At 46.3% G+C, this 72,089-nt stretch overlaps 2 protein-coding genes and 1 pseudogene across 3 annotated transcripts; all 3 read right to left on the reverse strand.

Moving 5' to 3' along the window:
• Nucleotides 1–2,417: 2,417 nt before the first annotated feature.
• Nucleotides 2,418–19,513, reverse strand: LOC125533215 (disease resistance protein RGA5-like; annotated as a pseudogene). The gene is made up of 6 exons (XR_015613984.1): nucleotides 19,510–19,513; nucleotides 19,028–19,260; nucleotides 18,755–18,856; nucleotides 17,893–18,525; nucleotides 15,928–16,998; nucleotides 2,418–3,260 (listed from the first exon to the last, which is right to left on the reverse strand). The product of XR_015613984.1 is annotated as a disease resistance protein RGA5-like (transcript).
• Nucleotides 19,514–25,369: 5,856 nt separating this feature from the next.
• On the reverse strand, nucleotides 25,370–26,167 carry LOC125540300 (uncharacterized). Its single transcript, XM_048703910.2, has one exon. It carries the CDS (start codon nucleotides 26,085–26,087, stop codon nucleotides 25,515–25,517), a length of 573 nt encoding a protein of 190 aa, XP_048559867.1. The 5' UTR covers nucleotides 26,088–26,167; the 3' UTR covers nucleotides 25,370–25,514.
• Nucleotides 26,168–32,465: 6,298 nt separating this feature from the next.
• On the reverse strand, nucleotides 32,466–33,218 carry LOC125528032 (uncharacterized). The gene has a single exon (XM_048703919.2). It carries the CDS (start codon nucleotides 33,167–33,169, stop codon nucleotides 32,600–32,602), a length of 570 nt encoding a protein of 189 aa, XP_048559876.1. The 5' UTR covers nucleotides 33,170–33,218; the 3' UTR covers nucleotides 32,466–32,599.
• Between the last annotated feature and the right edge of the window lie 38,871 nt (nucleotides 33,219–72,089).

Raw genomic sequence — 72,089 nt, forward strand, 5'->3', positions numbered from 1 at the left:
GAGCAGATTGTCAGTTTTGACTATGCTTTGGACGTAGCGTAGCAGGTTTATCCTTGAGTGAAGCAAATCACTTGAGACTTGTCTGGTTCATTTTCATAGGGTAATTCGGTTATCTTCTTCTAGTAGTTGTAGAGTTCTGCATACTTAGAGGACCCCGTAACTTTTGGCTCCACGTGTTGTGTGGTGCTGGCATGGATCTGGTCGGTGTTCAGTTTCAGAATCCTATGCCATCACATGGTCAGGAGCTCAAGTTAACTTCGAGTTCAGTTACAAAATTCGTGATGTCTGAGTCAACGATTTGCTTCCCTCGACGCTGCGAGTTATTAGTTCTCATGCCCCAATGAATTCTCTTCACTATGCTCTAGGCAGTCAACTGTGGTAGATGCTAGAGTATTGTAACTACATTTCACATGCCAAAGTAACGAAGCTGATTTCTTTCCAGCATGTAGCCTATTAGGACAATATGGTAAAAAGGAAATGGACAGGGAACCCTGTGTGCCAATTCTGTCCCCGATATTTTGACTGTATTCCTAAATTTATTCGTAGTAGTAGCCGTAATGTTCAAATTGTTGGGCTTGCGGCTATATGGAAGCTTCATAGTTGAGCTCGTTTCAATAAAAAGCTTGTGAGGTCCCCTGTTGAATTCATATCTTTTAGGTTCGCCCAAATTGCCATTAAGAGAAACCAGAGCTCGCTACAAAGTCTCGAATACTAATCTTTATAACTATGTGCTTTCTTTTCTATATTTTCTGACAGGTGGCACATATGTTTCTGATGCCATATTTGTTGGTTTTTTCTGGAGTGATGATGTCATGTCTCTACCATAGATTAAAATAAATGGAAGTTTAAAAATATGAGAGAAGTTGTCTTGACTAATTACATGTTTATGTAAAAAAGAATAGCAGGGATATTTTATTTTACTGTAGTTGTGGCTGCTTTCTTCTTGTATCATAAAAATATCTCTTCTGCTGCTTATCAGAGATGGCGGGAAGCAGCCACCGCCGCTCTGCGACACCGCAGTACGAGTTGGATGCTTCCGAGTTCTTCACTATCATACTTGGGACTTCAGTATCATCCATGACGCAGGTATATAAAACGAGAGATCTCCCCTTCACCCATCTCATTATGATATCTGTTGTTTGCTACATCACTCATTGTCCCAAACTGCAGAGGCTGCCTGACAGTTTAATGAACATGCTGATGGGTGAAGATCCGCCAAATAATGTGAAGCTGCGACAGGCCGGCAGCGGGTTTCGCAGGCTATGGGATGTGGAGTTGGTGATCAAGGAGGGCCACATGTACTTGCCTCGTGGGTGGGAGAAGTTCTACCGTGCCTACGACCTGCGGCTGGGGTATTTCGTTCTCTTCAGGTACGACGACGACGCCACCATGCTCATCGTGAAGGTGTTCAACGCGACTATGTGTCGCATGCGCTACGCTGAAGATTATGATGCCGGTACGTTCTGCCTCTTCGTATTCCTCTACATTTGGCTTTGTCTCACATCGATTGTTAATGGTCATTGTTGCATTTGGACAGGTAATGAGAGCAGCAGCAGCGACAATGGCTATAGCCAAAGCAACATCGACTATGGCTGTAGCGAAAGCAGCAGCGATTCTGGCTGTAGCGAAAGTAGCAGCGATTCTGGCAGCAGCATAGACAACAAGAAGGATGATCTGGACTGGAGTGCGGGAGAAGATGAGCAGAGTGGGGATGAGGAGCTGCAGGATGACGATGGGCATCAGGTTGAGGATGACCTAGCGCTGGTGGTGGCTGACCAAGGGCAAGAGATGGTGGTGGCTGACCATGGGCAAGAGATGGTGGTGGCTGACCATGGGCAAGAGATGGAGGTGGCTGAGGATGACCTAGCGATGGTCGTGCCTGAAGGTGGCCTCGCGATGAGAAAATTCTTAACGAAACACTTAATTAACTAACCTGCCCATTGCGTAGTTGAGCAAACACAGTTCTATTGCCACCGTTAGTTAGTTCTTCATGACCTTGCAAGCTGATTGCAACGAACTAGTTGTGTCATGGGTCAAGATCATGTGTTCTAGTCACTGTCAACTCAATAGAGTGTCATCAGTAGTAACACACAATCCAGTCATCACACAATATATCAAATCATGCACATTCCACTACTGAAATCATAGGCAAAGTTCAGTTCGGTGTAACCCTCACGATGCATGCGGAAATTAATATGCAGAGGTAGATAAGATTACATTACATGGTACCAAATTACTACCTCCGTCCCATAATGTAAGAACGTTTTTTGAGCTAATATAGTTTGAGAAATGTTCTTATATTATGGGACAGAGGGAGTAGTCCGCATGCCCATCACTAACTGAAAGGCCTGCTAAGCAACTCACCGCTGGTAAAACAGAATGACAAATACAAACTGCATTTCGACACCAGAAATCAACTAAAAAGCGGTGTGAACGAAAGGGTGATTTGGGTGTGCTGATAAAGCATCCCTGAACGCAGACACTATGGCATCACCGGTGCGAGCCCCATCCAGAACGATCTTCTCAAGGCGTAACAGGTGCTCCAGGCCAACTGGTACATCGTGTTCCCCCCATGTGGAGATTTTGAGGTCTCGTAGGTTGGGCATGGCCCCCGCCTTGAACCCTAGGTAAGCCCCAACACCTTCCATAGCACAAAATGTGAGGCTCTTCAGAACCCGGAACAGTCCCATGCCCAATCTAACTCTTTCTTTTGGGATATTTAACGTCATGAGCCAGAGTACGACGAGGGACGAAAGCTCTCCAAGAAGATTGACATCCTGAGTTGACGCCTCCATCACACGCAGCTCCAGGATGCGAAGGCAATTTAGACCACCCATCCATACGGGAACTCTACGGAATATCCATCTAGGGGCGCTGATAAATTCCTCGAGATGCGGAAAAGGATTGGATAATGAGGCCAGCTCGTTATCTTCATGAGTATAGCCACTAGTGAATTTGAGACATTTGAGGTTACGGAGCTTTCCAAGGGAGCTGGCGAAAGCATCACGTTCTGGCTTTTCCCAACCATTCACTCCGATCTGCAGTTTCCTTAGATTGGTCAGCTCTCCGAGACCCATAATAACCTTCACTGAGTTCACTTCCTTCATGGACAACCCATCACCATCTATTACCAGAGTGCGCAGTGATTTCATATTCCCAATACATTCACACATGAATTTTTCCATCCGAATATCAAGATATGACAACTGAGGCAATTGGGCTATATCTAAGGGGGTGCTCTTGAGCTGGGCACGAGGCATGTCCAATGTCTCACTAGTAGAAAATAGGGCTATGGTCCAGGCCGGCTCAGCCCATTAGTCCCGGTTCAGTGTAGAACCGGGACCAATGTGGGCATTGGTCCCGGTTCATGAGCCCAGGGGGCCGGCCGGGCCACGTGGGCCATTGGTCCCGGTTCATCTGGACCTTTTGGTCCCGGTTGGTGGGACGAACCGGGGCCAATGGGCCTCGCTCCTGGCCCACCACCATTGGTCCCGGTTGGTGGCTTGAACCGGGACCAAAGGCTCCCCTTTAGTCCCGGTTCATGCCACCAACCGGGACCAATGAGGTGCCTATATATACCCCCTCGCGCAAGAGCAGAGCACAGTGCTCTGTTTTTTCTGGCCGAGGGGGAGAGGGCTTTGTGGTGCTCTAGCTCACCTCCTATGCACATGAGGTGTTCGATGGAATGCCCGAGCCACACTACTTAAGCTTTCTCCTCTCGAAGCTCGACCTTCAAGCTCCATTTTCCTCGAGATTTGTACACTTCTATTAATTTGGACACTTAATTTTATATAATGCACGCACAGATGAACCGGCAATGGATGTACGGTGACAGACACACCCGCGAGTACATTAAGGGCGTGCATGAGTTTCTCGATGCGGCTGAGGCAAACAAGCAGAATGGTTTTATGTGTTGTCCATGCACTGAATGTGGGAATACGAGGTCTTACTCTAACCGGAAAATCCTTCACTCCCACCTGCTTTACAAGGGTTTCATGCCACACTATAATGTTTGGACAAGACACGGAGAAATAGGGGTTATGATGGAAGACGGCAAAGAAGAAGAGTACGATGACAACTATGTGCCCCCTGAATACGGTGATGCTGCAATGGGGGGAGCTGGTGAAGATCAAGAGGAACCAGACGATGTGCCCAATGATGCTGCCACGGGTGAAGCTGCTGAAGATCAAGAGGAACCAGACGATGTGCCCGATGATGATGATTTCCGCCGGGTCATTGTCGATGCAAGGACGCAATGCATTAGTCAAAAGGAAAAGCTGAAGTTCGATCGCATGTTAGAGGATCACAAAAAAGGGTTATACCCCAATTGCGAAGATGGCAACACAAAGCTCGGTACCGTACTGGAATTGCTGCAGTGGAAGGCAGAGAATGCTATGGCTGACAAAGGATTTGAGAAGCTACTGAAAATATTGAAGAAGAAGCTTCCAAAGGATAACGAATTGCCCGACAGTACATACGCAGCAAAGAAGGTCGTATGCCCTCTAGGATTGGAGGTGGAGAAGATACATGCATGCCCTAATGACTGCATCCTCTACCGCGATGCATACAAGGATCTGAACGCATGCCCAGTATGTGGTGCGTTGCGGTATAAGATCAGACGAGATGACCCTGGTGATGTTGACGGCGAGCCCCTCAGGAAGAGGGTTCCTGCGAAGGTGATGTGGTATGCTCCTATAATACCACGGTTGAAACGTCTGTTCAGAAACGAAGAGCATGCCAAGTTGATGCGATGGCACCGTGAGAACCGAAAGAAAGATGGGAAGTTGAGAACACCCGCTGACGGGTCGCAGTGGAGAAAAATCGAGAGAAAGTACTGGGATGAGTTTGCAAAGGACCCAAGGAATGTATGGTTTGCTTTAAGCGCGGATGGCATTAATCCTTTCGGGGAGCAGAGCAGCAATCACAGCACCTGGCCCGTGACTCTATGTATGTATAACCTTCCTCCTTGGATGTGCATGAAGCGGAAGTTCATTATGATGCCAGTTCTCATCCAAGGCCCTAAGCAATCCGGCAACGAAATTGATGTGTACCTAAGGCCATTAGTTGAAGAACTTTTACAGTTGTGGAATGGAAACGGTGTACGTACGTGGGATGAGCACAGACATGAGGAATTTAACCTTAAGGCGTTGCTGTTCGTGACCATCAACGATTGGCCCGCTCTCAGTAACCTTTCAGGACAGACAAACAAAGGATACCACGCATGCACGCACTGTTTAGATGACACTGAAAGTATATACCTGGACAAATGCAGGAAGAATGTGTACCTGGGCCATCGCCGATTTCTTCCGACCAACCATCAATGTCAAAAGAAAGGCAAGCATTTCAAAGGCGAGGCAGATCACCGGAAGAAGCCCGCCATGCGCACCGGTGATCACGTGCTTGCTATGGTCAATGATTTACACTACGTAATCTTTGGAAAGGGTCCCGGTGGACTAGCTGTTCCGAATGACGCTGAGGGACACGCACCCATGTGGAAGAAGAAATCTATATTTTGGGACCTACCCTACTGGAAAGACCTAGAGGTCCGCTCCTCAATCGACGTGATGCACGTGACGAAGAACCTTTGCGTGAACCTTCTAGGCTTCTTGGGCGTGTATGGGAAGACAAAAGATAGACCTGAGGCACGAGAGGACCTGCAACATTTGCACGAAAAAGACGGCATGCCTCCGAAGCAGTATAAAGGTCCTGCCAGCTACGCTCTTACAAAAGAAGAGAAAGAAATCTTCTTTGAATGCCTGCTCAGTATGAAGGTCACGACTGGCTTCTCGTCGAATATAAAGGGAATAATAAATATGCCAGAGAAAAAGTTTCAGAACCTAAAGTCTCATGACTGCCACGTGATTATGACGCAACTGCTTCCGGTTGCATTGAGGGGGCTTCTACCGGAAAATGTTCGATTAGCCATTGTGAAGCTATGTGCATTCCTCAATGCAATCTCTCAGAAGGTGATCGATCCAGAAATAGTACCAAGGCTAAGGAGTGATGTGGCGCAATGTCTTGTCAGTTTCGAGCTGGTGTTCCCACCATCCTTCTTCAATATCATGACGCACGTCCTAGTTCATCTAGTCGACGAGATTGTCATCCTGGGGCCCGTATTTCTACACAATATGTTCCCCTTTGAGAGGTTCATGGGAGTCCTAAAGAAATATGTCCGTAACCGCGCTAGGCCAGAAGGAAGCATCTCCATGGGCCATCAAACAGAGAATGTTATCGGGTTTTGTGTTGACTTCATTCCTGGCCTTAACAAGATAGGTCTCCCTAAATCGCGGTATGAGGGGAGACTGACTGGAAAAGGCACTCTTGGAAGAGACTCAATAATATGCAGGGACGGATATTCTTGGTCTCAAGCACACTACATAGTTCTACAGAACTCTACCTTGGTGACCCCGTATGTCGATGAATGCAAGAACAGTCTGCGCTCCAAACACCCGGAGCAATGCGACGACTGGATTACATGTGAACACATCAGGACTTTCAGCAGTTGGTTGGAAACACGTCTCAGAGGTGACAACACTGTTTGTGATGAGTTGTACTTGTTGTCCAGGGGACCATCTTTGACTGTATTGACTTACAAAGGATACGAGATAAATGGGAATACATTTTACACGATCGCCCAAGATCAAAAGAGCACCAACCAAAACAGCGGTGTCCGCTTTGATGCAGCAACCGAGAGCGGAAAGGACACATATTATGGTTACATAGTGGACATATGGGAACTTGACTACGGACCTGATTTTAAGGTCCCTTTGTTTAAGTGCAAATGGGTCAATCTGTTAGGCGGCGGGGTACAGGTAGACCCACAGTACGGAATGACAACAGTGGATCTGAAAAATCTTGGGTACACTGACGAACCGTTCGTCCTAGCCAATGATGTGGCACAGGTTATCTATGTGAAGGACATGTCTACCAAACCGAGAAAAAGAAAAGATAAGGAAGCGAATACATCATACGATGAGCCAAAGCGCCACATAGTTCTTTCAGGAAAAAGGGACATCCTGGGAGTGGACGGCAAGACAGACATGTCTGAAGATTATGAAAAGTTTCATGAAATTCCTCCCTTCAATGTCAAGGCTGACCCAAGCATCCTGATAAACAATGAAGATTATCCATGGTTATGGCGCAATAAGCAAATGACACAAGCGAAGAAAAAGTGAAGACTTTCTCCCGCAATAAGCAAATGCTATGTGGGTGAAATTATGATACCATCCCAACTTTCAACCTTTTCAGAGTTCATTTGAAATGCTTTCATGTCTTATGGTTCGAAACTTTGATACTTCGAAAGTGATTGTCCATTTTGTACACGAAGTGCATCAAGTTTTTGTCGTAACCCTCTCTACTTTTTGGAACATGCTATGTGGGTGAAATGATGAGACCATGCCAACTTTCAACCTTTTCAGAGTTCATTTTGAAATGCTTTCCAATTTCAGAGTCATTTAGCTCAAAGAATGAATTAATAGCAAACAGAATGAACTACAGAACTTTTATGAAAATAAAAACAATCAATTAAAATATTATGTTATGATCAACTAAAATAAAACTATAATATTCTTCAATAGCAAAAAGAATATAATTTATGTGACCTAAAATCAAACTATAATTTGTGTGACCTAAAATAAAAAATAAATAGCAAAGAAGAAAAAAATAAATAGAAAAAAATTTCTAATTTTATAGTAAAGTTATTCATAAACTAGTGATTCACACAAATTTTTAAAAATTCAAATTTAAACTATTTAAAATTTATAACTAATGGCACTAACAGAAAGTTTATAATTTTTGTGACCTAAAAGCAAAAAGAAATCACTAAAAAACTGTAAGTATTTCGTTGTAAGTAGAAATAAAAAATAAATAGAAAAAAATTCTAATTTTATAGTAAAGTTATTCATAAACTAGTGATTCACATAAATTTTTAAAAATTCAAATTTAAACTATTTAAAATTTAAAACTAATGGCACTAACAGAAAGTTTATAATTTTTGTGACCTAAAAGCAAAAAGAAATCACTAAAAAACTGTAAGTATTTAGTTGTAAGTAGAAATAAAAAATAAATAGAAAAAAAATTCTAATTTTATAGTAAAGTTATTCATAAACTAGTGATTCACACAAATTTTTAAAAATTCAAATTTAAACTATTTAAAATTTAAAACTAATGGCACTAACAGAAAGTTTATAATTTTTGTGACCTAAAAGCAAAAAGAAATCACTAAAAAACTGTAAGTATTTAGTTTTAAGTAGAAATAAAAAAAATAAAAAACCAAAAAAATGTAGAAATAAAAAAGAAAAAACCAAAAAAAATGCCACCTACTGGGCCTCCACGGCCTGAATACGACTAGAAACCCTACATGGGCCAGGATTCAGGCCCGCAGAAGGCCCAATAGGCCCACAAGCAAAGCAGTGTCAAATTAGGCCCATAGGCCTGCAGTTCAGAGGAGTTCGAGAGGGAGGAGGCAGCAGAGCTTATAAACTGGTGTTGGGCGCTGTCAACTAGCGATGTGGGACTAAACTTTTGGGCGCGGGGCGCACAAGGGCATTGGTCCCGGTTGGTGGCACCAACCGGGACTAAAGGGTGCATTGGTCACGGTTTGTGGCACCAACCGTGACCATTGCCCCCCTTTAGTCCCGGTTGGTGCCACCAACCGGGACCAATGGGCTTCGCTTCCCGCCCTTTGGGCTGCCGAAAAGAGGCCATTGGTCTCGGTTCGTGGCAGGAACCGGGACTAATGCCCACCTTTAGTCCCGGTTGCTGCCACGAACCGAGACTAAAGCCTCTGCTATATAAGGCCACACTTTGGAATTTTTCATTCTCATCTTGCAGTTGCAGTTGCCGACGCCGCCAGGCTGCCCCGACGCCGCCCGCCCCCATCGTCGCCGTCGCCCGCGCCCATCGTCGCCGTCGCCCGCGACGCGCGCCGCCCCGGCCCGCCCCCGTCGCCGTCGCCCTCGTCCCTGCCCCGACGCGCACAGCCCCGTCCCGCCCTCGCCGTCGCCCGCGCCGGCCGGCCCCTTGCCCGACGCCCGCCGCCCCGGCCCGCCGTCGTCGTCGCCCGCGTCTCCTACCCCAAGCGCGCGCCCACTGCCCCGTCGCCATCCTCGCGCCGACTCCGCGGTCCTCCTCTGGTCCGGCCGGCGCCCTAGCTAGCATTTTTTTTCATATATATGCTTTTTTTCATATATATATATATATGCTTGTTTTTTATATATATGTATACATATGTTCTCTGTGTATATATCTATGTTCATGTATATATGCAAAAGATTAGGATTAGAAGAGGGAGAAGAATATTAGGATTATATATATATATATGTATACATATGTTCTCCGTGTATATATCTATGTGGATGTATATATGCAAAAGATTAGGATTAGAAAAATTAGTATTTTTTTCTGTTCATAGATTTTTTTTGGTGATATTAATTATTGTAAATATGAAAATGTTTGTATATTCATATGAACAAATGAATTAGAAGAGGGAGAAGAAGAGGGGGTCGAGGGTCGTCGAACATGAGAGGAGGAAGAGGATAAAAAAAGAAGAGGAATAAGAAAAGAAAAAAGAGGAGAAGAAAGAATAGAGGAGATGATCTTCTCCTCTATTCTTTCTTCTCCTCTTTTTTTCTTCTTCTTCCTCTTTTTTTTATCGGGAACGAGGGTCGTCGAGGGTCGCCGAGCGGTAGAGGAAGAAGAGGATAAAATAGAAGAGGAAGAAAAAAAGAGAGGGGTCGACGGTCGCCTAGGGGTCGAGGGTCGAGAGGGGGTCTAGGGTCGCCGAGAGGGGAGAGGAAGACGAGGAGAAATAAATAAGAAGAAGAAAAAAGAAGAAAAAGAAGAGAAGAAGAAGAAACGAAAAGTGGAGAAGAAGAGAAAATAGAATATATTCTATTTTCTCTTCTTCTCCACTATTCCTTTCTTCTTCTCCTCTTTTTTTTTCTTCTTTATTTTCTTCGACACGTAGGGGGGGGGGTCGAGAACGTCGGACATTCATGAGAGAGGCGAGGAAGAAGGGGAAGAAGAGGGAGAAGAAGAGGAAGTCTTCTCCTCTATTCTTTCTTTTCTTCTTTTTTCTTCTTCTTCTTCCTCTTTATTTTATCGGGAACGAGGGTCGTCGAGAGGTCGAGGAGCGGTAGATGAGAAACCCTAAATAGAACGTATCGTCGGTGTGAGATACATGTACCGTCGGTGTCGGACACTACACCCACATCCCACAAGTGGCGCGGGCTTCGACGCCCACATCACTTGTGGGACGTGGATGTAGTGTCTGACACCGAAGGCCACATGTATCTCACACCCACGATACTTGCTAGCTATTTAGGGTTTCCTCTACCGAAAAGAAGAGGAGAAATAAATAAGAAGAAGAAAAAAGAAGAAAAAGAAGAGGAGAAGAAGAAAGGAATAGTGGAGAAGAAGAGAAAATAGAATATATTCTATTTTCTCTTTTCTCCACTATTCCTTTCTTCTTCTCCTCTTTTTTTTTTCTTCTTTTCTTCTTCTTCTTCTTCTTCTTCTTCTTCTTCTTCTTCTTATTAGCCGGAAGTAGAGAGAGGTTTCCTAGTGTCAAAGTATTGAAGAAATCCATGCCTTCATCATTAGCCGGAAGTAACCAGGGCATGTTGGTACGAAGTTCTGCAAAGTTATTCTGGAATGGAGTCCCGGATAGAATAATCCGCTTTTTGGTACGAATTCAGCAAAGGCCTTCCAAATAGCGATATTCGGAAGGCTCTTGCTGAACTTTTTACCAAAAAGCGAATTATCCTATCTGGGACTCCGTTCTAGAACAACTTTGAAGAGCTTCATACCATCATGCACATGTTACTTTCGCCTAATGATGAAGACATGGTTTTGTTGAATCCTTTGACACTAGGCAACCTCCCGACCCCTCGGCGATCCTCTCGAACATGAGAGGAAGAAGAGGGTCGTCTAGGGGTCGAGGGTTCCAGGGTCGTCGAGGGTTCGAGGGGTCGAGGATCGCCGAGGGGCCGAGAGAGGTTTCCTAGTGTCAAAGTATTGAAGAAATCCATGCCTTCATCATTAGCCGGAAGTAACCAGGGCATGTTGGTACGAAGTTCTGCAAAGTTATTCTGGAATGGAGTCCCGGATAGAATAATCCGCTTTTCGGTACGAATTCAGCAAAGGCCTTCCAAATAGCGATATTCGGAAGGCTCTTGCTGAACTTTGTACCAAAAAGCGAATTATCCTATCTGGGACTCCGTTCCAGAACAACTTTGAAGAGCTTCGTACCATCATGCACATGTTACTTTCGCCTAATGATGAAGACATGGTTTTGTTGAATCCTTTGACACTAGGCAACCTCCCGACCCCTCGGCGATCCTCTCGAACATGATGTAGTGTCGTCGTTGTCGATATATACCCCCTCCCGATAGCTTACTATGATTAGGTAGCTAGTTCTACCTTTGGCACTAATATATCCATCCGTCATGTTTGAATAATAATTGCCATGTTGTAAATATTTGTAGAAACTATGGACACCGCCCTAGACGAAGCAACAAAAGAAGCGTTGTTGAGGGACATAATCGCAGAAGGAAGTGATGCCCTCTCGTTGTTTCTCAACGAAACCGATGGTCTGGAAGGAGACGGTGAACAAGCTGGCTACGGTGACCTAATGCCAGTGCAAGAAGAAGAACATGAGGACGGCTCCGGTGACCCAATGCCGGTGCAAGAAGGAGACCGTGATGACGGCTCCGGTGACCGAACCGAGTCCGGCCAGGTATATATATTAGTTAAGCCTATGCTGACTAGATGATTGATGCATTCATTGTTTTAGTATGTACACATATTAATTAAGTCTTTGTTCTTTTTTCTAGCCCTCCGAATCAAGCACAACTTCGGTAAAGACACGAGGCCCGAAGAAAAAGTTGAGCTCGGATGAAAAGTTTGAGATCATAGCAATCGCGCCCGACGGCCAACCTATTGAACCCCTCCGGACAAAGAGCGCATGTGTTGCTCAGTGCGGGGTTCTGGTTAGGGACAAGATCCCGATAAGCATCCAGCAATGGTTTAAGCCGGCTACAGAAGACCCTGAGGTGTCTTATGTCAATGATATGCAGAAAAATGATCTTTGGACTGAGCTGAAGTCAAATTTCACCCTACCGCCTGAGGATAATCCAGAGAACCCAGTTATAGAGAAATTAATCAAGTCTTTTGCTCTGAAGAGGATGGCAGAACTATTCAGGAGGTGGAAGAAAGAGCTGAATAAGTTTGTCGAAAATAATGAGACACCAGAATTCAAGGGCAGATATGAGAAGATCAGAGATCACTGGCCCGCATTTGTGGCCCACAAGACATCAGAAAAGAGTAAGAAGATGTCGGCGACAAACAAGCAAAATGCTGCGAAGAAGAAGCTTCACCATCGCACGGGGTCAGGTGGCTACCTCGTAGCCCGGCCTAAGTGGTCCAAGAGTGAGAATGATTTGGTTCATAAAGGGATCGAACCAGAGACAAATAACTGGCCAGACCGTTGCCGGACTTGGTTCTTCGGGGCTGGCGGAACCCTGGACCCTGAAACAGGGAAGTGCATTTGGATGAACGATCAAATGGACATACCAGTCAGTAAGCTTAAGCAGTATATCGAAGCAGCGCAGGAAGGGACGTTCTTTCCAGACAGAGAGAACGACGAGCTCACAATGGCCCTCGGGAATCCTGAGCACCCTGGACGGACACGAGGCACGCCAGGCTCCGTTCCGTGGAAGGTTGGGTTTCCGGACGCAGGCGGTTACAAATCCCATGAGAGGAGGAAAAAAGTGCAGCAGACCCAAATGCAGGCGGTGCAAGCAAGGGTGGACGCGATAGAGGAACGAGAAGCAAATCGCAGCAAACGTACTGCCGAAGCCTCCCCCGAAGCTACCCCGCCATCTCAGCGCAGAAGCAGTGTGGCTTCCACCGAGCTGCTTCAGCCAGAGCATGCCTTGACGCTCCTGCCAGCTATCCCGTGGATGCTATCACGGAGTCTCAAAATTGCCACCTTATGACGCAATGGATGAATTTGAAGGTCAAGGCGGCTGTTGGCTCTGTTTATCCTACTGAACCCGGCGCAACTTTTCACTGCCGGCCGATTCCAGAAGGATATGCTAGGGTGATGGTGGATGAGATAACGGAGGGATTTGAGGACCTCCAGCTTGACCACCCTACCGGTGAAGGGGAGACTCGGCTGGGGTCTGCTTTGAAGACTCCATGCCTATGGCGGAAGGAGCTCATCAACCTTCCGAACTGGACGCCTCCGCCTCCTCCTCCTCCTCCTCCGGCGAGTCAGGGCACTCCGCCTCCACCGCCTCCTCCTCCGGCGAGTGACGATCAGGGCCCTCGGCCGGCTCCTTCTCCGGCGCGTGGCGGCACTCCGCCTCCTTCTCCGCCTGCGCCGACGCGCCCGAGCAGCCAGCCTCCTCCTTCTCCGCCTCGTCAGCAAGGGCGGAAGAGACCTGCCGCCGCTCCAGCTGCTCCGGCGCGTCGTAGTCCTTCTCCTCCGCCGCTTAAGCAAGTAAAGAAGACAACCGCTATGTTTGCTCGGTCGGCGTCTAGCAGTACAACCAGAGGCGGGAGGACATACAGATTCGGTCCTTCTCTGAAGACTCCAGAGAAGTTACCATACGAGAGGACCCAGGAGGAGAACGCCGAGATCGCGCGAGAAGAAGTGAAGAAATTTTTTGAAGGGGTGAAAGCAAAGAAACATCCACCTCCGGAGGAGAAGGTAGATCGGGTGAAAGTGAAGCGCACTCTGGCTGCCCTGACAAAACCACCGAAGTCTGATCCGCCGAAAGGAAACTATGACCGCACTATTGGAAAAGAATTTGCCGAAGCGGAGCGGTCGGGAAGTACTGTCAGTGATCAAAGGCTGAAAGAACAACGAGCTGGGAAACAAATTGCCCAGCTCGGCGAACAAGCGAAGCAACCGTGCCCCCCGCTCAAGGTGCCTAGCCACAACGTCGATAATGATCCGAGGATGGTGCCCGGTTATAGCAATCTTGCAGATTACCTGCTCGACGAAGTACATTATGAACCCATGGACGTGCAGATACAAAGATACGAGTACGGGAAGCCTCTCGTCAAAGATGAAAGATCTCTATCAACGACGATGCGAAGATTGCATGATTGGTACTTCAAAATCTGCAGAGACTCTGGGGGGAGGAGTACTTTGTATGCGAGAGTTAAACCGGAGCATGACCTCGTTGGAATTGATCTGTTGCCTGTTCCATTTGAGGAGTTCTATCAGTTTTTCAATCAATTAGCCCTCGATAAAACAACGGTCGCCTGCTACTGTCTGTAAGTAGTACTACATCTGTCATTAAGTTTCTCTATATAGCTTAGCTCTTTCATTGCATGTATTTATAATCATCCTCACTATATTATGCAGATTGAAGATCGTCGAATTGAAGAAAAGACAAGTCGGTGATATTGGGTTCATTAACACATATCTCATAGATGCAACTCAGGTTAAACTTCATGCCGCAGCTACCGAGGCCAGCTTGCTACGATCGTTCGTAATAAATCAAAACAAAGATATAATACTCTTTCCTTACAACTTCAGGTGAGTGTTACTGTCTTGTGCGTATTCGGTTTCCCTTATATATTAGTCAAGGTTATAGTAATGTAATTGATGAGTTATGCATGTGTGTGCAGTTACCACTATATTCTCCTAGAGATTAAGCTTGAGCAAGGAGTAGTAACCGTCTTGGACTCTAAACGAAAAGATCCCAAGGAGTATGCGGACATGACTGAAATCCTCAAGAAGTAAGTTAAATCGATCATTATCCACCATATCAGCAACTTTGTTCATTTCCTGATATCAAGTAATTGTTTTCTTTGTCCGGCAGGGTTTGGAGAAAATTCACCAAAACAGTTCCAGGACTGCCGAAGGAGCTGGAATTTAGACACCCGAAAGTAAGTACTATAGTAGCATGTTCCGCGCATCTCCTAGTGATTCAAGCGCTAGTTTCATCAATACCATTTAGCATTCTTGCTTATCAGTTTGATTGACCTCTATTTCTTGTAAAGTGGTTGTGGCAGGAACAAGGGAATGATTTCTGTGGATACTACATCTGCGAGTCCATCCGCCACACGACCTGTGAGCGGGGCGGGTACTCTAACGAACAATATGAAGTACGTAAATAACAACATTCACAATTTTATTTTATTACCATCATTTGTGTTGAGTTTCATTCACCCCCTTCTTCAAATTAGATGTTTCGGAAGCGGGATGAACTCCTAGCACCAGCTCGCATGCGAGCAATTCAAGAGGAATTGGCGGCATTCTTTCTTGACCACGTGATCCCTGAAGACGGAGAATTCTATGTGGACCCTGAGTCCGTATGATTATATTTGTAAGAGATAATTATTGTATATATGTAGCCGGTAGTGTCAGATAGATATACGAGAACTTGTTGTTCGACCAATCTCTCGGAGAAGGAGAGGTGGTCGATATCACTTCTCTCTGTATATATGCATATATGTTCATGACGATCTTCTGTTTCCTTCGTTTGCTTACTAGCTAGCTAGCGTGTCTAGTCCTCTCTATATACGTATGTATAGTACGTAGCGTCGACCAAGCACGGACATAAGAGATGACACTTCTCTCTATTAATTATAACTAGCTAACACAATATATGAAACACCTAAATTAACCCCGCAAAACCCCCAACCCCCCCCCTTTCAAAAAAAAAACAAAAACCCCAGCCACAGAAGTGCTGACGCGTGGATGCCTATTGGTCCCGGTTGGTGCCACCAACCGGGACCAAAGGGTCTCCTGACTGGGCTCTGCGCACTGCCCACGTGGAGGGCCTTTAGTCCCGGTTCTGGATTGAACCGGGACTAAAGGGGGGAGGTATTAGTACCGACACTTTAGTCCCGGTTCCGGAACCGGGACTAAAGGCCCTTACGAACCGGGACTATAGGCTCTTTTTCTATCAGTGTCTCCAAGTAAACAAGCCCTTCAAATTTAGCAGGTAGCTGTACGAAACATGACATAGTAACATGCAAATACCTCAACAGAAACAATTGGCAAATAGCAGTGAGGTCAAGTGTGGTCTGCCCATCTGGGTTGTATTCTGCAATTCTCAACACCCGGAGATACTTGAACAACAAAAGAGAAGGCATGGGGTTCCCGAACAGTGCAAATGATCGAACTTGTGATAGGCCAACATCAATAGTTGAGGCATAAGTTGCTCCACCACTGGCCACATAACTCTGAGATAACCGGTGAACCTTGTATTTATTGCCATGCAGTCTTGCCATGTCAATGTAATTGTATGCCACACTTATAAAGTTATCTTCATCACACCTGCTTAGGATCAAATCCAGCATCATGTCATGTACTCTGCATGTCACCACCTCTTCACAGCATATCATACCATGCTGAATCATACTTCTGTTAATTAGCTCATTGAAATAACTCCTCCCAACATCCTCTAGGTCATGCCCATGCAAATTACTGACAAGGCCATCAGCTAACCATTGCCGAACAAGATCGTCCCTCCAGATTTCACGGTCCTCGGGATACATACCAAAGTACAAAAAGCATGCCCGCAGATGAGCAGGAAGATGCATGTAGCTCAAGTTTAATATACTCTTCATCTCTTCCAAGGTGGGATTTGTGGCAAGCTGGGTACCCAAAGAATCCCTTATGCTCTCCCAGCTCTTCCTTGACGTTTCTTTATTGGCTAATAGGCTAGCTATTGTGATAACTGCAAGTGGCAATCCATGACACTTCTTCAAAATCTCAGCCATAACTTCTTTCAGATGGGGTGGACAATATGTTTGTACCCAAATACTCTATTCAACAATAGCATTCTTGAGTTTTGTTCACTAAGGGGTTCCATTTTGTAGATGCCCTCGCCGTCATTCTGACAGGCTGCTGCAGCCACGTCTTCCACTCGTGTTGTAACTACTACTCTACTTCCATTAATATCTTCAGGAAAAGCACACTTAATGGCACTCCATGTTGGTTGATCCCACACATCATCGACAACAATCAGGTACCTATTCAAATGTTTGCAGAGGTTAATTACATTACAGTTGAACATAATTAAATTATGGACGAAATTATCAACATATTGGAAAAAAAAGGTTCGAGCAAATACTCTTTACAACAAAAATGATATAGGAACTTCTCAAAGAAGCTACGAATTATCATAATGAATGGAAAAATAACACCAAAAGCATTTGATCATTTAGCACATAAGGATTGCATAGGCATTCCAGAACTTTTCTTTCAGAAGTACTCTCCTTATTGAAGGCATGGATGAGTACCGAAAGAATTCCAATATACACCTAGCAAATTTTACACCGTATAGAAAATATTACAAAAACTTACATCGAGATTTTTTAATGATTGCATTTCTGCAAAAGAGTTTATGTATATTGTCCATGTGTATCATAAATACGCAAAACAGAAAGATAAAAACAGTCACAAATCTCGCATGAATGGACAAAAATCAGTACTGTATATGTAAATGTGACCTCATAAATCGATCTTCGGATTAACTATTTTCACACAAAAAGTATGAAGTGGTTGTTTAACCGTAAATCTGAATAATGCATTAAAAATTCAAACTTGTTTAGCACACAAGGGTCATGTAGGCATTCTAGACCCTCTCTTCAAAAATAAAAAAACCTATTCTCACGAAAGGCAGATGGGAGCAACATGTTTCTAATACCCTAGCATTTATGACACCGGATGGATATATCAGTACTCCAATATGTCTTTTCTAAAAATGTTTTTTTTTGCATTTTTCTTTCTAATTCTCTGTCATAAACACATAAAGAGGCAAACATCAAGCATGGATCTTGGATGCATAAAAACCAACAATACCAAATATCTACTATCCAATTATTCAGCTCAAATCTAACACGAGTAGCGTGTGCAAATAATACCTCTTCTCCTTCAGATGTTGCCTTAGCTCTTCAATGATGTCTTCAACCTTGCGAGCGCGAGATGTATCGGGATCCCTCATCCCTAGTTTCAACTGGAAATTGTTGAGCAGCTCAGTCATATCAGGCCTCTGCGAAACTGAAAAGAATGCTTTGCAGTCAAACAACGAGCCAATCTTGTCATGCACCTGCTTGGCAAAGTGTAGTTTTACCAAGACCACCGAAGCCCACAATCGACACCACCTTGAGTTTCTTTCGAGCATCCATCAAAATAGTGGCAACCTCCTCCCTTGGGCCATCAATGCCCACGAGAGTATCCGCCTCCTGGTACACCGCTCTCACTCGTGGGTCAAAAGCCACGGTGCTGGTGGTGGGCTTCCAATCATCAATATTATACCTTTGGCGCCGAGTGTTTGCCTCCAAGGCAAGAGTCTTGAGCTCTTCCATCCGGTCGGCTATCCGAAGACGCTCTCGCAACTTCTTAATGCGCCGAGCAGTCTTCTTGATGAAGCCCCCCTTGGCATCGTCAGCTCGAGATTGTCGGATGAAGTCATCGATACAATTCTCTATGTCGTATGACATCTCTCTAACATGGTCCCTCCAATCCTTGACGGTTGGATCGATCGGAAGAAAATCCTATGGGACGGGGCCTCATAGCCTCCCTCCTGAGGCCCCTCCTCGGATTTTGACACGTCAGCAGTGGCACACATCTTAAAGCGAGCCTAATTCCCTAATTAGTTGGTACGTACATCAACTAGATATTGCAGTATTCGTACGATACAGTATCAATCCGATCGATACTTTCCATCTAACGAAAAGAGAACGAACACGGCGATCTTCTCGCTGGCTCGCCGCTGCATCAGACCTCGGCGCCATCGCGACCTATCCCATGGCGACTCCTCCATGCGCCGGTGACGACGACCCTCACGGAAACGGCGGCGCCGTCGTGAGCTCTCCCAGCACAAACCTGCCAACACGGAGCACGGTGGACATCATCATGTGGCTGTTGCTGTTGGTTCCGCGAGGGACGACGAGCATGTCCGCGTCACCGGCGCAGGGAGAGCTCACGACGGCGCCTCCAGCAGGAGGCGGTCGGGGGAGATCGATAGATGCAGGCTGTGGTCGATCGATGTGTTACCTGATGTGGCGGATGAAGCAGATCGGGAGGTTGGGGAAGGCTCCTCACGGATGAAGGAGAGGAGGCAGACGGGGAATAGGCGGAGGCGAGCAGATCTGGCACCGGCGGCGGGAGTGGGGAGATGAGGAAGCGGGTGCGGATCCTGGCTTGTGTGGGCGGCGCCGGCGGCGGGAGTAGCGACGAGCAACGGAGCAAGGAGATGAGGAGGTAGGGGCGGCGGGAGCGGAGGAACCCTAGAAGAGAGTGGGGAGTGCTGGAAGTGAGTGAGGACACGGGAGTAGTATTTCTGTGCAGAGCTCGACGACTCACGCGACGACCGGCGAAGAGGCCCGGGACTGTTCAGAGGTTGACGACGACGACTTAGACAGATGCCCCGTGAACCAGGCCCACAACCACACGTTATCACGCACGGCCCAGCCCAGCCCAGCCCACGCACTAAAATAAACTTCAAATAAATCACGTAAGCACATACTGCAGTGTACCCATGGTTTTCGCTTTCACGGAGATTTCACCGTCTTTCATCTAGGCACTAAAATATTAACCTTTCTTCAAAATATTTCAGTCATTTCAGTTGTACACAAGAATTCAAATATTTTTATTTTAAATATTCTTTAGTAGGTGCTGAAATATTTCTGAAAGTGAAATTTAAAACCACGGGAGTAACATAATTTTTTTTCTTGAGAAAGATGTTCAGTAGGTCCCATGGTTCCTTCCTTGGCTTAGCTATTTTCTGCTCTTGATCCGGCATTGGTCTTTGGTTCGGCCATATTATTTGCGCTTTATAAATATTTTAGTTCTTGCGGAAGCAAACCTATGCCTCCACTCAAATTCTCAACTAGGGTTCTAACAACAGCGTCGAGATACCGGCGTCGCGGATCTATTCTCTGCTAGTTATACCTCCTAGTTAAGTGAGACACCAGCGTCGTGGATATATTCTACTTTCAGCTTCAGGCTGATGTATCATGGATCTACACCTGCACACAACAGTCTTAGATTAATGAATATAGACACGAGGCTGGCCAATTTGAACAAGTCCCAGTTCTTGAAATTACTTCCATCGCACATCTGCAGTTGTTGTGTATCATGTATACATAATTAACCCCAACCAAGCTGCTGCTACATCACAAGTTAATCACATGGGTAGACTAAATGTTAGTGCTAATAAGAAGCTTTTCACCAACAAATCAAATACTACTACTTATCAAGTCAGATAAGTCAGAAACTCAACAGTCATATTTCCTCATAAACTGAATTAGAACTGCCATGTTCAATTGCAGTTGAATTTTCATAACTGGCTGGCATGAATCAACATTTTTGCCTTTCGGTAACTTAACACCCGCCAAAGTCTGAACTTTTCTTCAGCAATGCAAACCAATGCAAAGTCTAGTGTACAATGCATTACAAACTTAGCATACTACCACATCAGCTGGTTATATCAGCATGATGCTGCACAAAATGTCTTCAGAATGACTAAAAAAATGTGCACTAACCAACCACACAGACCACATCTTGTGATAATATATCTCCTTTTTTGTATGATACTTTCCATAGCTGGGTTTTTTCTTTATTTGTTATGTTTTTTTCTAGACTTGTTTATTTGTTTTTTTCTGTTTCCATTCTTTCATATTATTTCCCTTTTTCTTTACTTTTTTTTTCAAAATGCACAATTTTCTCAAGTTGATGAACTTTTTTCAATTTTGATGCATTTTTTCCAAAATCAACGGATTTTTTTTCAAACTGATGAACTTTTTCAGTTAATTCTTTTTAAATACAATGAATTTTTTCAAAATTGATGAATTTTTAAAAAATCAATGATCTTTTTAAAAAAATTGATAAACTTTTAAAATTCAACAAAATTTTATCAAATTTGATGAACTTTTTTTAAAAAAATTATAAACTTTTTAAAATTAATGATTTTTTTTCAAATTAATGAACTTTTTAAAAAAATCTGTGAAACTTTTTCAATGCATATTCTTTTCCTTTTGTGCGTTTGTTTTCGGTTTTTTTTCTAATGCTATCGAGCGAACCATGGGGAAATAAAATGCCAAATCTACATGGGCTGGCCCAGCATAGTAGGCGAGTGGGTGCCAGGGAGTTTCTGTGGTGCTTGAAGCGTATGGTCTGGCTCGACCTACGGCGGCGCGTGCATGCGACATGCGCGTGAATGGTCTGTCAAAATCCGGTCTATTGCCTTGCAAGGGCACAACTTGGTCCTCCTGTCGCACTTGCGTCGCCACCGTAGTCCGCTCCATCCCAAACACGGATGTGCACTAGCGAAAGGGAGAGCAGGTCTCCGAAATATCTCACCCTTGTGATCCTGCACCAAGGGAGGGTGAATATGGTTTTTGGGAAGCGCTCCGCATGACTGCTCAAAATCGTCAAGACACGACGTCTTCCACCAAGTTTTGGCGCTGCTGCGCACCATCGTCACCACCAACATCATCATCAATAACATCACCGCTCCTGCAGCAGCCAGAACTACTTCATCTAGCAACGATCAGTACGTGCACCGTGATCTTCTCTTGTCTCTAATTATGATAGTTGTTGCATGTGCGATGGTGTTGTTTCGGTCATCTAGTATGCTAGAGCTTTACATGCTAATTAGTCATGAATTATTTAATAAAATTAATCATGAATTTTCCTAATATTCCAGCCGTCACAAGGCTTGTCCATGATCTCATCAAAGTCAGGACCGCCTTGCTCGTTTTTATTCTGCGAGTGGAAGTGCCGGGGTGTCCACGCCATGACAGGGTCATCATTGTTTTCTGCTTGGCCACCCACGCTTCCTTGCCAAATGACACATCAGACGAGGTCATTGAGAAGCTTCGGCAAAAGAAAGAACCAAATGAATGCAATGATGATCTTACGAAGATTAGACATGTGAAAAGAGTAACTGTTCTACTATCCAAGAAAGGTTTACAGGAAGCATTTGGTGTGATTCTGCCGCAATGGACAAGGATGGTGAAGCATGCATGAGGACGGTGCAAAACTGTTGGAGCGTCCTAATTTGGGATTTGACAGTGTCGGTGATCATCCTCCCTCGATCTCCGTTGCAAAGTGCGACGGCGACCTTCACTATTCGGAGTTGCTGGTGGCGGGTGGCTCTTGTCGCGGCTTGACTGTCTGCTTGTGCGAACATAGCCTTCACTTGCGTGGCACCTCACGTCAAGACCATGCTATGCATGTAGTTGGTGGGGATGTGGAAAGTGGTGGCGACATCACAGCTGCTGTCAAGTGATGGTTGGTGCGGATATGGTTGCTGTTGTAGATTGTGATCACCGGCTTGATCGCTTTGGAGTTTTTCTTTTTCTTTTTGCCCCACTAAGGCATAGCTTCGGTCATGTGTGACATTGCTAGTTCTCGGTGTGTGGTTTTTTTTGTGTCCGTTGGGGTTGGTTGTGTGCATCCTATCTATGCAGAGGCCGGGTGTGTGCTCACTGTGTTTGTATCACTTGATGCTTCATTTTGAGCTAATAAAATGCATCCGTTGTCGAAAAAAGGAAGCATTTGGTGACTGAAAGACTTGCTACTACCCTAGCTATAGGTAAGAGTTGGCTGTTTTATATAGTATACATATGTGTTACTAAATAAGTTGTATGTGATGGATAAGATTCATTTCGTTTTTACATTGTTCAACGTATTTGTTCACCCTTTATCTAAAGAAAATGTATTTGTGCACCTAGAAGCGCAAAGTACACATAGCATGTTTTATTTTTGACTTCCCCTGATTCTATATGCAGGCCCTGTGATTGTCAGAAGCTGGAGCTGTTCCATTTTCTGAACGCCACCATCATCTCAAGGGCTGCAGAACAGAGCTCAACGTTTGCAAGCAATATGTGGTTTTCAGAGTCACAGCAACAATGAATGTTACACAACGTTAGCTGAAATACAAGACTGCACCGATGATAGGTTTGAGGGAAAACTTTTAATTATGAATTCAGTTCTCCTAGCTGTTTGGAAGCCATACCCAGGCTTCAGGCGCCGTATTTATTGATTTATTTATTTATTTCAGGAGACGCGAGCCATACATGGTGTCAAGCATGGAAATCTAAGTCTTGTTAGTAGCTTTGTTTTCTTTCAACATGTACAAGATTTTTGGTCTGTGATAAAGCAGGCTGAAAACATGACATGTAGCAGGCTGAAAACATGACAAACGTGGCGGGTGTGTTGCTGATGAATGTGGATGGTATGTAATGTTTTTTTTGGTCGTTCAATTTTTCAGTTTCTTCTTAGTTTGGCTAGATACAGTACGAAACTAGAATGGGCCAAAATGCAGGGACATCGTGTCTTGTAGTGGGAACAATATATTTTCTGAAGGAAGGAAACAGAGTAGTTATTGAAAAAAAATGCCAAACTGCAGTAAGGGTGTGTTTGGATTGTGGCCAAAGTGCACCTTACCAAAATTTTGGTCATGACCCAAAGATTGGTCTTTGTTTGGATGGTTGCCAATTTTTTGGCATGAATGAACTCTAGCCAACTCTAGTTCATTTTTCTTGCCAATGTTGGCCAAATCATGGGCAACCAAAACCTTAACCAAAATTTTGGCTAGCCAATGCTTTGGTGGGGCAACCTTGGGCACAAACCAAACACACCCTAAATGGCAGATCCTGATGATAGCCTAGCTTCATCCTCCACCTTCACCCGTGACACGTTTCTCTTCTTATTGTTTCTTGACAACAAATAGAGCATCTATGCGTATGTATGTGTATGCCCTGTATATATCTTCCTTAATATGAGATATAAAAGATAAGAGGTAACTCTACTCAAGCAAAATCTTTGGGTGAAGGCAATCCGTTAGAAATATTGCTGCCAGATAGAGCATCTCAAGGATTTAGAGGTTCATTCAGTATAGGCATGACTGAGGTCAAGAAGATGAAGCTGAAAATTAGCACTGAATTATGCAGATGTTATTATCCACATTAGCACTGCAACATTTTACAGCTTTCATTGGTACTGTCCATGGGGGCACAAGTTCTGCATCTCCAGCATCTTGTTGCTGCAACAGGTGCATTCGTTTGAACGTCGTTACTTCCATTTGCCATGCCAAATTCAGCCTCTCTGAACCCAACAGGTCAGAAGATATATAAGCTCAAATACACGTGTATCTTGTGCCCACACAAAATCGACCAGGTCCTGTAAGATACGGTACAATCGACAACCTCTGCATTCTCTGTCGAAACTGCAAGTAAATGGCACCCTCTTTGGGTTCCTCGCCCTGCACTGCATATATATAGCTTAGCTTATGTCTTGTATAGCTCTCTGCTAATCAACGCTCTGTGTGAACAAATCTCATACTAATATTAGAGCTATTCCGAGCGTTGCCAAGTTGTTGAACAGAAGCACAAGTAGTGTGTGCAGTGCAGCAGCTGGGCTAAGCTGACCAATCAATCAGGCAAACATCCTCCTTTTTTCTCTCTAACAGTAAAAACCACGCTCTGTCACTTGTTCAACTCCTTCTGTCAAATTCAGGCTATCTGACACAATTAATAGGCGAGACAACACACATCCAATACCTAGGCATGATTTGTCAGGTCATGTAAATTCAATACGATCAACACCTTCTACTCGCATATATTCAGTGGATAAGATCTGACGTGAAGATAAAAGGCCCACAATACTGACTGGTGATGGAACTTCATCCACCACCCATACCCCCAGCCACTACTGCCTCCCTCTGCATTCGCGCTACCACATGCATGGCCACTTCTTCGTCTGCAGTGTTCATCTGCCCCTTTTCGGAGATAACCTGTGTTCCAACAGCCAGTGATGTTTTGGGGGGTAGAATTGACGCTGAAGACCATTTCTTGATGCGAACAAAACGCTTGGCATCTCGCCGGTAGCTTATCGCTGCAGCCTACGAAGAACAGAATGATGAACAGGTCATAAATTAAAGGGTTTCACAAGGTCAGGAGATTCAGAGAGTCATTAAGATCCTGCTACTGCTACAATGTTATGTAGTTCCAAAGTCGAACCACAGGCCACAACTATCAAGCGAAGGAAGAGTCCTTATGCAGCCACCTTCCATGCAGATGCAAAGGGACAAAATACTGGACATAGCTTTTGGTGATAGCCTGAGATCTGAACAGAGATGAAGTTGCATCCACTGGGCAGTACAATTCTCATGTGGCTGAAAAGATGATCGTGACTGACATGAGCTCCCGCTTCCAGCAAACCGGCAAAGTAAGCAGTGTGCGCCGCTATCACTTCCACGTGGCAGTGGCCATGCGCCAGCCCGCGCGCACGAGACAGAGATCACAGAGAACGGAGCAGCAATATGTCAAACTAGAGAAGAAGTTATGGCAAAATCAGAATTTATATTCACATTAATTTTGTTGTCTCCGTCGTAGCGTGAACTTCAGACACAAACCCGTAGTGCCAAAATTTTGTTCCTAGAAATTATATACAGAGTCTAAAGCACCTCCCAAATCCCAATCTGCCTATGATGTGACAAAACTATAACTTGCACGGGAAACGCCATTGTGTTGGTTCACTCGCACTCGGGAATGGCGGTCAGATCGGGTGCGAAGCGCGATTGCATCCTCCCGGCACTCTTCGCACGCGCCACCGGCCGCCGCTTCGTCGCCAGCGCCGGCACGGTCTTGTAAGCGACGGTCTCGTTCACCTCCTGGGGAGGAGCGAAAACGAGCGGCGCCACGGAGCCAGCGCGCCTCCGTCGACCAGCGGTGGCAGAGGATGCTGCGGTGTTGGCCTTATTAATGAGCGCTGCGGACGCCCTGACGGCGAGAGCGGCGAGGTCCTCGGGCCGCAGGCCGTTCCGTAGAGCCTCAGCGGGGAGAACGAAGTATATCTGCCCCGGGCGGAGCTCCTCGGCCTCGGCCACGGCGGCCACGGGGCCATCGAACCCCATCTCGTCGGCGTCGCACAGGAACCAACCGGCGTCCCCAGCCACCGAGTCGTCGAGCACCTGGCCCGCTGTGGCCGGGCGCGGGTACTCCCGCAGCTCCCCCGTTGGAAGCAGCACCTGGCCAGCCGTCCAGGCAAGCTGCCCCTTTGCCCGAACCGCCGCCGGCGCGCTGCCGCTGGACATGCAGAGCCCCATTGTCACTCTTGGCGTCTGAGGTTAGGTTGGAGTTGTGTCTGAGGTGATCTTTGTGGTGTTGTTGTGTGAGCTTTGGGTTGGGAGACGGCGATGGCGATGGAGGAGGAGGCTTGGAGGGCCAGATATATATAGGAGGAGGAATATGACACAGTGGCGTTTGGCAGGGCAAGGGCTGCGTATATGCGTGGACTCGATCGGATATTTGCTTCGTTTTCCCCAAACCGTTTGGGAGTGGAAGCTGCGTGTACGTGGTGGAGTATTGTATTTCGGTTTTGGTATGCTGCGTATCCATCTATCCACCATTCTTTGATCTTTTGTAACCATATATACATACGTTATGGTGTAGTTTGCCGATTGAGGATCTGATCGCTCTATTTTTTTTTAATCCTTTTTTCATCTACATATAACTTTGGTCTTATCCGACTTTGCTATTTTGTGGAGTGTTTTTATGTGTGTGCATCCTAACTATGAGAGGCCGGTGTGCTCATTGTGTTTGTATCTACTTGATGCTTCATTTTGAGCTAATAAAATTCACCTGTAGTAAAAATATATATACATCATGTAACCACAGCAGTTATCATAATCTGAAATGAATAGCTAGATAGATTGCTAAACTTACACTAGTCTTGTGCTCCAACTTGTGCAAAATAAGCCACCGCGTCCTGGCACAGATTATGTGTTCTTACTCAAAATTCAGTAGGAAAGAAAACAATAAAACTAGTGCATACATGTGGGAGAGTGATTTTCTATTATGCATGTTATTCCGTTCATGCATGCATCACGGCATTACTTTGAGGTTTGTGCTACGTTTTTTATTTTTTTTTGGCAAATTTTACCGTGTTTCAAAGTACTAGATAATGTTTCATTGGGTTATTTCTTGTTTCAATCTGCATTGTCATGTTTCATGTGTACCAGCAAGTCCACGCTAAAACAAATGCACCCATAGTTATTGGTGCACAAAGAATCGTTATGATACACTATGAAAAAGCCAAAACCCAATGAAAAATCATGTAACACTAGAAAACAAAACAAACTTTGCCACAAACCAAAAACATGCACAAATCTTAAAGTACCTACAGAAGATGGATACACACATGAGTGAATAAAATTTCTGTTGAGTAAATTAGCAATTTCTTGATTAATTTAATTCAAAGATAAATCATGAGCATGATATTGACAATATTAACGATATACTGATATTTGATCACGTAAGCGACAGGGCAAAAGTGCAGTCTTATCTGCTACAATGTCCAAAGATAATCCAAAGCTAAAGCTTACTTCTATGAGTGCTAGTGGCATGGATGTGCGCATACCTGGTGTACGTCCCTACCACGTCCTAAACAACAGAGCAAAAGTGCAGTCTTATCTGCTACAACGGTATAGTGTGGATGTCCGTAGTGTCTGTCCCCACCGTATCCAAAACAAAAAGAGCAAAGTGTGCGCTTTGTTTCCGCGGCTATGAAAGGATCTGCCACGACATCCTTCATAGTATCATGGTTGTGGCTGACCTGATTGCTCTTTACACATTTCTTGATTTCATGTAATCCCTGCGGCGAGTTTATTATCGTACTTGAGTGCTTAAGATGATAGTGCATGCGCTAAAGAAGCCAGTGGTCAATAGTTAATCGGTAGTACTGTAGTAGTAGCAGTAGTGCTCTTTGTTTTGTTTATGTGCTCTTTCTTGGTATATCTTGTACGTGGATTCTGAATCCAAGTGCGCATTGAGGTATCATAGATTGATGTGATTAACCACATCACTCCCAGGGGCTGCTTTAAAAGTTTTTGGAGGATGTTCACATGTTTTGAACACGATCCAGGACAGAGATAATTCTTTAGGTTATCCACCCTGTAAATTTGTGCCAAGCAATTATACCTCAGTTGCACACTGCTGCAGCAGCAACTGAGTAGTTGCATGGATAGATAGCGGCATGCAAAGAGAGTGCGCTCACCAAGATAACAGATGACGAAGGCATGGGTAAGCCCAGGATAACATATATGGTAGTGAAAGTTCCCTTCTAGTGTGTGTATGTGTATTATGTTATAAAACGCGTCCCTACTGTCCATTAAAAAAGGGCGAAATCATAACCGCATATTTATTAGCAATGTCTAGTTGAACTGAAATTGGTACCTTGGAACGAGCTACTTAAGCGGTTGAATAACGTTCATCTCATGGAGGTCGGGACGAGTTCTGTGGGAACCTCCTCATAACGGCACACTCCTGGTTAGATCTTAACCTGGAGTTGTGTAAATTAAATATTCCTCTAAAAACTCATAACATTTTGTTGGTTTTTAAGCAAGGGCTTTGTTGTCATAAAAATAAATAATCTGCGACATCGGTTTCTGGTGTGATTTAGAACAAAATGACATCAGATTTTTCTTTACAAGTATTGATGCTTAGTGTTATTTTCAATAATTTCTTAGTTTTTTGGCCGGACAATAATGTCTTTAGTTGTATGTACCAGACGTCAGATCGCTGGACCAAAGTCCATGAAACCCTCTGTCCTAGTGAAAACTCACGGATCACAGTTGTGAGGCGCTAGTGGCGTGAGTGGTGCTGGTACGTGGTGTGTGACCTTACCATGTCATAAACATTTGAGCAAAAGCGTGATGTTAGGCAAACTCCAATGCACGATATCAAACGGACGCCCGCTTTATCTAAATTTCATCCGTTTGGGATGACAATGTGTAGCAAAATGGGCATACGCATCCGACTTCTGTTGGAGGCGCCCAACGCGGCCAACCACCCTAAAATGTCCGTCCGCGCGTTTGCTCCCGCGGTCGTGCTACAGCAGCATCAGCTCGCGCCACCCCCACGCCCTCGGCCTCGGCCGCGCCGGCGCTTGCAAGAGTGCACGCGACCGCGCCCGCCAGCACCGCAGCCCATGCGCTCGGCAACCTCCCACGGTAGCACACACAGCACGCCCGCGCACATGCTTTCGCCCTGCCGCCCGCCTCCGCGCCCGCCACCCGAAGCTGAGACTGCGCGCCCTCCTGCAAGTGTGGCCGCGCGCTCACGCCCTGCCGCCGCCCGCTGCAGCTCACCGCGGCCGGCCTTCCCGCCTACTCGCGGACCCGCCTCGCCCACGCGCCCGCGTCGCTGTCGTCTGTATCGTGCTCTCCCCCGCTGCTCTCGCATCGTGCCCTCGTCCTGGCGCTCATGCCACGCCCGCCCGTGGTCCCGCCTTGCAGCCTGCTCGTGGCCATGCCTCGCCTGCGTGCCTGCCGGCAGCTTCTCCCGCGCCGCCGTCGCCCGTATCGTGCTCTCCCCGCTGCTCTCGCGTCGTGTCCTCGTCCTGGCGCTCACGCCATGCCCGCCCGCGGTCCCGTCTACCCGCCTGCTCTCGGCCACACCTCGCCCGCGCGCCTTTCGGCAGCTTCGCCCGCGCCGCCGTCGCCCGTACCGTGCTCTCCCGTTGCTCTCGCGTCGCTCCCTCATCCTGGCGCTCGCGCCACGGCCGCTCGCTAGCAGCAGCCCGCCACGGCCACTGCCGCGCTCGTTCTAGGCCGCCGCAGCCTTCGCCGCGCGCTTGCCGCCGCACTTGGCCTAGCCCGGGGCAGCAGTAGCCGATGTGGGGCAGTGCCATGCCTCTGGAAGGAGCACGCCGACGCGGGGTAGCGCCATGGCGACGCGACGTTCTCGTCGAGCTGGAGCATGCTATGGCGACGCATGTGCTTCGGCGAGGCGACGCGGTGGACGGCAGCGCGAGGGTAGCCATGGCAGTGCGGCTCCGGCGAAACGAGCGAAGGCGACGCGACTCCGGCATCTTGCAGACGAGAGAGGGACGAGAAGAAGGAGAGAAAAGGTGGGGTAGGTGGCTAGCATGCGGGCCATGCACGGACGCGAGGACGCACGGACGTCCGCTTGCTGGCCGCTTCCACCCAAATCCATCTCAAGTATGGTCTGGAAATATGGTCAAACGGACGCTAAACAGAAAAAATATGATATAGGGTCGTCCATTGGGTCGCTGTCTCTGTTCGTTTACGCCTAAACGGACACCCGTGGATAATTTGGGGTCGTGCATTGGAGTTGGCCTTATCTACTACTACAATATAAGAGAATGGGTTTATGTGGAGCGCGCCCCACGGTATCCGAAAGGAAAATAGTAAATGCTTTATTTCCTTGGCTACGAAATGATCTGCCACGACATCGTGGCTGATGCTGATGTGGGTTGCTTTTCTTATGTATTTCGTGAGCGCTTAAGATGACAAGTAGTCAAGTGGGTAGTACTAAATCATATGGTGAATGATAGTAGTTAGTAGCAGTAGTGCCATGTTTTGTTTATTTGCAGTTTCGTGGTATCTTATAGCCACGGTTGACCGTAAGCTGATTGGCCGATTGATTGGGAGCATACTAACGAGTTTTCCAAACGATCCAGAGTAGAATTGAGTTGTTTAGTTTATCCATCCTATAAAGTTTCGTCAAGCAGTTATAGCATATCCAACGCTGACCCGTAAATGAACATTGTAAATGCTTGTTTTTATGTCCGGACGTGATCCACAGACATGATGTAGGACCCGGTGATCCAATGCTTTTTCCATATTAATCCAGTTCGAAGATAGAAAACAGAGAAGGACAATGTGGTTACTTTTGATTGGTCAAGTGGATGTTCAGAATCTAGCAAACCTTCCCCAAATTTGTTATTAGGATACCGGAATCCATACATCCAGACTGCTAAGCAGACATTTAAGGGTCTCTGTTGGATGTCAAAAGTGGTCCAAACACTGCAGTCCGGATGTATAGAGGAGTTTTGAGGGTCTATTTTAAAGATGCACTTAGACATCAGACTCTGAAGTGCACCAAACTAAATAGTATTTTGGTGTCGAGTGTGGCCATTTGGCTCCCAGGCTCAGCTGCGCCCATGGTGAACATTAAATTCAAAACAAATACTAGTTTTAAAAAACAATTTTTTTGCATGGAAGATGTTTAGGCACGTTAGGTCCGCTTCAATTTCAACTCATTTGGCTATCTGAGTAGCTCCTGGCAAACATGATAAATTTGGGGTCTGTGAAATACTCCCTCTGTAAACTAATATAAAAGTGTTTAGATCACTGAAGTAGTGATCGAAACGCTCTTATATTAGTTTACAGAGGGAGTAGTTTACTATTCATGTATGTCTAAATGAGCTGAAATTTAGAGCTAACCTCACGCACCAAATCATCTTCCATGTTAAACAAATTTGAATTTTTTTAGTATTTCTTTTGAATTTTCTTTTAACCGGGTGCAGAAGAGCCCGGAATCAGAGATGAATATTCGGTTGGTATCCGCGTACTTTTTCAATACCGATTTATAACATAGTTACTTGGGCACTGGCTAATATCTTCCTTATTATCATAAATATAAACACTAGCAAATATCTTGATCTAGAAAAATGTTACTCCCTTCGTTCCTAAATATTTGTCTTTCTAGAGATTTCAACGAGTGACTACATACGGAGCAAAATGAATAAATCTACACTCTAAAATATATTTATATACATCCGTATGTGGTAGTCCATTTGAAATCTCTAAAAAGACAAATATTTAGGAACGGAGGGAGTAAATTTTAAATGATTCAGAGCAGGGTTAATATATTCTCCTGTGGTATATCTGCCCTTTAACAGTTTGACATAATTGTTTTTTAAGCCCTTCAGAAAAAGAGAACAAATATTAGTTCCTTAACTATTCGTAGGGGTTGTTTGACTTTTCCTTCCAGTAAAGATGCACCAAGCAAGCAGTGCTTCTACTCTATCACTCACATTGGCCAACATATATGATATTCTTTTTTTTTTGCGATTGGTGTCATCAGTGGATATGGTTTTGCCTATATGTGTGTAGCAGATTGTGCACTACCCATGCATCACGTCGGTGAGATATTATTCTTCTTTTGTTGTTGATAGTGGCATGTATAGTCAGCTATATCTTGTTGGTATTTCGTTGTACTTTGGTAATCCTCTACACTGCGTTGATAGGCCCGAGGAAAGAAGATGCAAATATCTTATTTCAGCACACATTATATAGTTATTTCATTTTCACAACTCACAAAGAGTTATTTGGGACAAGGAGTTTCTTATGAGCTCAGGTCAACAGTAAAATTGGAAAAATAAAATAAAAAACAATTCAAAAAATTCTGAATAGCTTTTGGTGATAGCCTGAGATCTGAACAGAGATGAAGTTGCATCCACTGGGCAGTACAATTCTCATGTGGCTGAAAAGATGATCGTGACTGACATGAGCTCCCGCTTCCAGCAAACCGGCAAAGTAAGCAGTGTGCGCCGCTATCACTTCCACGTGGCAGTGGCCATGCGCCAGCCCGCGCGCACGAGACAGAGATCACAGAGAACGGAGCAGCAATATGTCAAACTAGAGAAGAAGTTATGGCAAAATCAGAATTTATATTCACATTAATTTTGTTGTCTCCGTCGTAGCGTGAACTTCAGACACAAACTCGACTAACAGGACAAAATTCTGTTCCTACAAATTATACAGAGTCTAAAACACCTCCCTGTCTGCCGGGGAAACGCCATTGTGTTGGTTCACTCGCACTCGGGAATGGCGGTCAGATCGGGCGCGAAGCGCGGCTGCATCCTCCCGGAACTATTCGCACGCGCCACCGGCCGCCTCTTCGCTGCGAGCGCCGGCACGGTCTTGTAAGCGACGGTCTCGACGACCTCCTGGGGTGGGGCGAAGACGAGCGGCGCCACCGAGCCGGCGCGCCTCCGCCGTCCAACGCCGGCAGACGATGCTGCGGTGTTGGCCTTTTTAACAAGGGCCGCAGACGCCCTGACAGCGAGAGCAGCGAGGTCCTCGCGCCGGAGGCCGTTCCGCCGAGCCTCAGCGGGCAGCAAGAAGTATATCTGCCCCGGGCGGAGCTCCTCGGCCACGCCCACGGCGGCCACGGGGCCCTCGAACGGCATCTCGTCGGCGTCGCACAGGAACCAACCGGCGTCCCCAGCCACCGAGTCGTCAAGCGCCTGGCCCGCTGTGGCCGGGCGCGGGTACTCCTGCAGCTCACCCGTTGGCAGCAGTACCATAGCCGTCGAGGCAGGCTGTCCCTTTGCCCGCACCGCCGCCGCCGCGCTGCCGCTGGACATGCAGAGCCCCATTTTCTTGGCGTCTGTGGTGATCTTTTTGTTGTGTGAGCTTTGAGTTGGGAGACGGCGATCGCGATGGAGGAGGAGGCTTGGTCGGGCCACTTATATATAGGAGGAGGAATATGACACAGTGGCGTTTGGCAGGGGCCAGGGCAGCCTTTTCCTCAAACCGTTTGGGAGTGGAAGCTGCGTGTACGTGGTGAATACGTACAATTTTCTTGTACGTAATCACTGTGATTTTACGGTCATTTTACTGTTAATGTGATTATGTATAAAAATGGAAATTGAATCAGTACTTATTGACTTATCAAAGAAAGCTTGATTTTATTTCTTATTTAAGTCAATAAGACATGGGCCAGTTGAGGTTGTCCTCAAGGAAAAATGGCCTACAAGAACTGTTGTAAATGATCCATTCCGTACTATTGGAAACACCGGTTGAAAAAATTTGATAAAACCGAAAACAGACGATGTGAGGTGGAGGTATAGGAGGAAAGAAATAACGGACGACACAACCATAAGTATTATTTAGGTGCGCGAAAAAAATTGAGGTGAAATATTTTTTTTAAGTTGGAGAAAAAAGGGAGTTGATGGTGACGGTATATCGCCACCTCTCTTGTTATACGAGACACGTGGGATATAAGTGAAAATCGAAAGGTTTTCATTTTTCAACATATAATTTAAGATGTATGACACTATCATTTACAGATATATGACCATATATGACACAAAAAATTAGGTGTACCATGGTAGGAAAGTGGGTAGGGACGGTTTTGAGCGCATGATTCAAGATACATTGCCTTCCATCATTTGCATGTATATCTATGTATGATCACACAGAAATTATGAATGTCACGGTAAAAAGAGGAAATCAGTACTGTGTTATTGGCTATTTAATGATTATTAATTGCTACAATTTTCACGAATCAACCTGCAGATAGATGGTTACGAGGACCGTGGTATACAGCCCACCAGGGTTCAAGTCCTAAAATCGACACCGGTGCTCGCATTTTCCTGGATTAATTTCAGAACTTCCGGCAATGTGCGTTCAGTTGGAGATGACGTTCTCGTCAACTACAAAGGTGTCTGTGGTGACTTCGTCAATCTCAAAATGATGTGCCGGCTCAGTCTCTCAGAGGTTCTCATAAAGGTAGGCTGTGTGTGTGTGTGTTCATAGGGGTGAGTGTATGTGCCTATGTATGAGCGTTTACATCTGTGTTGAAAAAACAAGTTGCTAATATCTTCTCCACGAACGAGGGTTAAAAATACGACATGATTGTGAACTTGAATTAGCAGCATATGTGTGTTTTTCATTTCAACTAGTAAAATAGGGTATAATAACTATAGCAAGACCCACTCCTTTGGTAATTCCATCAATAAAAACCTTATAAAAAACTCTTAGTTCCGTTAACCCTCTTATACCGAGGGTAAAGACCCTAGTATAGAAAATATCTATATAACCGCAATTATTGGACCAATATATTACTTGCTAAAGGAAATAGTTTTTTGTTATTTTTGTTTGTAAAAAGAGTTTATAAAATCCAAATTATGAAAATGAATAAGTGGGTTCTTCTCCAAGTGCCACCAGGGGGCCTAGATTGCATCTACTCCACTCATCGTTGCCATCGTGCGCCACCGAGGAAAGTGCTGGTGGTGGCAGGGAGGCCCTTTCGAGTTGTGTTGCCCTGGAGGGGCACATGATATGGCGGGGAGGGTCGGATGCTTCTTGTGCTATCATGTGTGCATCGGCGGCTACAACGGTTGGTCCGGCAAATTCTACTTCGACACAAGCAACGTAGGACTTTTCCGCATCACGAGTTGGCTAAAAGACACGAGCAGAAAAACAAGCATTTTCAGCGGCCACCGAAGGCGGTAGTAACTAAGTTGATCAAAGCCGCCTGTAATATATCAAGTGCAGGCGATTTACATTACTATAGATAGCTCCGGAGGCAGCTAGAACAACAAAACTGCCAGGAAGAAACATTAGAGTCGGTTGCTAATTTGTAACCGCCTAAAATTCTCGTGAACGTAGGCAGTTTCTGTTTGGCGGCCATCCCTCGTGGCACGCCGCCCTTCCGCGGCGGCACAATGGTCATCCGCCCACCCGAGGCGGGGTAGTGGGTGGAAGATCTGCCCGTCCACGGAAACCATGTGGCCGATCCGCTCATTCACGGCGAGGTGTCCGATCAGCCCATCTCAGGTAGCGCGGTGGCACAGCCACCAATCCACGGCGGTGCGGTGGATGATCTTCCTATCAGAGGCGGCGCGGTGGAAGCTCCACCCATCCGAGGTGTCATGGTGGCAGATCTGCCCTTTGGCGCCTGCCCGATGGTGCAGTGGCAGATCTGCCCGTTGGCAGCTGCATGGCGACGTGGTGACTCTGCTGGCATTGGATTGTTGCCGCTGCTGACCTCCATAGAGGTCTCCGAATCTCCGGCATGGTGAGCTCACAAATGTTTCACCATAGATTATATAAGTATGTGTGTTTAGTTGCTGCTTCTTGGGTTTGCGAATGTATGCCTATATCTTTTTGTATAATTAGTTGCTGCTTGCATAAATATGTTTCGCCATGGATTATATATTTTTGTGTGTTTAGTTGCTAATTCTAGGGTTGGTGACTGTATGCTTATATCCTTTTGTATGATTGGTTCCTGGTTATATAATTATGTTTCACCATGGTTTACATATTTCTGTGTTTAGTTCTGCTTCTAGAGTTGGCAATTGTATGCTCATGTTTACCTCAATGTTTTGTTTAAATTTCATTCGAGTGACTGGTTAAGAAATGAAACGACAACCCCCATGGAATTGTATGTGAATTTTGGTATCATGACTGATTACAAAATGGAATGGCTGCTCATGAAGATCTTGGAGGTCGTTAGAAATACACATTGGTCTCTAGGCGTCCGCGCATTGGAGACGATTTACCAAAACAAACCACTTACACGCCTGTGTTTTTTCAAGTATTAGCGACACAGGCTTTGAGGCGTAACCTCGAACCGCCTCCGTCCCATCTAAAAAAACATCTACAATGCTCATGTTTCTACAAGTGAGATGCTCTAGCTGGGCATGCTTGTAAAGAGGGTAGTTGATGACATCTAAGATTTGGTTCAAGCAACATCACCGCTTTGTATGTCGTTAACTTGGTGAAAGTGTTGACTCGATGTTTCACTTTGGGGGTGATAGCATCCGATGTTTATTAGTTCAACCTGACAACATCTATTCTTTGTTAGGTATTATGCTGCTCTATTGACAAATTGTTGTCCACGGTGATAAGCTTTTGTGCGAATAAGAACGTGTTGTTGTGTGAATGGTCCAAAGCTGATGACACCACATTTTTCTTTCCGATATTGACACGTAGCATTATTTTTAATTATATCATAGTTGTGTGCACGGGACGGTAGAATCGTAACTCGAAGTCGCGTAATAAATACCATGTCGTAGTGAAAGCTCACTTCTATGAGTGCTAGTGGCATGGGTGTGCGCGTACATGGTGTACTACGTCTCTACTGCGTCCTAAACAATAGAGCAAAAGTGCAGTCTTATCTGCTACAACGGTGTAGTGTGGATGCCCATGGTGTGTGTCCCCACCGTATCCAAAACAAAAGAGTGAAAGTGTGCACTTCGTTTCCATGGCTATGAAAGGATCTGCCATGACATCCTTCATAGCATCATCACTGGAGCTGACCTGGATTGCTCTTTACACATTTCTTGATATCTTGTAATCCCCGTGGGGAGTTTATTATCGTACTTGAGTGCTTAAGATGACGGTGCATGCGCTAAAGAAGCCAGTGGTCAATAGTTTATTATTAGTAGTAGTGCCGGCGGTTCTCTCTATTTTGTTTATGTGCTCTTTCTTGGTATATCTTGTACCCGAGGTTCTAGATGCAAGTGCATAATGAGGTACCGTAGATTGATGTGATTAACCGCATCACTCCTAGGCGTTGCTTTAGACGCGGGATTCGTAGGATGCTAAGATGTTTGTACACGATCCACAACAGAGAGAATTCTTTAGGTTATCCACCCCTTGAATTTGCACTTGTACCTCAGTTGCACACTGCTGCTGCTAAGCAGCTAAGTTATTGCATTGCATGGATAGATAGAGGCGGGCGCGGGGAGTGCTCTCACCAAGATGACGGATGACGAAGGCATGGATAAGCCTATCTGGTAGTAAAAGTTCACGTCTAGTCTGTGTGCATGTGTATTACGTTGTACGGGTCCCTACTACGCAATAAAAAAAGGCTGAAACCGTAATTGCATATTTATTAGCAATGCCTAATTGAGATGAAAGTGCTACCTTCGAACGAGCTACTTAAACGGTTGAATAACGTTCATCTCATGGATGTCGGGATGAGTTTTGCGGGAACCTTCTCATAACGGCACATTCTTGATTAGATCTTAACTTGGAGTTATGTAAATTATATGTACATCTATATGCAAGGTTTTCATTTTAATAAAAATAAATAATCTGTGATGATAGGTTTGTGGTGCAATTGAGAACAAAATGGCATCAGATTTTTTTTACGAATATTGATGCTTAGCATTATTTTCGATAGTGTTATAGTTGTTTGTACGGTACGTTAGATCGCTGCACCAAAGTCCATGAAAGCCTCTGTCCTAGTGAAAGCTCATGTATCATAGTTGTGAGCGCTAGTGAAACGACGTACGTGATGTCTGACCTTACCATGTCATAAACAATGGAGCAAAAGCGCGATGTTATCTACTACCACAACAGAAGAGGGTGGGTTTACGTGGTGCACGTCGCCACTGTATCCCAAGGGAAAAGAGCAAAAGTTTGAGCTTTGTTTCCTTGGCTACGAAATGATTTGCCATAGCAATCGTGGGTGACGCTGAAGTGGATTGCTTTTCTTACATATTTCTTTAGTGCTTAAGATGACGAGTAGTCAAGTGGGCAGTACTAAATCGCACAGTGATTGATAGTAGTTAGTAGAAGTAGTGCTCTGTGAGAACAGAGTGAGTTGTTTAGTTTATCGATCATGTAAAGTTGCGTCAAGCAGTTGGGGCATCTCCAACGCTGACCAGTAAAGGGACATCGCAAATGTCCATTTTATGTCCGGAGGTGATACGTGGTGTGTGACTGGTGTGTGACTTCACCATGTCATAAACAATGGAGCAAAAGTGCGATGTTATCTACTACTGCAATAGAAGAGGGTGGGTTTATGTGGTGCATGTCCCCACTGTATCCGAAGGGATAAGAGCATAAGTGTGAGCTTTCTTTCCTTGGCTACGAAATGATCTGCCACCACATCATGGCTGACGCTGATGTGGATTTCTTTTCTTACATATTTCTTTAGTGCTTAATATGACAAGTACTCAAGTGGGCGGTACTAAATCACACGGTGATTGATAGTAGTTAGTAGCAGTAGTGCCCTATTTTGTTTAGTTGCAGTTTCGTGGTATCTTGTAGATAAGGTTGATCGTAAGATGATTGGCCATGATATTGGGAGGATACTAATGATTTTTCTAAAAAATCTAGAACATAGTGAGTTGTTTAGTTTATCCATCCTGTGAAGTTCCATCAAGCAGTTAGGGCATCTCCAACACTGCCCCGTAAATGGACATCGCGAATGTCCGTTTTTATGTCCGGAGGTGATCCACAGACGTGGTGTGTGACATTACCATGTCATAAACAATGGAGCAAAAGCGCGGTGTTATCTACTACTGCAACAGAAGAGGGTGGGTTTATGTGGTACATGTCCCCACTGTATCCGAAGGGAAAAGAGCAAAAGCGTGAGCTTTGTTTACTTGGCTACGAAATGATCTGCCATGACATCGTGGCTAACGCTGATGTGGATTGCTTTTCTTACATACTTCTTGATTGCTTAAGATGACAAGTAGTCAAGTGGGTTGTACTAAATCACACAGTGATTGATAGTAGTTAGTAGCAGTAGTGCTCTGTTTTGTTTATTTGCAGTTTCATGGTATATGATCGTAAGCTGATTGGTCGGGAGATTGCGAGGATACTAACGAGTTTTCTAAACGATCTAGAACGGACTGAGTTTTTTAGTTTACATATCCTCTAAAGTTGCGCCAAGCAATTAGACCTCAGACTCAGAAAGTTCACCAAAGTAAATAGTATGTTAGTCGGAGCGTACTTCTCAATAGGGATTTAGAACAAAGTTACTTGGGTACTGGCTAATATCTTCCTTATTATCATAAATATAAACACTAGCCAATATCATGTTTTGCAAACATCATGATCTAAACATAATATTCTTTTTACATGATTCAGAGTAGAGTTAATATATTCCCCTGCGGCGTCCACACCTACGTTGATATTCGGAGCAATGGCCTCCGCACCTGCGTTGATAGGACCGAGGAAAGAAGGGCAAGTATCTTATTTTAGCACACATTATATAGTTATTCCATTTTGAGTTATTTGACTTGCCTTTCCTATAAAGGTACACCTAACAAATATTGTACTTCTAACGAAATATTCCCAATGACTAATGTCATGCATTTGGTACCTCAAATGAACAGAGCAGAGGATATGTCCATGGATGGTTGTGCATCGGTTGTTAATATTTTGAATATACCTTGGCGATGTTGAATATTATGGACTTTAGCACATACCAGAAGTATTTTCCACGCTTCGCCGCGCTGGTTTTTCCTCTGCACATGTCCGGCCACACGTGGACCATGATGGGGCGGGTCGGACCTAGGCCGTGATGTGATAGACATAGCCTCCTTACTCCATCCGCGAGTGCTTACCTGGTGATACGACACATCATATGATACGTTGATCCTGTACTATCTCGAGCGTTGGATCTGTACTGAAGGGACATGACGGAGCAGCCTCCCATTCCACTGCACAATATGCATAATGCACCCTAGACTATCTTGTAATTTAGCAATAGGACTTGTTCCCTTCGTCCTATTCGCCGGTCATGCTCGTTCCCAGCCGCTGCCGCCGTCGGGTACATGGGGGTGGTTTCACCGCGACTGGCCACCATGACGGCAGCCCCATCCACGCTTGCTAGCCCCAATAATACACAGCCTATTCGTTTCATGCCCGCTTCCCGAGTCCTTTGCTCAGATCCAATTTGAAATCTCCAAAGTACTGAGGAGGCCGAGACAACCTCTCTCCACCGCCACCAGAGTCGGAGAATGTATGCAGCAAGGATCAGGCAAGAGGCAGCGCCATCTTGTTTGTTGCACTCTGGGTCATTTCATTTTTCAGTTGTCCGATTTCTTGATTTTGCTTTGGTTTTAACACTGCATGTCGGCGCTGGGGGAGTCAGTGTCATTTGGGTGATTCCTCTCGGAGCCGCTGAAGTGGGGTACCATGGCGCAAGTCCAAGCTGTGCCGCTGACTACCATGGGACATGTCCAATCATCACCAGAGGCTGAGAAGAATCTATCGGTGTGTTGGTTGCAGCTGTTGGAGCTCGATCTGCATCCTCCAAATGTGGTTGATATGTGCATAGGCAGTTCTTGACCAGCCCAGAGTTATACTCCATGCTTGTCGGCAGTCCATTCCTTGGTAAGTGCAACACATATCGAAGGTGTCGAACTCTATCTGGTTAGTTCATCCTCTAATCTCATAGTATTGTCCAATTATTAATTTTCAGGATATATTTTTGACAAAGGAAATATATTAATATCGAGAAGATACCAATTACACCCAGCCTCTGCAACAACAAAATGTACAACTAGACATTGAGGATGCACACAGGCAAAAAGAGAAAAAGAAGAAGAAAAAAAGCCCTGACACAGTGATCAGTCACTCACAATAGCACCACACTAACCACCACCAAAAACAGCACCCGGCAAAAGAGGACCTCCAGAGGTGACGCCTCGAAGAAGGGAATAGAGCATGAGCACCATCATCACATGATCAATGATCTTAGGTTTTCACCCTGGCGAAAGTCCGAGTTCTGAAAACAATACCTTCATCAAGTCACTGCCAAGTACAACAATGAAGGCCAGACCTTGGGTTTTCACCCACAGAATCGAGACTTGGTACTCGAGGAGCACCACCTAGACTGAAGTCTTCCAGTGATGCCGCCCTCACTTGTCGAGGCCGCTACTGCAAGTCAGTAAACACAAAGCTCAGTCTTCATCGCATCCAAGGCACCTTTCTGCCCTTTCTTCTGATCCTTGAATCACAACCGCCATGACATTCTCTGCCTCTCTCAATACCATGGAAATTTAGAAATAGACAAGTACCATGGTATCGACAAAAAGCGGAGCTTCGTGCCACACCCACTTAATGCCGCACGGGCAGATGCATGGATGCGCACGCCCGAATCCCATCTGATCCAGAAAAACGGGAGCGTATTGCGCCTAATCTGTAGAACTCATCATCAGCTAGATCGAACAGGTAGATTGTCAGTTTGGCGCAAGAAGACCAATAGGGCAGCCCCCCTTATTGACTGAGATCAACAGCCCCCATGCCATCAATCCACATGACCATACCACCCCGATCTCCCCAACCGTCAGCCGGAGCCCCAAGGCCGAGCCAGAGTGGTAGGAGAAGGCGTTTCGCGCCGCCTGTAGTTTGCGACAAGGGCCACCAAGACCGCGAGTGAGCACGCACACGATGCAACCACCGCCACACCGTCGATGAAGAAGACACGCACCCTCATGGATCTGGCCGCAACACAGCACATGCTATCCGTCGCCCCTATGCTGCTGGTAGCCGCCAACGTGAGGTCGCTGAGGTCAGTTTCCAGTCATCAGGAACCCGAGCGCAAAACACGTCGATGTACCTCCCGAACCTGCCGCCCTACAGGCCGGAGGCCATCGCGAGAGAGTGCCTCGCTGCCACCGTCGGCCACGCTGGCTTCACCTAGCGGCAGCGCGGCGAGAGGAGGAGGAGGAGGAACGGTAGTGGTGCGAGTATGGGCGATCCAACTTTGAGGATATGTATGCTTGTTTTGTTAGTTTTTCTCCAAAATGCAACCCTTAATGACATTTGCAAACAAATGTAGCACTTAATGAATGGAAGCCTGCCATGAAAGATTGTATAGAAGTCTTTATGTTCCAATGAATTTTCAGTAGGAAATAAGTTTGAGCACATATAGACACACAGGAATGCGCTTCTTTGTTTGGCAAATTCCTTGGGCGGGTCATGGGTTAGTTTAGACAGGACTAGAGTGTCAAAACAATTACACTTGATGTGGCTAACTAATTCAAACTGAAAGTCATCCCAAGCTATTCTCACTTCCGAGCAACTCGGATTAGAAAAGTTTGAAGGCTAAAAGTAAGTTATTCACAGTCTAATAAGCAGATTTGTACAGTTGAGAAGATTCAAGGCTGAAGCACCCGATTGTTGTCAGTCACTTGAGAGGAGGTACCCACTAAGTTGTCAAGTCCTTCGCGAGTTTATGCGAGTGAGGAGTGCACCACCAAAGCTTAACAAAACATTTTTTTAAATGGTCAGACTATGATGGAGGATCATTTGTCGCTTTGAGTGTGTACTTATACACAATAGTTGCATGACATCGACCTGAGTTTTGATTTTTGGGCCAGTAGATTTCGCTAGAAGGAAGAAACTGCCAGAGGGGAGGAAGAAGCTCGCTGACAGGCTACCCCATCATCTATCTTAGAGTGGGGGGGGGGGGGGTGTTGGGAGGCAGAACAACGGTGGTGGGGCGCGGCAGTGCAAGTTTGTTGGAGAAAAACTGGTCATCGGCCGGAGCTAGAGGGATGGTCGGGGGCGACGGCCCGGCGGTGGGGGTGGTTCAAGGGAGGGCGGTCGCGGGAGCGCCGACGGCAGCGCGCGCGGTGGGGGGGGGGTGTGTTGGAAATATGCCCTAGAGGCAATAATAAAATGGTTATTATTGTATTTCCTTGTTCATGATAATTGTCTATTGTTCATGCTATAATTATATTAACTGGAAACCGTAATACATGTGTGAATACATAGACCACAACATGTCCCTAGTGATCGTCTAGTTGACTAGCTCGTTGATCAATAGATGGTTATGGTTTCCTGACCATGGACATTGGATGTCATTGATAACGGGATCACATCATTAGGAGAATGATGTGATGGACAAGACCCAATCCTAAGCATAGCACAAGATCGTGTAGTTCGTTTGCTAAGAGCTTTTCCAATGTCAAGTATCGTTTCCTTAGACCATGAGATTGTGCAACTCCCGGATACCGTAGATATGCTTTGGGTGTACCAAACGTCACAACGTAACTGGGTGGCTATAAAGGTGCACTACAGGTATCTCCGAAAGTGTCTGTTGGGTTGGCACGAATCGAGACTGGGATTTGTCACTCCGTATGACGGAGGGGTATCTCTGGGCCCACTCGGTAATGCATCATCATAATGAGCTCAATGTGACTAAGGAGTTAGTCGCGGCGTTGGGGATATTACTACTGGGCGTAAACCGGCCTACCTGGGCCAGGTTAACTTCGTCAGTAGTTAAGTATGTTGAAGCCCAAGAAGGCAGATGAGGGCTCAAGGCCCATGGTCGGTTCAAGGCCTGTAGCCGTAAACCGGCGTTAGTAGTTAACTTGTATTGTAAGTTAGGAATAAGTAGAGACCAAATCGAACACATCTATGAGCCGGTATTGGGACTCTGTGAACCGACGGGCGTCACTCGTGTATATAAGGGGATGACCCGGCAGCGGTTCAAGGACAACAGACAACAACTCGAGACATAGGCGAAGCTTGTTTGCTCCCTAGTCATCGAAACCCCATAAATTCCATCACAACTAGACGTAGGCTTTTACCTTCATCGAAGGGGCCGAACTAGTATAAACTCTCTTGCATCCCTGTGTCCGCTTTAACCCCTTCAAGCTAACCCATCGCGATGGCTCCACGACTAAGTCTTTTCTCTAGGACATCTGCCGTCACAAAACCACGACAGTTGGCGCCCACCGTGGGGCTATCGCACGATGGTTTCAGGTTCTTGGAGGGCCGCTTTGAAGGACTCGAGGGCTACGCTATAGGCCGGATGACTAAGAGTCGTCGCGGCAAGCTCTACATCGACGACGCAGGCTGGGGCCCCGAGGCCGGCTCAGTTGAGTACGGGTACCGGGTCCCCTTTGGTGGCATTCACATTTTCATTGGCAAGATCGGTGAACCGGGCCCTGAGCCGGACATCTGCACCGACCTCGTCGAGACGGCTCAGCGTGCGCGATCCGCCCGGGTTAAACCGGCCATGAAGCTTGCCTTCGTGGGAGTCATCCATGGAGGAAGTTATGAGGATGGATCGGAATCTCACGACGAGACTGTCGTTTGTTCCGATGACGAGTCATTGACCGGAGAAACCGAATCTATTTATCAGCTACAAGACGGCCGAATTGGGGGCTGTTTGGATGGCGACAGTATTCCGGACCCCTCTGATCTGCCCAACCGGGTTGGAATATTCATGGCCGGCACACAAGCAACGCTTCATTCTTCGACCGCTGCGACAAAAACCTCTGGTTCAGCAGTGGCGACGGCTGCCGGGGCAGGAGGCCCTGTGCGCCCGCCGGCTCAAGTTCTATCAGAGCTATTTGATGCATTGGCTGTGCTTATGGCGGAAGCTAATCCAACGGATCAGGGCGTTCACAACGCGGAGATTGCAAAGGTGAAGGAACAGATCACCCAGGCCAAGGCGGATCTGGCAGCTGAGGACACCAGGATGGCCACAGAGCAGGCCGCTCTAGATGCACAAGCCTACAGGCTCATGTTGGACCAGAGCGCGTCGCATGAAGTCATGAGGAGGAAGCACCGATCCCGTTTGCCTCCGGTTTTCGAGGCAAGAGACCTTTTCAACACCCCGGGAGTAGGAACCAGTAATCCACTGGAGGGAAACCGGGCGGAAGCTCCTGGGACCGGTGCGCCGGTTCAGCCTCGTCGGATGGACCCGCCTCGTCAAAGCACCGTTATACCTCAGGCTGTTTTAACACCTTCGGGCCACTACTCCAACCCAATGGACAATCTCGTCGCCGCTGCTGCACGGTTGGAGGCCATTCCCATTGAAGGTGACTCGCCGCAGGCAGTAGAGACGCGACGGGTCAAGGAGCTTCTGAGGACAGCTTTGGTCCAACAGGAAGCATACTCATACAGCCGCGACCGGATCCACTCGACCCCCCGTCCAAGCCGGAGCTATAGCAGGCATATGGATGAACCGGCTGTTGGGGAACGTTGCAGAAAACAAAATTGTTCCTACGGTTTCACCAAGATCCATCTATGAGTTCATCTAGCAACGAGTGATTGGATTGCATCTACATACCTTTGTAGATCATGCGCGGAAGCGTTCAAAGAACGGGGATGAGGAAGTCGTACTCGACGTGATCCAAATCACCGGAGATCCTAGCGCCGAACGGACGGCACCTCCGCGTTCAACACACGTACGGTCAGCGTAACGTCTCCTCCTTCTTGATCCAGCAAGGGGAAGGAGAGGTTGATGGAGATCCAGCAGCACGACGGCGTGGTGGTGGATGCAGGGCGTCACAGTAGCAGGGCTTCGCCGTATACTACGCGAGAGAGAGGTGCAACAGGGGAGAGGGAGGCGCCAAAGGCTCAAGGGGTGGCTGCCCCCTTCCCCCCCTTTATATAGGCTCCCCTAGGGGGGGCGCCGGCCCTAGGAGATGAGATCTCCTAGGGGGGCGGCGGCCAGGGCTGGAGTAGCCCCCAAGGCAAGGTGGGGCGCCCCCCACCCCTAGGGTTCCAACCCTAGGCGCATGGGGTGGGCCTAGGGGGGCGCACCAGCCCACTATGGGCTGGTTCCCCTCCCCACTTTGGCCCATGGGGCCCTCCGGGATGGGTGGCCCCACCCGGTGGACCCCTGGGACCCTTCCGATGGTCCCGGTACAATACCGGTGACCCCGAAACTCTCCCGATGCCCGAAACTGCACTTCCTATATATAATACTTCACCTCCGGACCATTCCGGAACTTCTCGTGATGTCCAGGATCTCATCCGGGACTCTAAACAACTTTCAGGTTACTGCATATTCACATCTCTACAACCCTAGCGTCACTGAACCTTAAGTGTGTAGACCCTACGGGTTCGGGAGACATGTAGACATGACCGAGATTGCTCTTCGGTCAATAACCAACAACGGGATCTGGATACCCATGTTGGCTCCCACATGCTCCTCGATGATCTCATCGGATGAACCACGATGTCGAGGATTCAAGCAACCCCGTATACAATTCCCTTTGTCAATCGGTATGTTACTTTCCCGAGATTCGATCGTCGGTATCCCAATACCTCGTTCAATCTCGTTACCGGCAAGTCACTTTACTCGTACCGTAATGCATGATCCCGTGACCAGACACTTGGTCACTTTGAGCTCATAATGATGATGCATTACCGAGTGGGCCCAGTGATACCTCTCCGTCATATGGAGTGACAAATCCCAGTCTTGATCCGTGTCAACCTAACAGACACTTTCGGAGATACCCGTAGTCTACCTTTATAGTCACCCAGTTACGTTGTGACGTTTGGTATACCCAAAGCACTCCTACGGTATCCGGGAGTTACACGATCTCATGGTCTAAGGAAAGGATACTTGACATTGGAAAACTCTAGCAAACGAACTATACGATCTTGTGCTATGTTTAGGATTGGGTCTTGTCCATCACATCATTCTCCTAATGATGTGATCTCGTTATCAATGACATCCAATGTCCATAGTCAGGAAACCATGACTATCTGTTGATCAACGAGCTAGTCAACTAGAGGCTTACTAGGGACATGTTGGTGTCTATTATTCACACATGTATTACGATTTCCGGATAACACAATTATAGCATGAATAAAGACAATTATCATGAACAAGGAAATATAATAATAATGCTTTTTATTATTGCCTCTAGGGCATATTTCCAACAGTCTCCCACTTGCACTAGAGTCAATAATCTAGTTACATTGTGATGAATTGAACACCCATGGAATTCTGGTGTTGATCATGTTTTGCTCTAGGGAGAGGTTTAGTCAACGGATCTGCTACATTCAGGTCCGTATGTACTCTACAAATATCTATGTCTCCATATTGAACATTTTCACGAATGGAGTTGAAGCGACGCTTGATGTGCCTTGTCTTCTTGTGAAACCTGGGCTCCTTGGCAAGTGCAATAGCTCCAGTGTTGTCACAGAAGAGTTTGATTGGCCCCGACGCATTGGGTATGACTCCTAGGTCGGTGATGAACTCCTTCACCCATATTTCTTCATGTGCTGCCTCCGAGGCTGCCATGTACTCCGCTTCACATGTAGATCCCGCCACGACGCTCTGCTTGCAACTGCACCAGCTTACTGCCCCACCATTCAAAATATACACGTATCCGGTTTGTGACTTAGAGTCATCCAGATCTATGTCGAAGCTAGCGTCGACGTAACCCTTTACGACGAGCTCTTCGTCACCTCCATAAACGAGAAACATTTCCTTAGTCCTTTTCAGGTACTTCAGGATATTCTTGACCGCTGTCCAGTGTTCCTTGCCGGGATAACTTTGCTACCTTCCTACCAAACTTACAGCAAGGTTTACATCAGGTCTGGTACACAGCATGGCATACATAATAGAACCTATGGCTGAGGCATAGGGGATGACACTCATCTCTTCTATATCTTCTGCCGTGGTCGGACATTGAGCTGAGCTCAATTTCATACCTTGTAACACAGGCAAGAACCCCTTCTTAGACTGGTCCATATTGAACTTCTTCAATATCTTATCAAGGTATGTGCTTTGTGAAAGACCTATGAGGCGTCTCGATCTATCTCTATAGATCTTGATGCCTAATATATAAGCAGCTTCTCCAAGGTCCTTCATTGAAAAACTCTTATTCAAGTAGGCCTTAATGCTGTCCAAGAGTTCTATATCATTTCCCATCAATAGTATGTCATCCACATATAATATGAGAAATGCTACAGAGCTCCCACTCACTTTCTTGTAAACGCAGGCTTCTCCATAAGTCTGCGTAAACCCAAACGCCTTGATCATCTCATCAAAGCGAATGTTCCAACTCCGAGATGCTTGCACCAGCCCATAAATCGAGCGTTGGAGTTTGCACACCTTGTTAGCATTCTTAGGATCGACAAAACCTTCCGGCTGCATCATATACAATTCTTCCTTAAGGAAACCATTAAGGAATGCCGTTTTGACGTCCATTTGCCATATTTCATAATCGTAGAATGCGGCAATTGCTAAAATGATTCGGACGGACTTTAGCTTCGCTACCGGTGAGAAAATCTCATCGTAGTCAACCCCTTGAACTTGTCGATAACCCTTAGCGACAAGCCGAGCTTTATAGATGGTCACATTACCATCCGCGTCTGTCTTCTTCTTAAAGATCCATTTATTTTCTATGGCTCACCGCTCAACGGGCAAGTCAGTCAAAGTCCATACTTCGTTTTCATACATGGATCCTATCTCGGATTTCATGGTTTCTAGCCATTTGTCGGAATCCGGGCCTGCCATCGCTTCCTCATAGTTCGAAGGTTCACCGTTGTCTAACAACATGATTTCTAAGACAGGGTTGCCGTACCACTCTGGTGCGGAACGTGTCCTTGTGGACCTTCGAATTTCAGTAGCAACTTGATCTGAAGTTTCATGATCATCATCATTAACTTCCTCTCTAGTCGGTGCAGGCACCTCAGGAACATTTTCTTGAGTTGCGCCATTTTCCGGTTCAAGAGGTAATACTTCATCAAGTTCTACTTTCCTCCCACTTACTTCTTTCTAGAGAAACTCTTTCTCTAGAAAGGATGGCAACAAAGATCTTGCCTTCGGATCTGAGGTAGAAGGTATACCCAATCGTTTCTTTAGGGTATCCTATGAAGACGCATTTTTCCGACTTGGGTTCGAGCTTTTCAGGTTGAAGTTTCTTGACATAAGCATCGCATCCCCAAACTTTTAGAAACGACAGCTTAGGTTTCTTCCCAAACCATAATTCATACGGTGTCGTCTCAACGGATTTCGACGGAGCCCTATTTAAAGTGAATGCGGCAGTCTCTAAAGCATAGCCCCAAAAAGATAGCGGTAAATCGGTAAGAGACATCATAGATCGCACCATATCTAATAGAGTGCGATTACGACGTTCGGACACACCATTACGCTGAGGTGTTCCAGGTGGCGTGAGTTGTGAAACTATTCCACATTTTCTTAAGTGTGTACCAAATTCGTGACTCAAGTATTCTCCTCCACGATCTGATCGCAAAAACTTGATTTTTTGTCACGTTGATTCTCATCCTCACTCTGAAATTCCTTGAACTTTTCAAAGGTTTCAGACTTGTGTTTCATTAAGTAGACATACCCATATCTACTCAAGTCATCAGTGAGGGTGAGAACATAACGATAGCCACCGCGAGCCTCAACGCTCATTGGACCGCACACATCAGTATGTATGATTTCGAATAAGTTGGTTGCTCTCTCCATTGTTCCTGAGAACGGAGTCTTGGTCATTTTACCCATGAGGCATGGTTCGCACGTGTCAAATGATTCGTAATCAAGAGACTCTAAAAGTCCATCTGCATGGAGCTTCTACATGCGTTTGACACCTATGTGACCAAGGCGGCAGTGCCACAAGTATGTGGGACTATCATTATCAACCTTACATCTTTTGGTACTCACACTATGAATATGTGTAGCATTACGCTCGAGATTCATTAAGAATAAGCCATTCACCATCGGAGCATGACCATAAAACATATCTCTCATATAAATTGAACAACCATTATTCTCGGATTTAAATGAGTAGCCATCTCGAATTAAACGAGATCCCGATACAATGTTCATGCTCAAAGCTGGCACTAAATAACAATTATTGAGGTTTAAAACTAATCCCGAAGGTAAATGTAGAGGTAGCGTGCCGACGGCGATCACATTGACCTTGGAACCATTCCCGACGCGCATCGTCACCTCGTCCTTCGCCAGTCTCCGCTTATTCCGCAGCTCCTGTTTTGAGTTACAAATGTGAGCAACCGCACCGGTATCAAATACCCAGGAGCTACTACGAGTACTGGTAAGGTACACATCAATTACATGTATATCACATATACCTTTCGTGATGCCGGCCTTCTTGTCCGCTAAGTATTTGGGGCAGTTCCGCTTCCAGTGACCACTTCCCTTGCAATAAAAGCACTCAGTCTCTGGCTTGGGTCCATTCTTTGGCTTCTTCCCGGCAGCTTGCTTGCCGGGCGCGGCAACTCCCTTGCCGTCCTTCTTGAAGGCTTTCTTACCCTTGCCCTTCTTGAACTTAGTGGTTTTATTCACCATCAACACTTGATGTTCCTTTTTGACTTCTACCTCTGCTAATTTCAGCATTGCAAATACTTCAGGAATGGTCTTTTCCATCCCCTGCATATTGAAGTTCATCACAAAGCTCTTGTAGCTCGGTGGAAGCGACTGAAGGATTCTGTCAATGACCGCGTCATCCGGGAGATTAACTCCCAGCCGAGTCAAGCGGTTATGCAACCCAGACATAGTGAGTATGTGCTCACTGACAGAACTGTTTTCCTCCATCTTACAGCTGAAGAACTTGTCGGAGACTTGATATCTCTCGACCCGGGCATGAGCTTGGAAAACCATTTTCAGCTCTTCGAACATCTCATATGCTCCGTGTCTCTCAAAACGTTTTTGGAGTCCCGGCTCTAAACTGTAAAGCATGCCGCACTGAACGAGGGAGTAGTCATCGGTACGTGCCTGCCAAGCGTTCATAACGTCTTGTTCTGCAGGGAGAACAGGTGCGTCACCCAGCGGTGCTTGTAGGACATAATCTTTCTTGGCAGCTATGAGGATGATCCTCAGGTTCCGGACCCAGTCCGTGTAGTTGTTGCCATCGTCTTTCAGCTTGGTTTTTTCTAGGAACACGTTGAAGTTGAGGACTACATTGGCCATTTGATCTACAAGACATACTGTAAAATTTTAGACTAAGTTCATGATAATTAAGTTCATCTAATCAAATTATTCACTGAACTCCCACTTAGATAGACATCCCTCCAGTAATCTAAGTATAACATGATCCGAGTTAACTAGGCCGTGTCCGATCATCACGTGAGACGGACTAGTCAACATCGGTGAACATCTTCATGTTGATCGTATCTTCTATACGACTCATGCTCGACCTTTCGGTCTTCTGTGTTCCGAGGCCATGTCTGTACATGCTAGGCTCGTCAAGTCAACCTAAGTGTTTGCATGTGTAAATCTGTCTTACACCCGTTGTATGTGAACGTTGGAATCTAACACCCGATCATCACGTGGTGCTTCGAAACAACGAACTGTCCCAACGGTGCACAGTTAGGGGGAACACTTTCTTGAAATTATTATGAGGGATCATCTTATTTACTACCGTCGTTCTAAGTAAACAAGATGCAAAAACATGATAAACATCACATGCAATCAAATAATAAAAGTGACATGATATGGCCAATATCACATAGCTCCTTTGATCTCCATCTTGGGGCTCCATGATCATCTTGTCACCGGCATGACACCATGATCTCCATCATCGTGTCTCCATGAAGTTGCTCGCCAACTATTACTTCTACTACTATGGCTAACGCGTTTAGCAATAAATTAAAGTAATTTACATGGCGTTTCTCAATGACACGCAGGTCATACAAAAATAAAGACAACTCCTATGGCTCCTGCCGGTTGTCATACTCATCGACATGCAAGTCGTGATTCCTATTACAATAGCATGAACATCTCATACATCACATATATATCATTCATCATTCATCACAACTTTGGCCATATCACATCACAAAACACTTGCTGCAAAAACAAGTTAGACGTCCTCTAATTGTTGTTGCAAGTTTTACATGGCTGCAATAGGGTTCTAGCAAGAACGTTTTCTTACCTACGTGAAAGCCACAACGTGATTTGTCAACTTCTATTTACCCTTCATAAGGACCCTTTTCATCGAATCCGCTCCAACTAAAGTGGGAGAGACAGACACCCGCCAGCCACCTTATGCAACTAGTGCATGTCAGTCGGTGGAACCGGTCTCACGTAAGCGTACGTTTAAGGTTGGTCCGGGCCGCTTCATCCCACAATACCGTTGAAGCAAGATAAGACTAGTAACGGCAAGAAAGTCGACAACATCAACGCCCACAACAAATTGTGTTCTACTCGTGCATAGAGAACTACGCATAGACCTAGCTCATGATGCCACTGTTGGGGAACGTTGCAGAAAGCAAAAATTTTCCTACGGTTTCACCAAGATCCATCTATGAGTTCATCTAGCAACGAGTGATCGGATTGCATCTACATACCTTTGTAGATCACGCGCGGAAGCGTTCAAAGAACGGGGATGAGGAAGTCGTACTCGACGTGATCCAAATCACCGGAGATCCTAGCACCGAACGGACGGCACCTCCGCGTTCAACACACGTACGGTCAGCGTAACGTCTCCTCCTTCTTGATCCAGCAAGGGGAAGGAGAGGTTGATGGAGATCCAGCAGCACGACGGCGTGGTGGTGGATGCAGGGCGTCACAGTAGCAGGGCTTCGCCGTATACTACGCGAGAGAGAGGTGCAACAGGGGAGAGGGAGGCGCCAAAGGCTCAAGGGGTGGCTGCCCCCTTCCCCCCCTTTATATAGGCTCCCCTAGGGGGGGCGCCGGCCCTAGGAGATGAGATCTCCTAGGGGGGCGGCGGCCAGGGCTGGAGTAGCCCCCAAGGCAAGGTGGGGCGCCCCCCACCCCTAGGGTTCCAACCCTAGGCGCATGGGGTGGGCCTAGGGGGGCGCACCAGCCCACTATGGGCTGGTTCCCCTCCCCACTTTGGCCCATGGGGCCCTCCGGGATGGGTGGCCCCACCCGGTGGACCCCTGGGACCCTTCCGATGGTCCCGGTACAATACCGGTGACCCCGAAACTCTCCCGATGCCCGAAACTGCACTTCCTATATATAATACTTCACCTCCGGACCATTCCGGAACTTCTCGTGATGTCCAGGATCTCATCCGGGACTCTAAACAACTTTCAGGTTACTGCATATTCACATCTCTACAACCCTAGCGTCACCGAACCTTAAGTGTGTAGACCCTACGGGTTCGGGAGACATGTAGACATGACCGAGATTGCTCTTCGGTCAATAACCAACAACGGGATCTGGATACCCATGTTGGCTCCCACATGCTCCTCGATGATCTCATCGGATGAACCACGATGTCGAGGATTCAAGCAACCCCGTATACAATTCCCTTTGTCAATCGGTATGTTACTTTCCCGAGATTCGATCGTCGGTATCCCAATACCTCGTTCAATCTCGTTACCGGCAAGTCACTTTACTCGTACCGTAATGCATGATCCCGTGACCAGACACTTGGTCACTTTGAGCTCATAATGATGATGCATTACCGAGTGGGCCCAGTGATACCTCTCCGTCATACGGAGTGACAAATCCCAGTCTTGATCCGTGTCAACCTAACAGACACTTTCGGAGATACCCGTAGTCTACCTTTATAGTCACCCAGTTACGTTGTGACGTTTGGTATACCCAAAGCACTCCTACGGTATCCGGGAGTTACACGATCTCATGGTCTAAGGAAAGGATACTTGACATTGGAAAACTCTAGCAAACGAACTATACGATCTTGTGCTATGTTTAGGATTGGGTCTTGTCCATCACATCATTCTCCTAATGATGTGATCTCGTTATCAATGACATCCAATGTCCATAGTCAGGAAACCATGACTATCTGTTGATCAACGAGCTAGTCAACTAGAGGCTTACTAGGGACATGTTGGTGTCTATTATTCACACATGTATTACGATTTCCGGATAACACAATTATAGCATGAATAAAGACAATTATCATGAACAAGGAAATATAATAATAATGCTTTTTATTATTGCCTCTAGGGCATATTTCCAACAGTCTCCCACTTGCACTAGAGTCAATAATCTAGTTACATTGTGATGAATTGAACACCCATGGAATTCTGGTGTTGATCATGTTTTGCTCTAGGGAGAGGTTTAGTCAACGGATCTGCTACATTCAGGTCCGTATGTACTCTACAAATATCTATGTCTCCATATTGAACATTTTCACGAATGGAGTTGAAGCGACGCTTGATGTGCCTTGTCTTCTTGTGAAACCTGGGCTCCTTGGCAAGTGCAATAGCTCCAGTGTTGTCACAGAAGAGTTTGATTGGCCCCGACGCATTGGGTATGACTCCTAGGTCGGTGATGAACTCCTTCACCCATATTTCTTCATGTGCTGCCTCCGAGGCTGCCATGTACTCCGCTTCACATGTAGATCCCGCCACGACGCTCTGCTTGCAACTGCACCAGCTTACTGCCCCACCATTCAAAATATACACGTATCCGGTTTGTGACTTAGAGTCATCCAGATCTATGTCGAAGCTAGCGTCGACGTAACCCTTTACGACGAGCTCTTCGTCACCTCCATAAACGAGAAACATTTCCTTAGTCCTTTTCAGGTACTTCAGGATATTCTTGACCGCTGTCCAGTGTTCCTTGCCGGGATAACTTTGCTACCTTCCTACCAAACTTACAGCAAGGTTTACATCAGGTCTGGTACACAGCATGGCATACATAATAGAACCTATGGCTGAGGCATAGGGGATGACACTCATCTCTTCTATATCTTCTGCCGTGGTCGGACATTGAGCTGAGCTCAATTTCATACCTTGTAACACAGGCAAGAACCCCTTCTTAGACTGGTCCATATTGAACTTCTTCAATATCTTATCAAGGTATGTGCTTTGTGAAAGACCTATGAGGCGTCTCGATCTATCTCTATAGATCTTGATGCCTAATATATAAGCAGCTTCTCCAAGGTCCTTCATTGAAAAACTCTTATTCAAGTAGGCCTTAATGCTGTCCAAGAGTTCTATATCATTTCCCATCAATAGTATGTCATCCACATATAATATGAGAAATGCTACAGAGCTCCCACTCACTTTCTTGTAAACGCAGGCTTCTCCATAAGTCTGCGTAAACCCAAACGCCTTGATCATCTCATCAAAGCGAATGTTCCAACTCCGAGATGCTTGCACCAGCCCATAAATCGAGCGTTGGAGTTTGCACACCTTGTTAGCATTCTTAGGATCGACAAAACCTTCCGGCTGCATCATATACAATTCTTCCTTAAGGAAACCATTAAGGAATGCCGTTTTGACGTCCATTTGCCATATTTCATAATCGTAGAATGCGGCAATTGCTAAAATGATTCGGACGGACTTTAGCTTCGCTACCGGTGAGAAAATCTCATCGTAGTCAACCCCTTGAACTTGTCGATAACCCTTAGCGACAAGCCGAGCTTTATAGATGGTCACATTACCATCCGCGTCTGTCTTCTTCTTAAAGATCCATTTATTTTCTATGGCTCACCGCTCAACGGGCAAGTCAGTCAAAGTCCATACTTCGTTTTCATACATGGATCCTATCTCGGATTTCATGGTTTCTAGCCATTTGTCGGAATCCGGGCCTGCCATCGCTTCCTCATAGTTCGAAGGTTCACCGTTGTCTAACAACATGATTTCTAAGACAGGGTTGCCGTACCACTCTGGTGCGGAACGTGTCCTTGTGGACCTTCGAATTTCAGTAGCAACTTGATCTGAAGTTTCATGATCATCATCATTAACTTCCTCTCTAGTCGGTGCAGGCACCTCAGGAACATTTTCTTGAGTTGCGCCATTTTCCGGTTCAAGAGGTAATACTTCATCAAGTTCTACTTTCCTCCCACTTACTTCTTTCTAGAGAAACTCTTTCTCTAGAAAGGATGGCAACAAAGATCTTGCCTTCGGATCTGAGGTAGAAGGTATACCCAATCGTTTCTTTAGGGTATCCTATGAAGACGCATTTTTCCGACTTGGGTTCGAGCTTTTCAGGTTGAAGTTTCTTGACATAAGCATCGCATCCCCAAACTTTTAGAAACGACAGCTTAGGTTTCTTCCCAAACCATAATTCATACGGTGTCGTCTCAACGGATTTCGACGGAGCCCTATTTAAAGTGAATGCGGAAGTCTCTAAAGCATAGCCCCAAAAAGATAGCGGTAAATCGGTAAGAGACATCATAGATCGCACCATATCTAATAGAGTGCGATTACGACGTTCGGACACACCATTACGCTGAGGTGTTCCAGGTGGCGTGAGTTGTGAAACTATTCCACATTTTCTTAAGTGTGTACCAAATTCGTGACTCAAGTATTCTCCTCCACGATCTGATCGCAAAAACTTGATTTTTTGTCACGTTGATTCTCATCCTCACTCTGAAATTCCTTGAACTTTTCAAAGGTTTCAGACTTGTGTTTCATTAAGTAGACATACCCATATCTACTCAAGTCATCAGTGAGGGTGAGAACATAACGATAGCCACCGCGAGCCTCAACGCTCATTGGACCGCACACATCAGTATGTATGATTTCGAATAAGTTGGTTGCTCTCTCCATTGTTCCTGAGAACGGAGTCTTGGTCATTTTACCCATGAGGCATGGTTCGCACGTGTCAAATGATTCGTAATCAAGAGACTCTAAAAGTCCATCTGCATGGAGCTTCTACATGCGTTTGACACCTATGTGACCAAGGCGGCAGTGCCACAAGTATGTGGGACTATCATTATCAACCTTACATCTTTTGGTACTCACACTATGAATATGTGTAGCATTACGCTCGAGATTCATTAAGAATAAGCCATTCACCATCGGAGCATGACCATAAAACATATCTCTCATATAAATTGAACAACCATTATTCTCGGATTTAAATGAGTAGCCATCTCGAATTAAACGAGATCCCGATACAATGTTCATGCTCAAAGCTGGCACTAAATAACAATTATTGAGGTTTAAAACTAATCCCGAAGGTAAATGTAGAGGTAGCGTGCCGACGGCGATCACATTGACCTTGGAACCATTCCCGACGCGCATCGTCACCTCGTCCTTCGCCAGTCTCCGCTTATTCCGCAGCTCCTGTTTTGAGTTACAAATGTGAGCAACCGCACCGGTATCAAATACCCAGGAGCTACTACGAGTACTGGTAAGGTACACATCAATTACATGTATATCACATATACCTTTCGTGATGCCGGCCTTCTTGTCCGCTAAGTATTTGGGGCAGTTCCGCTTCCAGTGACCACTTCCCTTGCAATAAAAGCACTCAGTCTCTGGCTTGGGTCCATTCTTTGGCTTCTTCCCGGCAGCTTGCTTGCCGGGCGCGGCAACTCCCTTGCCGTCCTTCTTGAAGGCTTTCTTACCCTTGCCCTTCTTGAACTTAGTGGTTTTATTCACCATCAACACTTGATGTTCCTTTTTGACTTCTACCTCTGCTAATTTCAGCATTGCAAATACTTCAGGAATGGTCTTTTCCATCCCCTGCATATTGAAGTTCATCACAAAGCTCTTGTAGCTTGGTGGAAGCGACTGAAGGATTCTGTCAATGACCGCGTCATCCGGGAGATTAACTCCCAGCCGAGTCAAGCGGTTATGCAACCCAGACATAGTGAGTATGTGCTCACTGACAGAACTGTTTTCCTCCATCTTACAGCTGAAGAACTTGTCGGAGACTTGATATCTCTCGACCCGGGCATGAGCTTGGAAAACCATTTTCAGCTCTTCGAACATCTCATATGCTCCGTGTCTCTCAAAACGTTTTTGGAGTCCCGGCTCTAAACTGTAAAGCATGCCGCACTGAACGAGGGAGTAGTCATCGGTACGTGCCTGCCAAGCGTTCATAACGTCTTGTTCTGCAGGGAGAACAGGTGCGTCACCCAGCGGTGCTTGTAGGACATAATCTTTCTTGGCAGCTATGAGGATGATCCTCAGGTTCCGGACCCAGTCCGTGTAGTTGTTGCCATCGTCTTTCAGCTTGGTTTTTTCTAGGAACACGTTGAAGTTGAGGACTACATTGGCCATTTGATCTACAAGACATACTGTAAAATTTTAGACTAAGTTCATGATAATTAAGTTCATCTAATCAAATTATTCACTGAACTCCCACTTAGATAGACATCCCTCCAGTAATCTAAGTATAACATGATCCGAGTTAACTAGGCCGTGTCCGATCATCACGTGAGACGGACTAGTCAACATCGGTGAACATCTTCATGTTGATCGTATCTTCTATACGACTCATGCTCGACCTTTCGGTCTTCTGTGTTCCGAGGCCATGTCTGTACATGCTAGGCTCGTCAAGTCAACCTAAGTGTTTGCATGTGTAAATCTGTCTTACACCCGTTGTATGTGAACGTTGGAATCTAACACCCGATCATCACGTGGTGCTTCGAAACAACGAACTGTCCCAACGGTGCACAGTTAGGGGGAACACTTTCTTGAAATTATTATGAGGGATCATCTTATTTACTACCGTCGTTCTAAGTAAACAAGATGCAAAAACATGATAAACATCACATGCAATCAAATAATAAAAGTGACATGATATGGCCAATATCACATAGCTCCTTTGATCTCCATCTTGGGGCTCCATGATCATCTTGTCACCGGCATGACACCATGATCTCCATCATCGTGTCTCCATGAAGTTGCTCGCCAACTATTACTTCTACTACTATGGCTAACGCGTTTAGCAATAAATTAAAGTAATTTACATGGCGTTTCTCAATGACACGCAGGTCATACAAAAATAAAGACAACTCCTATGGCTCCTGCCGGTTGTCATACTCATCGACATGCAAGTCGTGATTCCTATTACAATAGCATGAACATCTCATACATCACATATATATCATTCATCATTCATCACAACTTTGGCCATATCACATCACAAAACACTTGCTGCAAAAACAAGTTAGACGTCCTCTAATTGTTGTTGCAAGTTTTACATGGCTGCAATAGGGTTCTAGCAAGAACGTTTTCTTACCTACGTGAAAGCCACAACGTGATTTGTCAACTTCTATTTACCCTTCATAAGGACCCTTTTCATCGAATCCGCTCCAACTAAAGTGGGAGAGACAGACACCCGCCAGCCACCTTATGCAACTAGTGCATGTCAGTCGGTGGAACCGGTCTCACGTAAGCGTACGTTTAAGGTTGGTCCGGGCCGCTTCATCCCACAATACCGTTGAAGCAAGATAAGACTAGTAACGGCAAGAAAGTCGACAACATCAACGCCCACAACAAATTGTGTTCTACTCGTGCATAGAGAACTACGCATAGACCTAGCTCATGATGCCACTGTTGGGGAACGTTGCAGAAAGCAAAAATTTTCCTACGGTTTCACCAAGATCCATCTATGAGTTCATCTAGCAACGAGTGATCGGATTGCATCTACATACCTTTGTAGATCACGCGCGGAAGCGTTCAAAGAACGGGGATGAGGAAGTCGTACTCGACGTGATCCAAATCACCGGAGATCCTAGCACCGAACGGACGGCACCTCCGCGTTCAACACACGTACGGTCAGCGTAACGTCTCCTCCTTCTTGATCCAGCAAGGGGAAGGAGAGGTTGATGGAGATCCAGCAGCACGACGGCGTGGTGGTGGATGCAGGGCGTCACAGTAGCAGGGCTTCGCCGTATACTACGCGAGAGAGAGGTGCAACAGGGGAGAGGGAGGCGCCAAAGGCTCAAGGGGTGGCTGCCCCCTTCCCCCCCTTTATATAGGCTCCCCTAGGGGGGGCGCCGGCCCTAGGAGATGAGATCTCCTAGGGGGGCGGCGGCCAGGGCTGGAGTAGCCCCCAAGGCAAGGTGGGGCGCCCCCCACCCCTAGGGTTCCAACCCTAGGCGCATGGGGTGGGCCTAGGGGGGCGCACCAGCCCACTATGGGCTGGTTCCCCTCCCCACTTTGGCCCATGGGGCCCTCCGGGATGGGTGGCCCCACCCGGTGGACCCCTGGGACCCTTCCGATGGTCCCGGTACAATACCGGTGACCCCGAAACTCTCCCGATGCCCGAAACTGCACTTCCTATATATAATACTTCACCTCCGGACCATTCCGGAACTTCTCGTGATGTCCAGGATCTCATCCGGGACTCTAAACAACTTTCAGGTTACTGCATATTCACATCTCTACAACCCTAGCGTCACCGAACCTTAAGTGTGTAGACCCTACGGGTTCGGGAGACATGTAGACATGACCGAGATTGCTCTTCGGTCAATAACCAACAACGGGATCTGGATACCCATGTTGGCTCCCACATGCTCCTCGATGATCTCATCGGATGAACCACGATGTCGAGGATTCAAGCAACCCCGTATACAATTCCCTTTGTCAATCGGTATGTTACTTTCCCGAGATTCGATCGTCGGTATCCCAATACCTCGTTCAATCTCGTTACCGGCAAGTCACTTTACTCGTACCGTAATGCATGATCCCGTGACCAGACACTTGGTCACTTTGAGCTCATAATGATGATGCATTACCGAGTGGGCCCAGTGATACCTCTCCGTCATACGGAGTGACAAATCCCAGTCTTGATCCGTGTCAACCTAACAGACACTTTCGGAGATACCCGTAGTCTACCTTTATAGTCACCCAGTTACGTTGTGACGTTTGGTATACCCAAAGCACTCCTACGGTATCCGGGAGTTACACGATCTCATGGTCTAAGGAAAGGATACTTGACATTGGAAAACTCTAGCAAACGAACTATACGATCTTGTGCTATGTTTAGGATTGGGTCTTGTCCATCACATCATTCTCCTAATGATGTGATCTCGTTATCAATGACATCCAATGTCCATAGTCAGGAAACCATGACTATCTGTTGATCAACGAGCTAGTCAACTAGAGGCTTACTAGGGACATGTTGGTGTCTATTATTCACACATGTATTACGATTTCCGGATAACACAATTATAGCATGAATAAAGACAATTATCATGAACAAGGAAATATAATAATAATGCTTTTTATTATTGCCTCTAGGGCATATTTCCAACAGTCTCCCACTTGCACTAGAGTCAATAATCTAGTTACATTGTGATGAATTGAACACCCATGGAATTCTGGTGTTGATCATGTTTTGCTCTAGGGAGAGGTTTAGTCAACGGATCTGCTACATTCAGGTCCGTATGTACTCTACAAATATCTATGTCTCCATATTGAACATTTTCACGAATGGAGTTGAAGCGACGCTTGATGTGCCTTGTCTTCTTGTGAAACCTGGGCTCCTTGGCAAGTGCAATAGCTCCAGTGTTGTCACAGAAGAGTTTGATTGGCCCCGACGCATTGGGTATGACTCCTAGGTCGGTGATGAACTCCTTCACCCATATTTCTTCATGTGCTGCCTCCGAGGCTGCCATGTACTCCGCTTCACATGTAGATCCCGCCACGACGCTCTGCTTGCAACTGCACCAGCTTACTGCCCCACCATTCAAAATATACACGTATCCGGTTTGTGACTTAGAGTCATCCAGATCTATGTCGAAGCTAGCGTCGACGTAACCCTTTACGACGAGCTCTTCGTCACCTCCATAAACGAGAAACATTTCCTTAGTCCTTTTCAGGTACTTCAGGATATTCTTGACCGCTGTCCAGTGTTCCTTGCCGGGATAACTTTGCTACCTTCCTACCAAACTTACAGCAAGGTTTACATCAGGTCTGGTACACAGCATGGCATACATAATAGAACCTATGGCTGAGGCATAGGGGATGACACTCATCTCTTCTATATCTTCTGCCGTGGTCGGACATTGAGCTGAGCTCAATTTCATACCTTGTAACACAGGCAAGAACCCCTTCTTAGACTGGTCCATATTGAACTTCTTCAATATCTTATCAAGGTATGTGCTTTGTGAAAGACCTATGAGGCGTCTCGATCTATCTCTATAGATCTTGATGCCTAATATATAAGCAGCTTCTCCAAGGTCCTTCATTGAAAAACTCTTATTCAAGTAGGCCTTAATGCTGTCCAAGAGTTCTATATCATTTCCCATCAATAGTATGTCATCCACATATAATATGAGAAATGCTACAGAGCTCCCACTCACTTTCTTGTAAACGCAGGCTTCTCCATAAGTCTGCGTAAACCCAAACGCCTTGATCATCTCATCAAAGCGAATGTTCCAACTCCGAGATGCTTGCACCAGCCCATAAATCGAGCGTTGGAGTTTGCACACCTTGTTAGCATTCTTAGGATCGACAAAACCTTCCGGCTGCATCATATACAATTCTTCCTTAAGGAAACCATTAAGGAATGCCGTTTTGACGTCCATTTGCCATATTTCATAATCGTAGAATGCGGCAATTGCTAAAATGATTCGGACGGACTTTAGCTTCGCTACCGGTGAGAAAATCTCATCGTAGTCAACCCCTTGAACTTGTCGATAACCCTTAGCGACAAGCCGAGCTTTATAGATGGTCACATTACCATCCGCGTCTGTCTTCTTCTTAAAGATCCATTTATTTTCTATGGCTCACCGCTCAACGGGCAAGTCAGTCAAAGTCCATACTTCGTTTTCATACATGGATCCTATCTCGGATTTCATGGTTTCTAGCCATTTGTCGGAATCCGGGCCTGCCATCGCTTCCTCATAGTTCGAAGGTTCACCGTTGTCTAACAACATGATTTCTAAGACAGGGTTGCCGTACCACTCTGGTGCGGAACGTGTCCTTGTGGACCTTCGAATTTCAGTAGCAACTTGATCTGAAGTTTCATGATCATCATCATTAACTTCCTCTCTAGTCGGTGCAGGCACCTCAGGAACATTTTCTTGAGTTGCGCCATTTTCCGGTTCAAGAGGTAATACTTCATCAAGTTCTACTTTCCTCCCACTTACTTCTTTCTAGAGAAACTCTTTCTCTAGAAAGGATGGCAACAAAGATCTTGCCTTCGGATCTGAGGTAGAAGGTATACCCAATCGTTTCTTTAGGGTATCCTATGAAGACGCATTTTTCCGACTTGGGTTCGAGCTTTTCAGGTTGAAGTTTCTTGACATAAGCATCGCATCCCCAAACTTTTAGAAACGACAGCTTAGGTTTCTTCCCAAACCATAATTCATACGGTGTCGTCTCAACGGATTTCGACGGAGCCCTATTTAAAGTGAATGCGGCAGTCTCTAAAGCATAGCCCCAAAAAGATAGCGGTAAATCGGTAAGAGACATCATAGATCGCACCATATCTAATAGAGTGCGATTACGACGTTCGGACACACCATTACGCTGAGGTGTTCCAGGTGGCGTGAGTTGTGAAACTATTCCACATTTTCTTAAGTGTGTACCAAATTCGTGACTCAAGTATTCTCCTCCACGATCTGATCGCAAAAACTTGATTTTTTGTCACGTTGATTCTCATCCTCACTCTGAAATTCCTTGAACTTTTCAAAGGTTTCAGACTTGTGTTTCATTAAGTAGACATACCCATATCTACTCAAGTCATCAGTGAGGGTGAGAACATAACGATAGCCACCGCGAGCCTCAACGCTCATTGGACCGCACACATCAGTATGTATGATTTCGAATAAGTTGGTTGCTCTCTTCATTGTTCCTGAGAACGGAGTCTTGGTCATTTTACCCATGAGGCATGGTTCGCACGTGTCAAATGATTCGTAATCAAGAGACTCTAAAAGTCCATCTGCATGGAGCTTCTACATGCGTTTGACACCTATGTGACCAAGGCGGCAGTGCCACAAGTATGTGGGACTATCATTATCAACCTTACATCTTTTGGTACTCACACTATGAATATGTGTAGCATTACGCTCGAGATTCATTAAGAATAAGCCATTCACCATCGGAGCATGACCATAAAACATATCTCTCATATAAATTGAACAACCATTATTCTCGGATTTAAATGAGTAGCCATCTCGAATTAAACGAGATCCCGATACAATGTTCATGCTCAAAGCTGGCACTAAATAACAATTATTGAGGTTTAAAACTAATCCCGAAGGTAAATGTAGAGGTAGCGTGCCGACGGCGATCACATTGACCTTGGAACCATTCCCGACGCGCATCGTCACCTCGTCCTTCGCCAGTCTCCGCTTATTCCGCAGCTCCTGTTTTGAGTTACAAATGTGAGCAACCGCACCGGTATCAAATACCCAGGAGCTACTACGAGTACTGGTAAGGTACACATCAATTACATGTATATCACATATACCTTTCGTGATGCCGGCCTTCTTGTCCGCTAAGTATTTGGGGCAGTTCCGCTTCCAGTGACCACTTCCCTTGCAATAAAAGCACTCAGTCTCTGGCTTGGGTCCATTCTTTGGCTTCTTCCCGGCAGCTTGCTTGCCGGGCGCGGCAACTCCCTTGCCGTCCTTCTTGAAGGCTTTCTTACCCTTGCCCTTCTTGAACTTAGTGGTTTTATTCACCATCAACACTTGATGTTCCTTTTTGACTTCTACCTCTGCTAATTTCAGCATTGCAAATACTTCAGGAATGGTCTTTTCCATCCCCTGCATATTGAAGTTCATCACAAAGCTCTTGTAGCTCGGTGGAAGCGACTGAAGGATTCTGTCAATGACCGCGTCATCCGGGAGATTAACTCCCAGCCGAGTCAAGCGGTTATGCAACCCAGACATAGTGAGTATGTGCTCACTGACAGAACTGTTTTCCTCCATCTTACAGCTGAAGAACTTGTCGGAGACTTGATATCTCTCGACCCGGGCATGAGCTTGGAAAACCATTTTCAGCTCTTCGAACATCTCATATGCTCCGTGTCTCTCAAAACGTTTTTGGAGTCCCGGCTCTAAACTGTAAAGCATGCCGCACTGAACGAGGGAGTAGTCATCGGTACGTGCCTGCCAAGCGTTCATAACGTCTTGTTCTGCAGGGAGAACAGGTGCGTCACCCAGCGGTGCTTGTAGGACATAATCTTTCTTGGCAGCTATGAGGATGATCCTCAGGTTCCGGACCCAGTCCGTGTAGTTGTTGCCATCGTCTTTCAGCTTGGTTTTTTCTAGGAACACGTTGAAGTTGAGGACTACATTGGCCATTTGATCTACAAGACATACTGTAAAATTTTAGACTAAGTTCATGATAATTAAGTTCATCTAATCAAATTATTCACTGAACTCCCACTTAGATAGACATCCCTCCAGTAATCTAAGTATAACATGATCCGAGTTAACTAGGCCGTGTCCGATCATCACGTGAGACGGACTAGTCAACATCGGTGAACATCTTCATGTTGATCGTATCTTCTATACGACTCATGCTCGACCTTTCGGTCTTCTGTGTTCCGAGGCCATGTCTGTACATGCTAGGCTCGTCAAGTCAACCTAAGTGTTTGCATGTGTAAATCTGTCTTACACCCGTTGTATGTGAACGTTGGAATCTAACACCCGATCATCACGTGGTGCTTCGAAACAACGAACTGTCCCAACGGTGCACAGTTAGGGGGAACACTTTCTTGAAATTATTATGAGGGATCATCTTATTTACTACCGTCGTTCTAAGTAAACAAGATGCAAAAACATGATAAACATCACATGCAATCAAATAATAAAAGTGACATGATATGGCCAATATCACATAGCTCCTTTGATCTCCATCTTGGGGCTCCATGATCATCTTGTCACCGGCATGACACCATGATCTCCATCATCGTGTCTCCATGAAGTTGCTCGCCAACTATTACTTCTACTACTATGGCTAACGCGTTTAGCAATAAATTAAAGTAATTTACATGGCGTTTCTCAATGACACGCAGGTCATACAAAAATAAAGACAACTCCTATGGCTCCTGCCGGTTGTCATACTCATCGACATGCAAGTCGTGATTCCTATTACAATAGCATGAACATCTCATACATCACATATATATCATTCATCATTCATCACAACTTTGGCCATATCACATCACAAAACACTTGCTGCAAAAACAAGTTAGACGTCCTCTAATTGTTGTTGCAAGTTTTACATGGCTGCAATAGGGTTCTAGCAAGAACGTTTTCTTACCTACGTGAAAGCCACAACGTGATTTGTCAACTTCTATTTACCCTTCATAAGGACCCTTTTCATCGAATCCGCTCCAACTAAAGTGGGAGAGACAGACACCCGCCAGCCACCTTATGCAACTAGTGCATGTCAGTCGGTGGAACCGGTCTCACGTAAGCGTACGTTTAAGGTTGGTCCGGGCCGCTTCATCCCACAATACCGTTGAAGCAAGATAAGACTAGTAACGGCAAGAAAGTCGACAACATCAACGCCCACAACAAATTGTGTTCTACTCGTGCATAGAGAACTACGCATAGACCTAGCTCATGATGCCACTGTTGGGGAACGTTGCAGAAAGCAAAAATTTTCCTACGGTTTCACCAAGATCCATCTATGAGTTCATCTAGCAACGAGTGATCGGATTGCATCTACATACCTTTGTAGATCACGCGCGGAAGCGTTCAAAGAACGGGGATGAGGAAGTCGTACTCGACGTGATCCAAATCACCGGAGATCCTAGCACCGAACGGACGGTACCTCCGCGTTCAACACACGTACGGTCAGCGTAACGTCTCCTCCTTCTTGATCCAGCAAGGGGAAGGAGAGGTTGATGGAGATCCAGCAGCACGACGGCGTGGTGGTGGATGCAGGGCGTCACAGTAGCAGGGCTTCGCCGTATACTACGCGAGAGAGAGGTGCAACAGGGGAGAGGGAGGCGCCAAAGGCTCAAGGGGTGGCTGCCCCCTTCCCCCCCTTTATATAGGCTCCCCTAGGGGGGGCGCCGGCCCTAGGAGATGAGATCTCCTAGGGGGGCGGCGGCCAGGGCTGGAGTAGCCCCCAAGGCAAGGTGGGGCGCCCCCCACCCCTAGGGTTCCAACCCTAGGCGCATGGGGTGGGCCTAGGGGGGCGCACCAGCCCACTATGGGCTGGTTCCCCTCCCCACTTTGGCCCATGGGGCCCTCCGGGATGGGTGGCCCCACCCGGTGGACCCTCGGGACCCTTCCGATGGTCCCGGTACAATACCGGTGACCCCGAAACTCTCCCGATGCCCGAAACTGCACTTCCTATATATAATACTTCACCTCCGGACCATTCCGGAACTTCTCGTGACGTCCAGGATCTCATCCGGGACTCTAAACAACTTTCAGGTTACTGCATATTCACATCTCTACAACCCTAGCGTCACCGAACCTTAAGTGTGTAGACCCTACGGGTTCGGGAGACATGTAGACATGACCGAGATTGCTCTTCGGTCAATAACCAACAGCGGGATCTGGATACCCATGTTGGCTCCCACATGCTCCTCGATGATCTCATCGGATGAACCACGATGTCGAGGATTCAAGCAACCCCGTATACAATTCCCTTTGTCAATCGGTATGTTACTTTCCCGAGATTCGATCGTCGGTATCCCAATACCTCGTTCAATCTCGTTACCGGCAAGTCACTTTACTCGTACCGTAATGCATGATCCCATGACCAGACACTTGGTCACTTTGAGCTCATAATGATGATGCATTACCGAGTGGGCCCAGTGATACCTCTCCGTCATACGGAGTGACAAATCCCAGTCTTGATCCGTGTCAACCCAACAGACACTTTCGGAGATACCCGTAGTCTACCTTTATAGTCACCCAGTTACGTTGTGACGTTTGGTATACCCAAAGCACTCCTACGGTATCCGGGAGTTGCATGATCTCATGGTCTAAGGAAAGGATACTTGACATTGGAAAACTCTAGCAAACGAACTATACGATCTTGTGCTATGTTTAGGATTGGGTCTTGTCCATCACATCATTCTCCTAATGATGTGATCTCGTTATCAATGACATCCAATGTCCATAGTCAGGAAACCATGACTATCTGTTGATCAACGAGCTAGTCAACTAGAGGCTTACTAGGGACATGTTGGTGTCTATTATTCACACATGTATTACGATTTCCGGATAACACAATTATAGCATGAATAAAGACAATTATCATGAACAAGGAAATATAATAATAATGCTTTTTATTATTGCCTCTAGGGCATATTTCCAACACCGGCAGTGTCGAGTAATGAACGAAGTGGAGCACCCCGTGGCAACAACCTGACGGGTGGTGCTAATAACGCTCAGGAAGTGGTGGACCGGGCCCGAGCGCGCAGGGAGGCCGAGTTAGCCGCACAGCATCAGGCTCGGCAGCTCACGCCGGTTCGTCCAACTATCTCGATCGAACCTGGTGTTACTTCTAGTTCTTTGGGGGTGCCTTGCCTTATCCCCGCTTTACGCAATGTGCGCCTGCCCAAGGATTTCAAAGGCCCGCGCAAAGTACCAAATTACATGGCGGATCAACCTCCAGAGACATGGGTGGAGAGCTATGAGATGGCCATGGAGATGCTTGATGTGGATGGCGCGGCGTGTGCGAAATACTTCACCATGATGCCTGAAGGAACGGCCTGTACTTGGTTAAAAAGCTTGCCGGCTAATTCTATCAGTTCATGGGCCCAATTACGAGCCCGATTTATCAGCAATTTCAAGTATACATGTAAACATCCTATGTCGATAGTAGACTTAGCTGCCTGCGTCCAGGAGGAAGGAGAATCAACGACTCATTGGGTGCGCCGGGTTTCACAAGTATTGCACTCATCAGACCGCATCAACGCTGACACCGCAGTATTAACCCTAGAAGGCAACTGCCAGTTTGGGCCCCTAAAGCTGAAGTTGGGACGGATGAAGCGTCATTGCACTGATATGGGAACCCTCATGGCTGCTTTGGTAAAATATGCTGATTCTGATAGTACCAAGGATCCCGAATCTGATGATGACAAGGCAGGGAAGGGAAAGTGGAACAGCAACTCCAAAGGTCAGCAGCATCACTGGGCAGGCAATGGTGGTGGAGGCAAGCGTAAAGCGGATGGTAACATGGACTTTCTGGCTAATACCAACACGCAGGACAATGGCCAGCGACGCAAGGGTAAACCGAAAAATCGCAATGGGGCACCCAACCCTAACCCGGACCGCCTAAACTATTTACTGAGCCAGCCCTGTCCAAGACATGGGATAAAGGAGGCGCCAGCAAACCACCTTTGGAAGGATTGCTTCATTATGCAGGAGTTCAAGAATTCTAATGCTTTCCGGTATGATCACGGCTCCGGCGGTGGCTCAGGGTCCGGGCCGGGTTACGGTGGAGGAAATTCCGGTTCAGGATTTAACGGTAATCCGGGCGGACATAATAATCAAAATAGTCAGAACAACCAGGGTGGTTACAACCAACAGAAGCAACAGTCAGGTTACCAAAGCAACCCAAAGCAGTTGAGTAGTGGGCAGTACCATGTCTTCACCACTAGCTTGGACAAGCGAGACCGGAAGGTTCAGAGGCGGGCGGTCAACTCTGTTGAACCGGCCATACCCCGTTATCTACGCTGGTCTGAACAGCCAATCATATGGAGCAGAGAGGATCACCCTCCCCAGGTTGATAATCCGGGTCAGTTGGCTCTGGTGGTGGCGCCTCAGGTGGGAGGCTACAAGTTCACCAAGGTGATCATGGATGGAGGGAGCATCATTAATATCTTGTACTATGAGACCTTCCGTCGTATGAGACTAACAGATAAAAATCTCAAACCGTCTAATACGGTGTTCCACGGTGTAGTACCTGGCAGATCAGCATATCCTGTTGGTAAGATAGCTCTGGAAGTGGCCTTTGGGGATGATCATGATTCCAGGTCGGAGACATTGACGTTTGAAGTGGTGAAAATCCAATGTCCATATCACGCCCTGTTTGGGCGACCGGCCTATGCCAAGTTTATGGCACGGCCCTGTTATGTGTATTTGCAGCTCAAGATGCCGGGTCACAAGGGGACAATAACGGTTCACGGAAGCCGCAAAATCGCTTTGGAGTGCGAGGAAGGAGATGCGGCCTATGCAGAGTCAGTTTGTGCCACCGAGGAGTTGAAGTATTATAAGGACAATGTTGATCCGGCAGACATGACTCCATTAAAGAAGCCAACTACGGAGCATGATCCGGCCCTGAAGTTCAAATTGGCAGCAGAAACTAAGCTTGTTGACTTCGTACCTGGCGATTCGTCCAAGCAGTTCAGCATCAGTGCCAACTTGGATCCGAAATAGGAAAGCGCGCTCATCGAGTTCATCCGTGAGAATCGGGACATTTTTGCATGGAAGCCCTCTGACATGCCAGGTGTACCGAGGCAACTCGCTGAGCACACCCTTAATGTGGATCCTAAATACAAACCGGTGAAACAGTTCCTCCGCCGGTTTAACGAAGAAAGACGCAAGGCGATTGGAGAAGAGGTAGCCAAGCTCTTAGCAACTGGCTTTATTGTTGAAATTTTTCACCCTGAGTGGCTGGCCAATCCGGTGCTGGTCCTTAAGAAAAACGGCACCTGGCACATGTGTGTGGATTACACAGATCTTAATAAGGCTTGTCCAGCAGATCCTTTTGCCCTCCCCCGTATTGATCAAATTATTGATGCTACGGCGGGTTGTGAGTGTTTAAGTTTTTTGGATGCATATTCTGGCTATCATCAGATCGAAATGGCAGTTAAGGACCAGGAGAAGACGGCATTTATAAGTCCCTTTGGAGCCTTCTGCTATGTGTCTATGCCCTTTGGGCTCAAGAGTGCCCAGGCAACTTATCAACGGTGTGTACAAAATTGTCTTCACAAGCAGATTGGCCGTAATGTACATGCTTACGTGGATGATATCGTGGTTAAGTCCAGGGAGAAGGAGACTTTGATTGATGATTTTAAGGAAACCTTTGATAACCTAAGGACATACAAGATGATGCTTAATCCGGACAAGTGCGTCTTTGGTGTACCGGCGGGCAAGTTATTGGGCTTCCTGGTGTCCAATAGGGGAATTGAGGCTAATCCGGAGAAGATCACAGCCATCACCTCCCTGGCTAAACCGAAGTGTATCAATGATGTTCAACGCCTGGCAGGCCGGATTGCCGCGTTAAGCCGGTTTATCAGTCATCTTGGTGAGAAGGCAATCCCTTTGTATCAGATGTTGAAGAAGACGGATCAGTTTGTCTGGAGTTCTGCTGCTGATGAAGCATTTGAGGACTTAAAATGGCAATTGGCCAATCCGCCTGTGCTCGCCGCTCCCATTGACAAGGAGCCGTTACTGCTATATGTTGCTGCTAATGCTCGGGCGGTCATCGTGGCTATTGTGGTGGAGCGAAAGGAGGCAGGTAAGGAGCATCCGGTTCAACGTCCGGTCTATTATATCAGCAAGGTACTCATTGAGTCCAAGAAAAGGTATCCGCATTGGCAGAAGCTGGTGTATGGAGTTTTTATGGCAAGCCAGAAGCTTAAACAATACTTCCAAGGGCACCCAATTACGGTGGTCAGTTCTGCTCCTTTGGGAGATATCATCCAGAACTGGGAAGCAACTGGCCGGATTGTCAAGTGGGCTATAGAGCTTGGGCTGCACGGTTTGAAGTATGTGCCTCGGACGGCGGTTAAGTCTCAAGCACTTGTTGATTTCATCAATGATTGGACGGAAATGCAAGCACCTGAAGAAAAGCCGGATCACACATATTGGACCATCCATTTTGACGGATCCAGGCAATTGGAAGGCTCGGGGGCTGGAGTCGTATTAACTTCCCCACGAGGTGATAAGTTTTGTTATGTTCTCCGCTTAATGTTCCCTTATACTAACAATGCAGCTGAGTATGAAGCCTTGCTCCATGGTCTCCGGATGGCTAAGGAGATGAATCTATGTCGAGTTAAGTGCTTCGGTGACTCGGACCTCGTGGCTCAGCAAGTGTCTGGCACTTGGGACTCCAAGGACCCACTCATGGCAGCATATCATCGTGAGGTGGATATTGTTGCAGGTCATTTTAAAGGCTATCAGGTGGACCACGTGGACCGGTGGAAAAATGAAGCGGCGGACGCCTTAAGCCGGCTGGGCTCTCAGCGCAAACCGGTCCCGCCCAATGTTTTTCTGGATGTGCTGCACAACCCGTCGGTCAAGATCCCTGGTGAAGCGGATTTGGCTATTCCTGATCCGGAGGCTCAATTGGTGGCAGCTCTTCATGTTATTCCAGATTGGACGCTTCCTTACCTGGCGTACAAGAACCGGGGCGAGTTACCAGAGGATGAGACTCTGGCCCGACAGATAATCCGGTGATCCAAGTCCATGACTATTATCACCGGCGAGTTGCATCATTGCAGTGTGTCAGGAGCGTTTCAACGCTGTGTGTCTCCTGAAGAAG

The sequence above is a fragment of the Triticum urartu genome, chromosome 1A (genome assembly GCF_056163025.1).
Source record: "Triticum urartu cultivar PI428250 chromosome 1A, HENAU_Tu73, whole genome shotgun sequence".
NCBI lineage: Eukaryota > Viridiplantae > Streptophyta > Magnoliopsida > Poales > Poaceae > Triticum > Triticum urartu.

Coding starts and splice junctions, on each gene's coding strand:
- LOC125528032 (XM_048703919.2), bottom strand. CDS start 33,169: ATGGGGCTCTGCATGTCCAGCGGCAGCGCGGCGGCGGCGGTGCGGGCA.
- LOC125540300 (XM_048703910.2), bottom strand. CDS start 26,087: ATGGGGCTCTGCATGTCCAGCGGCAGCGCGCCGGCGGCGGTTCGGGCA.